The 72,089-nt window shown below is 29.6% G+C and overlaps 7 protein-coding genes across 9 annotated transcripts in view; 5 read left to right on the top strand and 2 right to left on the bottom strand.

Moving 5' to 3' along the window:
* The first annotated feature begins 3,980 nt into the window (after positions 1-3,980).
* LOC135948657 (acyl-CoA Delta-9 desaturase-like) lies at positions 3,981-13,284 on the top strand. The gene is made up of 5 exons (XM_065498031.1): positions 3,981-4,122; positions 11,634-11,932; positions 12,007-12,343; positions 12,414-12,599; positions 12,667-13,284. Exons 2-5 carry the CDS (start codon positions 11,650-11,652, stop codon positions 12,983-12,985), a joined length of 1,125 nt encoding a protein of 374 aa, XP_065354103.1. The 5' UTR covers positions 3,981-4,122; positions 11,634-11,649; the 3' UTR covers positions 12,986-13,284.
* A 4,549-nt stretch (positions 13,285-17,833) lies between these two features.
* LOC135948658 (acyl-CoA Delta-9 desaturase-like) lies at positions 17,834-46,166 on the top strand. Of its 3 annotated transcripts, none has more exons than XM_065498034.1 (5): positions 17,834-18,010; positions 39,741-40,048; positions 44,366-44,702; positions 44,779-44,964; positions 45,775-46,166. In XM_065498034.1, exons 2-5 carry the CDS (start codon positions 39,745-39,747, stop codon positions 46,091-46,093), a joined length of 1,146 nt encoding a protein of 381 aa, XP_065354106.1. In that variant the 5' UTR covers positions 17,834-18,010; positions 39,741-39,744; the 3' UTR covers positions 46,094-46,166. The 3 variants fall into 3 exon arrangements, with proteins under 3 accessions (XP_065354106.1, XP_065354104.1, XP_065354105.1); XM_065498032.1 differs by lacking the exon at positions 17,834-18,010 and adding an exon at positions 29,353-29,560; XM_065498033.1 differs by lacking the exon at positions 17,834-18,010 and adding an exon at positions 39,485-39,631.
* Positions 41,667-42,926, top strand: LOC135948659 (uncharacterized). The gene is made up of 2 exons (XM_065498035.1): positions 41,667-42,140; positions 42,203-42,926. The coding sequence occupies exons 1-2, from the start codon at positions 41,841-41,843 to the stop codon at positions 42,773-42,775; spliced, it is 873 nt and encodes a 290-aa protein (XP_065354107.1). The 5' UTR covers positions 41,667-41,840; the 3' UTR covers positions 42,776-42,926.
* A 4,787-nt stretch (positions 46,167-50,953) lies between the features above and the next one.
* Srlp (Spliceosome-ribosome linker protein) lies at positions 50,954-52,404 on the bottom strand. The gene is made up of 3 exons (XM_065498036.1): positions 52,214-52,404; positions 51,360-52,145; positions 50,954-51,300 (listed from the first exon to the last, which is right to left on the bottom strand). Exons 1-3 carry the CDS (start codon positions 52,311-52,313, stop codon positions 51,059-51,061), a joined length of 1,128 nt encoding a protein of 375 aa, XP_065354108.1. The 5' UTR covers positions 52,314-52,404; the 3' UTR covers positions 50,954-51,058.
* Positions 52,405-52,971: 567 nt separating this feature from the next.
* On the top strand, positions 52,972-54,175 carry LOC135960339 (short-chain-enoyl-CoA hydratase). Its single transcript, XM_065511610.1, has 2 exons — positions 52,972-53,749; positions 53,816-54,175. The coding sequence occupies exons 1-2, from the start codon at positions 53,104-53,106 to the stop codon at positions 53,920-53,922; spliced, it is 753 nt and encodes a 250-aa protein (XP_065367682.1). The 5' UTR covers positions 52,972-53,103; the 3' UTR covers positions 53,923-54,175.
* Positions 54,176-58,116: 3,941 nt separating this feature from the next.
* The window catches only part of Tusp (WD40 superfamily protein Tusp), a 22,871-nt gene continuing 8,898 nt past the window's right edge, over positions 58,117-72,089 (bottom strand). The window contains exons 2-11 of the mRNA XM_065511632.1: positions 63,004-63,168; positions 62,465-62,924; positions 61,893-62,401; positions 61,593-61,821; positions 61,258-61,523; positions 59,850-61,115; positions 59,144-59,785; positions 58,740-59,075; positions 58,487-58,678; positions 58,117-58,420 (exon numbers count right to left, since the gene is read on the bottom strand). Coding sequence (XP_065367704.1) covers positions 58,304-58,420; positions 58,487-58,678; positions 58,740-59,075; positions 59,144-59,785; positions 59,850-61,115; positions 61,258-61,523; positions 61,593-61,821; positions 61,893-62,401; positions 62,465-62,924; positions 63,004-63,168 — 4,182 coding nt within the window. The 3' untranslated portion in view covers positions 58,117-58,303. The remainder of the gene's footprint in view (positions 58,421-58,486; positions 58,679-58,739; positions 59,076-59,143; positions 59,786-59,849; positions 61,116-61,257; positions 61,524-61,592; positions 61,822-61,892; positions 62,402-62,464; positions 62,925-63,003; positions 63,169-72,089) is intronic.
* LOC135960348 (uncharacterized) overlaps positions 70,459-72,089 on the top strand; it is a 6,562-nt gene continuing 4,931 nt past the window's right edge. Inside the window, exon 1 of the mRNA XM_065511621.1 lies at positions 70,459-71,033. Coding sequence (XP_065367693.1) covers positions 70,767-71,033 — 267 coding nt within the window. The 5' untranslated portion in view covers positions 70,459-70,766. The remainder of the gene's footprint in view (positions 71,034-72,089) is intronic.

Consider the following 72,089-nt stretch of genomic DNA (forward strand, 5'->3'; position numbering starts at 1 on the left):
GAGAATGGCAACATTAAAAGGTAAAGGATTCAATAATACTAAACAATAATTTTGTTTAATGGTCAAGTTTAAAATATTAAATTTTGCTCCACTTTTTCAAAATAAAATACATTTTGAACTCTGGTCATAACAATTCTTTATTTAGAACATAGTATTTTCATATTCATTCATTAAATTAACAAAATATTTAATTATTGATGTGCGAATATCAAACTAAAGCAAATTGTTTATGAGATTTCTTTTATAAAAGAAAAATATGCATAACCCAGAATATCAAACTAAGTACTTTTGTTTTTTCTTTGCATTTAATTTAAAATTATACATATGGGCGATTACATGTCAAGTGAACCAACTTTTGAAATCGATGTCTTCCGATCGGTATGAAATTTGCAACTTTGACATTTTGGCCAAACAGGTGTTTTTTCTCATCCATGTAACTTATTACCTATTGTTCTTAGCAAAATGTCTTCCAAATAGTTTAGACAATAATAAGCAGTGTTTAAAAAACTAAACTATTCGTAGCAGTAGCATAAAACTCCGAATCAATCAATTACTACTGCTATTACAATTACTCCTAAATTTCTTAAGTAGCTGAAATATAAAACTAATAACTCTCACCAAAAAAATCTATAATGTGATTTCAATTACGAAAATTGTATGTATTTTAAATTACTGTTTTTTTATTAAAGTTTAACCAATAATGACAATTGTATATTTATTTATAAATTGTATAATTATCAAATTTATTAAAATTGAGTAGAAGATATTTTACAATTTCATTTTTGATCACTTGATTCAATTACATAGTAATTGAAATATTTGAATTGAAACTGTTTAGGAAATAGTTTTTTCTGTGTAATAATAAGAAAACAGAAAATAGTGTAAAGCAGTAGTTGTAATTTGTTAGTTATCGAAGCAGTAATTTGAACTGTAATAATATATGAACAAATATTTAAAGGAATCAATCCATAAATTAGCAACAAAATGGTTTATTCTGTTGTTTATTTATTCATTGTTGTCTTAATTAGTTTGTACTTCAAACTTATTGATTTCATTCCTTTAAGAATTCATTCTTGAATTCAAATCCATTAAAAAATAGTTAATTCAACTATGAATGAATGAAAGCTAAAGAATTATATGTTGGGATTAGGGTTTTTAATTTACCGACCTTTTTTGATTCCCGGAAATCGGGAAATTTTTTTCTACATTCCCGGGTACCCGGCTATTCCCGAAATATATAATGATACTGTAAATTAGGAATATTATAGCCCAATTTCATATAAAAACTTAGTGTTATAATTATTAAATATCAGAGCTTCGAATTAATTAATAAAATTTGAGTTTAATTCACTAAAATCTTAATCCGTAATTAAATAATGTCAGCCTTTCATTCCATAAATCCATTCCTAATATTGAATTTTTTAAGCCTTTGTTTAAACTGAATTAATTTTAAAATTAATTAATAACAGAATTTATTCAAACTTTGAATGATGAAATTTTTGTTAAATCAAATCATTTACAAAATTAATTGAAAAAATTGTCTTGAGTTTTGTACGAGTACTAGATTTGAATTGAAAAAAACTTTAATCATTTAATAAATTTTTGAAGCTATTTTGTTATGGATTTGAAGAAGAAATTTAAAGAAATTAGAATGGTTCAATAAAGAAAATAAGCAAAAAACTGTAAAAAACTTTTCACTGTTTTTTGGTGAAAAAAATAGAGTTCTAACTTGTTTTCTATATATTTTTGTCAGTTTTTAATTCCCGGGATTCCCGACTAAAAATCCCGGGAATCGGATAGTGAAAAATTGGCAAAATTCCCGGGAATTCCCGGGATAAAAACCCTAGTTGGGATTGGTAATGGCGCGGCATACATAGAATACCTCTCAAACCTTATGAAAAGCTTATACCGTAATGCCTCTTATATGATAAAACAAGGTAAATTGCTGAGTGAAACTGTGACAGTTGGGATAGGTGTCCGATAGGGATATGTCTTGTCACCAGTTCTGGACACGATCCTTGGAAGAGCCTTCAATAACGGCAGAGGGATATTGTGGCGATTGCAGGATCGCCTAAACGATCTTAATTACGCAGACGATATATGTCTACTGGCTCACAGCCAATCAGATCTCGCGGCGAACATACGAAGCGTAACGCTGGCAGCGGAATCAAACATTTGGTCGAATAAAACCTATTTGGAGATCACCGTCTTTATCTCTACGTACTAAAATAGCAATCATCAATGCCAATGTAAAACCTACCCTTTTGTAAGGCTGAGAAACTTGGAACGCTATGCAAGTATTCGTGAATCGCTGTCTTCGCAAGATCCTACGCGATCCACGCTCTGGGAAAAACAGACCAACAAATCCTATCGATTGAGATAAGGAGACAAAAATGGCGTTGGATCGGCCACACCCTTAGAAGGCACGACATCACTAGAACTGGACTGAAACCCACAAGGGAACAAAAGAAGGGGACGCCCATATTATACATGGAAAAGGCAGATTGAGGCCGAAGTAAATAGCAGTGGCAAGAGTTCGGGGAGAAGTGACATTTTATTGAGGCCCTATGCTCCTTGTAGGAACTACAGGAACTTATATATTGGATTAATGGAATGAATGACTGATATTTTTTTAATTCCGAACTAAGACTTAATAGGATTAAGCTCAAATTGAATTTTATAATTCAAAGTTACGATTTAAACTTATATTTATGTTGGATAATGATTTCAAAGTAGCATTTGAGTTAAGTTAAGAAAAAGCTTTGTCCTTGGAGAAAATCAAGCTATTGTGCAAAATTTCATCAAATTACCTTAAAAATGTTTACATGGACATACAGATAGAAGACAACCAAACGGACAATAAATCGATTTTGAGTCGATTGATATATTTTAAGGTGTGTGTTTTATGGTTTACAAAACAAAAAAACACTTGCATTGTCCATTTTTGATTACAATAAGGGCCATTTTCTCATTAGTTGATTATCTTTTTTCTCAACGGAAAACTGCAGATTAAAGAAATTTGACATGCAGGATAATGAATTTTTCAAAAGATTCCGGCTGTCGATGGCCACATTAAACAGCTGATTTATGTAAACATGTTGTGTCACTTGAAGGCAGGATTCCCAACTTTCACATCTATTTTGAGAGGTATTGCCAACTGAAAATAATGTTTTTTTTTTCGGTATATTGAGAAAACCAAAATTGTTAACGGACAGTTTATCGGCCTAATAAATTTATGTCGACATTTAGTAACAGGCAGTTTGTCGATACATTGAGAAAACTGCCCTAAGACTGTCTGATAGCTGGTCCAAAGTAGTCAACGAATTGGATTCACATAATGGTTAATTTGTATAAAACCACTTTTAAAGTGACTACACTCTCGATTACTTATAGTGACAATTTTCTTCACGCTAGACTACCTGGGATGTATAAAGTAACCAATTGTCTTATCTCTGCACTACAAAGAGGACATTCGTATCAACTGACCCAAAATATATAAATTGGAGTCAGCCAAGTGGTCAGAGATTAGTGACATTTACTGTTTATAAGGGATACATTGACTACTTGCTTAACAGCTGGGTTGCTCCTATTCCCTATATCCTAGTGATATAGGGAACATTTAGAATATCCCTGTTCTAAGTATTTTAGTTTGAAATTAATCATATTTCCAAACAGTTTAGTTTCGCAATGAAATGAATACATTCTTTTAAAACACCTTCAAGATAATTTTCGTATTAAATAATAAAAATTTGCAATTGATTAGAAAATAAATAAAACTTGGATTACAGAGGCGCAACGATTAAACGATTTATTTGCATAGATATAACGAGGGACGACGACACGATTTCAAACGATTGATAATAATTTCACAAATACTTATGTACAAGAACCATCCAGTACAATAATCGCTGCTTTTAGCAAAATTCCCATTCAAGAAGCCTTTAAATACCGGATACTTAAATTATATTGAAGAAGTTTGTTATTTGACGGCAACGTGTTGACATCTAAATACCGCGAAACACAGAGAGTAGTCGGCAAAACTGTGAGAGTGAAAAATAAACGAAAATAAACAATTGTGTTTATACAATAAATTTGAGTGTAAAAACAAAACAAAAAAGAAATGTGAGTGTGCTTTTTAGCAAAAATTAATGAGAGTGTTTTAGTGTAGTTTTTGTTGTTGTAAATTTTAGCATATTGTTGGCACTATAGAGAAATTCATATAGAGCGGACACAAAGGGAAAAAACTCAAACTAAAAAAACTTACTCAAAGTAATTTCTTTTCACATAATTTTTTTGGCTAAAGCATTCTCACTCACCACTTTGGTTTTTGACAACTGAGTTAGGTCTTTAGCAGGAAAGTTTCTGCTCTATATAGCTTTCTCTATGGTTTGCTGTTGTTATTATTAGTGAATAAAATATAGAAAAAAATAACAACAAGAAACGAAAAAGCGCTAAAAAAAATATGTATCTTTTATTTAATGCACGAGTATTAGTAACAGTCTGGCTGACTGCCTGCCTGCCACATTGAATCGCAAAGATTCACAAGTTTAGTAGTTTTTATCTAGTGGAACGTTTTAGTTTAGAGTGTGATCGTAGTAGAAGGAAGAAGAATTAACAAACAAAAGAAATTTTTACACAAAAAAAAATAGTATGTGCCAAAAAATAAATTAATTGCAAAAAAGAAAATCATTAAAAAAAAACTCTGTAAGAAAGAGAAAAATAATAAAACTCTGCTATAAATCGCTTAAAATTTTATGGTAATGTTTTACTTTTTCTTTGTAAGCCACAAAAATTAAAAAGTTTGGTTTAATATTCCATTACCTTACACTTGATAAAGAAAAAGTGTAAAATACAAGAAGATAAAAAGACAACCAACTAACTACACAAGAAAGAAGTACACGTCACGTTATTTTTAGACTACTTTCTACAAAATGGAATTTTTTGGAAACCTAAATAAAGTTTTTTTTGTTTGGTTTTTTGAAAACTAAATATTATTTAATTTTCATTAAATTTTATTAAATTCTTATTTGAACCCTTAAAATTTGCCATGACGTAACAATACATTTTATTATTGTACAGTACAAACATACTACATACATATGTACGTATTAAATTGACGTGTTCTTTTCAATATTAACTGTACAATTGCGATTATTCGAAATTTAATTTAGTCATATTTTTTACATGTTCCCCAACAATCTGCTTGTTTATTTTAATACCAACTAAACTTTAGTTTTTAATGAAACAAATATTTATGTAGGTATTTAAAAAAAAACGTGTCATTGTTTATGTATTTATTCGATGTCGTATGATTTTCTTGTGTAACCATCTAGAAAAAGAATAAAACCGGCGAAATTTTGTCTGTGACTTAAAACTTGTTTTTCTCTTGTCTTCTCTTTTGGTAGTAAATAAATTCTGCTTTGGTTATAATGAACTTATTGGGACACATTCTTCAGTGAATAATAAATAAAGTGAAATTCGAATATAGTACATGTTTATCAATTTTAGGTATTTTGCAAAGTTTTAGGCATATTTAATTTAATCTCTTTTCACAACTGATCATAGTTTTATAAATCAATTAATTATAAAGTGAAATTTAAGTATTACGTATTTTACTTTTCTGATCAAAGTTTCTTCGTGTCTGTCTGTATTTTGTCAAACATGATTTAAGAATATGTACTTTAAAACACACAAAAATAAATACAAATTTAAACTTAATAATATGTTTTTAACATGACAATTTATGGACTTTGTTCCACATTGTAAAAAATTTAAACAAATGAATTCAATAATTTGGTTAGAAACTTAATACCTTAAAACTAAAACCCATTATTCGTAATATCAGATGATTAAAGGTTTATAAAACAAATGTTGTACGGAACTTATTTGAAAAGTTTTAACAAGCTTTCATGTTTCAAGATTATTATTTTTTAAATTAATTAATTGAATAATATAATTTAATTGAATTGAATTCGTTAAAGACTGACAATTTTAAACTTTTTAACTAATGTAACAGATTAAGAATATTGCATTTGAAAATTTTGGAATATCTAAAATTTGAGAAATTATGATTTCAAAATGAAAATTTAATTTTACATGTTCGAAAATTTTAATATTATTTAATTTTAGTTTTCATAATAATTTAGACACATTTTTTATCATTTAAAATTAAAAATTTAAATTATACATGTTCGAAAATTTTAAATATTTTGAATTAAAAAAAATATATTTTTTACATGTTCGAATTTTCGAACTACATATAAAAAAATACTTTTTTATTGGAGTTTCGAAGAAGATTTTAAAGTATCATCGACATGAAAGAAATGTATTTTTTATATGTTCGAAAATTTTAAAATGATGTTCGAATTGTCGAACTTAGTGAAGAAGTTAAATATTTTAATATATTTTAATTTGAAGTGATAAAAATTGTACATATTTTTGAAAATTTTAAAATGTTCGAATTTTCGAACTTAACAATAAAATTAAATACATATTTCAATATACATATTTTAATTTTATTTAAAAATTTTCAATTAAAAATCATAAGCAATTAAATTTTTACATGTTCGAAAATTTCAAAATTGTATGGGAATTTCGAATTTTCTAACTTAAAAATAAAGTTTAATATTTCAATATAATTTAATTTTAAATGATAAAAAAATAATCAATATTTAAAATTTTGAATTAAAAATTAAATTTTATATTTTTGAAAATTTTAAATACATATGTATAATAAAATTAACATAAATACGTTAATTTTGAATTTTATGAAACTTTATTTTTTAAATGTTCGAAAATTTTAAAATTATAAAAAATACATTTTTAAAAAAAATATATTTTTTACATGTTCGAAAATTTTAAAATTATGTTTGAATTTTCGAACTTAATGAAAAAGTTTAATATTTCAATATATGTTAATTTTAAATGATAAAAAATTACACATATTATCGAAAATTTTAAAATTGTTCGAATTTACGAACTTAACTTTAAAATTAAATATTTCAATATATTTTCGAACTTATAGAAAAAGTTAAATATTTTAATATATGAGAATTTTATATGATAAAAATTGTACATATTTTCGAAAATTTTAAAATGTTCGAATTTTCGAACTTAACAAAAATGTTACATATTAAAAAAAAAATAAACTAAAAATCATAAATAACTAAATTTTTACTTGTTCGAAAATTTAATGGTAATTTTTAACATGTTATTTACTTTTTAAAGCTTTTAATGCTTAAATTTCAAAAAAACTTAATTTTTTTTTAAATTTCGAAATCTTGAAAATTTTTTTATTAATTTCTATTTCGGATTTTTTTTCTAAATTTTTATTAGTTTTTCAAAAATGTTTAAATTCTAATAAGTTTTAATATTTATGTTTAAAATTTCGAAATCGCCATATTAAAAATCTTAATAATTTAAGATCATTTTTTTTTACTTTTTGAAAAATTGTATTTATTCTTTTTAGTATTTAACTCAAAAATACAAACAAAAATTAATATTCCCAAATTTCGATATAGTGTTCGAATTTACAAGATTTTTTCTAGTTATCAAAATTTTAATGATTTTAATTTTTTTTATAATTTTCTAACTAAATATGATAAAAATCATATAAAATTTAAAAATTTTATTTTGATAGAGAGTGTGAAGATAGTTTTTAGTGCTAGTGAAACAAGTTTTTAACTAAAAATCAATAAAACATATTTTTTGTCATATTATCCAAGTTCGAAAATTCGAATAAAAATTCAAAAATATTAAACTTGGGCAAAGTTAAAATGTGTGTTACTTAATGATTTTATTATCCTTGCACTCAATTGATTGATCTTGAGACGATCGTACAAGTTAAATCATAAGCAATTATAAAAACTGTAGAAATATATAATTTTAAATATTTACATATTCAGAAATTCCGCTATTTTGCGGACTTAATTTGGAAATCATGCCCATATAACAATGTCTGCCAGTATCGATAATTTTAAAATTTAAATTGGTAGCCTTCATAGACTTTTTTTGCCTGTATTTTAAAATAAGTTTAGAGTAACTATTTTTTAATGTCTAATGTTGGTTCAACATTTTCAAATGTGTTATAATATAATATTGGTAATTAACCACTCGTTTAATCGGGAATTTTCCCGGGAAAATATTATATTACAAATAGCGGGAATTCTATTTCATATTTATTATCTTCACCCGACACACTTATCACGCCTTTAAATGACTTAGTGCTTGATGATAAAACACCATACACTCATCAAAAAGTGAAATCAAATCATCTAAAAATCAATATTTTTAAAAATTTCTATTAAGCATTTCACTAATCCTACCATAGCGTTTGATGAGTATTTTTATTGAGTATGACGCTCTTAATGCTTTAGAAAATTTAAAATTTCTGATCCCTATACGAAGCACACATACATATTTTAAAATTAAAAAAAACTTTCCGTTTTTAATATTAATATAATAAACACATATACTAATTGTTTACGTGTAAATCAATTTTGAAAAACAATAAATATTTTTTTATTATCAATCAATATTTGACTGTAATGAAAAAAATTTCTTATAAATTCAATAGTTTTAGTGAAAATGTAATGCGAACATGATAATTTCGTATAATTTGCGTCTAATATTTATTTGTTTGTACAATATATTTGATTTAACTAATCAGTAAATATGTACATATGTATGTCTAGATGTATGTATAAATAATATAAATTAACTTAATAAATAAATTTGTGTATTAATGTATGTATACATTTATATGTACGAGTTCATTCATACAAACAAATATGCATATTATACTGTACACATGTCGATGGTGCGGTTAGCAACATTTCGTCTAGTGAGTGGCACTAGCTGACCGACCGACCGACCCATTAGAACAACAGTCAAGTGCGAATTTAAAAATGACAAGACATTTTTTTTTTTCTTAAACTAAATAAAGGAGTGTTTTATGCATAAAAACATTTATTTTGCTCTTATGTTGTTATAGAGAAGTCTAAAATAAAATCAATTAGAAGAAATATTTGCTAAAATAGTTGTTTTGTTAGCAATTTTTAATATTTATGAATATGTATGTTTCGAATATTCAACATTTTTTAAATAATATTTTTTTTCTTGTTTGAATATTTCAAAATTAATTTCGAATTTTCAAACTAAAAAAAAATTTCGTGTATTTCGAATATATTTTTAAAAATTAATAAAAAAAATATAAAACCATTCTAATATTTAATTCGAAAATATTTTAAAACATGCCAAACATTTTCAAATTTGTTTAAATACCGTAATTTTATGATTTGGTTACGGAATAAAGGCATTCTGCCACTGGTCCCTTCGATATACATACATGAAAAGGATAATATTTCGATCCCCCAATCAGAAATAGGAGAAATTAAGTTTATATCAGAGATAATTTTCATAGATGACAACTAGATAGGTAACTGAGAGCCCAAAACCTATGTCTGTTGTCAAAAACCTAATTCTCATGAATTAGGTTTTTAGGTATTTTGTTATTGTAAGAAAAGAGAGTAATTTTTTCATTGACATTTCTCTCTTCTTCCGTTATATGCCTTTCACTTTAAAAATGTTTTAAATAATGTTACGTTATTAAAAGGGCCAAATTCGGTATTGCGAACCAACTCATAAGAAACAATGCACTCGATGGCATTCACTGAACCGATCCTATGATCATTAGTGAGGAAGTCCGCAGAATCATTCAGATAATTCCGCAGATCTCTTATATCTAAAACCCTTTAAAGGAACTATTGGGTGTATGACTTAATAATGCGGGTGTATCTTTTTAAAGCGGTTTTTGTTTTAAATAACTTATATGTTATTTTGAAGAGTACATATCTGTCATTTATTCTCACTTAGTTATTAAGCATTAGAGTCTAAAGACCAATAATTGAAGATTGTTGCCAAAATCTTTAGGAGCTACTCAGGATTCATCCAAAAGCAGGGAAATTGGGTATCATACGAATTGAAGCTAAAAGACCTTGAAAGACGATTTTGTCTGAAAATGCTGCTTGAACGTTATAAAACAAAATTATTTTTACACCGAACAATTACTTGCGATGAAAAATGGATCCATTACGATAACCCAAAGCATATGATATCGTATGTGAAGCCCGGCCAACCAGCCGAATCAAAACCAAAGCCAAATATCCATGGCGCTAATGTAATTCTATGTTTTTAGTGGGAGCAAAAGGGTCCTAAATACTTGTTAAATATTATTTAGAATGAAGTGGTTGGGAAATTTGACTCACCCGATTTATTGCGTAGACCGTGCCCCGTCCGACTACTATTTCTGTCGATCGATGCAGAATGAACTCTCTGGGATACGCTTCACTTCAGAACAGAGTATCAGAGATTAGCTTGATTCGTTCTTGGCCTCAAAAGATGAGCAGTTCTTTTGGCTCGGAATCCATATATTGCCAGACAGATGTGAAAGGGTCATATCTAACAATGGCCAATACTTTGAATAAATTTATATTGTAAAACTGTTTCAAAATAAATGCTAAAAATGTGTAAATCCCGCATTCGAAATTACACAAACAAATTCATAAAAACAATCAAGATTGACACCCTTGGCAGGGTAGGAAATGCATTCCAATTTGCCAATTGTCTAACAGTTTAGTATTCAGTGATATTCTTTGAATTATTACAAATAAAATTATAATAAAATGAACTTAAGCCTAATTAAAAATTAGCTTTCAATATTCTAATATTTTCCAACCTAACTGCGCAGAAGATTTAATAATGAATTTGATAATAAAATATAATTAAGGGCCAGTTCAAAATATGATATTTTCAACAACAAAAAAGCGTAAAACTGCAAACATAATCAATTTGTTAATCATCTGTTTATTAAAGTCACTTTCAAAATTCTGTTATCAATTAAATTACAATTTAGACCTAAGTTCATGCATTAAAATCGCGCCATGAATTACACTTAGAATTTATAGTCTTTTCGTTGTGTTTAGCGAGAGTTCATTAAACTTGTGAGAGAGAGAAGAGTTCAGTGTAACAGAGAAAACATGTTGTTACAAAATTTTGCTTACATGCTCATCAATTACATGCATACATAGCTAATAAGGCAGTGAAGGAAAGGAATTAAATCGTTAGATTTAAGTTTAAAAAATGTATATAAACAAGTAGGTTTTTGGGGGCTGTCTTACATTTAGGTCCACAACTCAGATAACATTTCTGATCAACAACTAATATTTGAGGACATTTTCATCCCCTAAGTCCGTATTGTAACTTCAACAGACAACTAGACTGTCAGACCGACAGACGCAGCTAGATCGTCTTAGAATTATAAGGCGACGATGAATTTTTCAATACCATCCAAGTTTTTTTTTTATTAATATTAATATTATTAATATAATTATAATGAATTAATCCCTTCATATTACTTTTGTGTATTGTTTTTGATATACAACTGTTGACTTTTATTTGTCTTTAATGATTTTTCAATTTATTTAAAAACGATCGCTGAAAATTAATTAAATAGAATTGAATTGCCTTGCATATCAATCAATTGCACATCAAAATTGCAGTGAATAATATTAATCGCAACGTATTTCAAGTTAAATTTTCAATAATTAATCGAAATAATTTATGTATAATTTCAGTTAAAAAGTAGTCAATATGCCTCCTCGTTCGACTACTGTTTCCAATAATGCGGAGCCCTTGGATGATGCCACCACCACTGAATTGGGTGCCTCCAAGCAGACTGGTGTGCTTTTCGAAGCTGATGCCGATACCGCCGATGGTGCCTTGGCAGCCGATATCACCCAATTCAAGAAGGCCGAAAAACGCAAATTGAAATTGGTGTGGCGCAACATTATTTTGTTTGGCTATTTGCATTTGGCAGCCGTATACGGTGGTTATTTGTTCTTTGCCAAAGCCAAGTGGGCCACAGTATTCTTCTGTAAGTTCTATTATTTATTATACATAAGTGTAAAAGAAAACAATACTAATTGATATTCTTTTGATTTTCTTTAGCCATCTTCTTGTATTCTATTGGTGTTTTGGGTATTACTGCCGGTGCCCATAGATTGTGGGCCCATCGTTCGTACAAAGCCAAATGGCCCTTGCGTTTGCTTTTGGTTGCCTTCAACACTATTGCCTTCCAAGATGCCGCCTACCATTGGGCTCGTGATCATCGTGTACATCATAAGTTCTCGGAAACCGATGCTGATCCTCACAATGCCACCCGTGGTTTCTTCTTCTCTCATGTTGGCTGGTTGTTGTGCAAGAAACATCCCGATGTTGTGGCCAAGGGAAAGAGCCTTGATTTGGCCGACTTGAGAGCCGATCCCATCCTAATGTTCCAAAAGAAGTAGGTGTTCCTAGAGACTTTATAACTAACTATCTATAGCATTTTTACATTTACGAATTATTTTTTCCAGACACTACATGACTTTGATGCCTTTGGCTTGTTTCATCATGCCCACCTTTGTTCCCATGTACTTTTGGGGTGAAAGTTTCCTTAACGCTTGGTTTGTGGCCACCATGTTCCGTTGGTGCTTCTTGCTCAATGTCACCTGGTGTGTAAACAGTGCTGCCCACAAATTCGGTGGCCGTCCCTATGACAAGTAAGTTTCAACTGTCTCGAACACAACTCGTTTACTAATATAGAATTTAATTTCATGTTTTTAACAGAACCATTAATCCCTCTCAAAATGCTGCCGTTGCTGCTTTCGCTTTCGGTGAAGGCTGGCACAACTATCATCATGTCTTCCCCTGGGATTACAAGACCGCCGAATGGGGCAACTACTCCATGAACTTGACCACCGCTTTCATTGATTTCTTTGCCAAAATCGGCTGGGCCTACGATTTAAAATCCGTTGCCCCCGAAACCATTGAAAAGCGTGTAAAGCGTACCGGTGATGGCACCCACGAACTTTGGGGTTATGGCGACAAGGACATTTCCCCCGAGGATCAAGAGTCCATCATAACACTTAACAAAAAAACTGAATAAATTTCAAATGTAAAACAACAACCAGAGTTTGAAAACTCTAATCCACATTCATGAAATAAAATCAACCTTAAATTACATGCTAAACTAAATTATCAAAAAATACAAATTTTGAGGTCAATGAAAATGTAATTTTAATTTTAAAAATATTGTATTTATTAATATTTAGTATTTCTTTTATTTAATAAGGTGTATTTTATAAAGAAAAAACAAACAAAAAACCTCAAGATTAAATTAAACTGAGTAAAAATATGTGATTTATGTAGATGTAATAAACAAACAAAAAATATTTTATAAACAAACGATCAGTAGTTTATTTTTATTTTTGCTGTTTAGAAATTTGGTCTTATCAAAAAAATATGCAAACGCGTGAATTATATTTAATATTTACCCATGGAATATTACCTTAATGGGTTTAACTTTTATTATTAGAAATTTATAGACGTACAAAAAAATCAATTTTTATTAGGTCTAAAAATATTCTCAGAACAAGTCTACATTTGATAAGGCCACAACAATACCATTGAAAGTGGAAATTTCATTTTAATATTTTCAAGAAATTCAAGTTAGATAACATTTAACACCTGTTGTTGAATACGAGGGCATTGCAATAAGTTTTTGGAAAGTTTAGAATTTTTTTGCTTCATTTTATATCACATTTATATAGAAATAGAATGATAAAGTTGATCTAAAATAGAGTTAATTTAATTTGATCTTTATTCACTAAAATCTTTATTCGGAATTAATTAATGTCAGCCATTTATTCCATAAATCAATTCCCAACATCTAATTATTTAGCTTCATTCATTGATTTTTATATAAATAGAATTGATTGATAAACGAATTCATTCAAGCTTTGATTGATTCAATTTGTGTTAATTCTTAAGTATTTTGTAATTGATTTGAATTCAAGAAACTTTTATTGATTCAATATGGAATTAATTGTTATAAGAATGAATTCTCATAGGAATGAATTCAATTTATTTGAAGAACAAAGGAATTAAGCCTTTGAATTCATTAACGAAATGATACAATTTATTTTGATTTCGTAAATTAGTGTTAAGAATTAGTTCTTATTAAAACTTTCCATACATTTTACTAAAACTGAACATTTTTATTTTATACCGATTTATCTGATTTTTAATTAAGGGTCTTCCATTAATCGCTTCTTACCTTTAAATTTAAATAAAATAAAGTGTGTGAAAGGCCTATCTTTGCGATTAAGTATGGATTATAAAATCTTGCAAATGTCCGTCACGGCAAATGAAAATGTCTGACTATCCATTTAGAAGTTAAATATTTATTTCAGTTCCCACACCGTGCATCGTGAAATTAAATTCATAATTCATTTTGGTGTAATTACAATCAGACCAGACCAATCAACTTGAATATGTGTTTAAAATTATCGATTATCGAAGGTATGTACTTACCGTTATATTTGATTGATGAAAATTCCGTTATGACTTTGAGGCCGCTACAGATGAAAGCAATATTTTAGCACGTTTTAATTTATCAAAAAGTTTTTAATCATTTAAGGTTTCTGTTTAATTTTGATTATAACTATTGAATAAAAGAGCTTTCAATAATAATAACGATTTATTAAATAACATGTAAATTGTATGATTACAGTACAAACCAATATTTTTAATTAAACAAATAACAAATAGCGAATTTAATTGTAAGCAAATTGGTGTTGTAATATGATTATGTATTTAAACAAAATATTTGTTTTATATTACTAATTTCACTAGTTTTCCCACTTATATTTTATAATTCTCACATTTTGTAGAGTTTGCGTTCATATAGAATATTAAACCATTTCGAGTAATTTTGAAATTAACGTATATTTCCCCTTTACATTGATCACACTATATAAAAACACTATTATCACCGCATTTGTTTTTATGACCTACACATTTGTATATTAACGGCTTATTGGCTCTCTCACTTTCGAGAAACACTATTATCACAATTAACAAAATGTCACAAAAATATACTCTCTTGAATTCTTATTTGCTCACACAAAAACTAACGGTACCTCGGCGCAAATTTGTTACTATTTCAGAACCATTTTTTTATAATTTGCACTCGTTTTTTCGATAGTTTTTCATATCACACATGTTAATTAATACTTTTCTTACATTTTTCATTTTATTTCACAATAAACATACAGTTGTTTTTCATTTTACACCAGTTTTAAGTTAGCCACAAAATAACCACCATCTTACCGACTTTACTAAATAAATGCAACTAAATGATGTGATATCAATCATTGATGAATGAATGTCTAACAATGACAGTGTTGCCAGCAGCAAAATAATTATAAATTACACATGACTGATTACGAAATTACATATCATAAGAAAAATATGGTTAATATATATTATTTTTTAAACTGCATACATATTTTATGTGATAATATTCCGACATTTCGCATTGTTACATATTAAGGATATATGTACTTAAAAAGTTGTTTTAAGGCAAAACTGTTCAGTTTAATAGCTTCCTGGGGGTTGATTCTGGTTCTGTGAAATGGTAAAATGAAAAAAACTTTTTATTTTCGTTTTCATATTATGATTTCACAATTACACAAATTGCGATTCCCATTCTTAAATTTTTTATTCCACTTGATATTTCCATATGAAAAACGAGAATCAGAAACTCTAGGAAAATATGAAAAACTTTTCATTTCACCGTTTCACAGAACCAGAATAGACCCCCTGATATGAGGACGTAATGTGGAATACGGATAAAACAAAAACAAATTTTTAAAATGTGTGAAATTTTGTTTTTGCTATGCACATAAATATCACTTTGGTGACATGATTTACAAAATTAGGGCCTTAAATGTTTTAAGTTTTCCTTTGTTTGAATTTTATTTGATTTTCCTTATCGTAGAAAGTAGAAAAAATTTCTTGTTATTTAAATTCTACAACAAACTAAGGAACAAATTTAGTTTCTGTTAATATTTATATTTTCTGAATTGAGGGAGGGGCGGATGTACTTAAAATTCGGAGGTGTATCGAATACCGGCTTCGCTAAAATTACTTTTTCTGTATATCAAAATTTTCTGAATTACTGTCATATAAATTCAAAAAGGAATTTTTGGTTCACAATTTTAATAAACAGTACCATATTATATATCATATTAGAGGTATTTTGAAGCACTATTCAATGATACCCATAATGATCAGATTATATATGCGAAATTTACTATTATTGATATTGACTTTAAATTTATATAACTTATAACTAAAAACTAATAGAGAGCGGGCAAAAATTTTAACGTTTTTGTGCTTATAATTATGAGACCTATCAACACCAAACCAAATTGTTAAAATGCAAGCTGTTTCGATGATCTTGATTTATGCCAACCGACAGTATAACTATTAGTTAACACCTAACCAAACTTCGTGTTAATTGGGGAGAAAAAGTCGATTATTCAAAAATTTAAAGAATCGACTGTTTAAACATCGTAAACTCGAAATGTCGACTTTTTGTTTCCACTCTAAAACCCTACTGTCTGGCTCTCATTTATAAACAAAAGCTCTCTTTCAAAAGAAAAAACAATAAAACAAACACATGTAATTTTTGCAGTTTTTGTTTTCTCTTAATATTTGTTCTCTGCGTTAGTGTGGTGGCTTTATTTAAACAAAATACTCTAATTGTTTAATTAAATTTGCTAAAAAATAATTTTTGAAGTAAAATTTGTGAAATAAAAGCTCTGTTTGAAGTGAAAAATTAAAAAAACCAAAACAAGTAATTATTGCAGTTGTGTTTTCATTTAACATGTCATGTCTGCGTTAGTGTGGTACCATTTTTTAAATAAAAAATCGCAAACATTAAAAAGCTACATTGATTTTAAATTGGCAATAAGATTTCTGATGCAAAAGGAATCACATACTGGGTCAAGGCGAATCTATAGATATATAAATTCGCCTTGATACTGGGTAAGATTTCACTACACTGAATCAACTCACCGAAACTTTACCCTTCGTATTGACAAGACATTAATTTGTTCACACAATTTCTTATCGCAAAATTATGTATCTCGTGTGGACAAATCTTGTTGATGTTATGCTCATTGTTTAGACTCGCGTTAGGCAATTTAGATACGCAGATGTCTTGCCCAACAACAAAACTACATGCAAAATGTGATTCTTCTTAACCCGACCTTGGAGGAGGTACATATAGTTCTTGTTCAAACAACCTTGTTGGACTATGTAATATTCATAAGACGACCGCAATTTAAAAAGAAAGAAAAGAATACATTTGTGTCCGTAATTTTGCTGACGTTTTGTTCTTGTGCTCTCAAAACCATATCTGATCCAGATGTGCCATATAGCTGACACTATTTTTATCCTTCGCTATACTGGTTTAAAAACGCTTCATTTAGCAGGATAATCACAGAATTAACATCACTGGTCTATGTTTGTTTTTGTTTTTATTTTCTTGGAGCACTATCAGCAGTGCTCCACTGACCTTGGAAAGTTATTATTGCTTGTGCGTAGTAAATTAGAGACGAAAAGTAGAAAATCTTTCATATTTCCTTTGCAGGCAAACACACTAATACTGCAGCTTTGAGTTACAACAATTGTGTAAAAGTACCGTTTGTTTTTCTTTTGGCTTTTTTTATTTTGTAACAATTTCTTTAAACAGCGACAAAAAATACCATTGAATTGGTTTCAATTACTCCTGATAATTTGTATTACAAAAAAAAAAAGAAGAATAATACAAGTTAAAGTAAAATAAATAATTTATTTATTATTACAGCGGGCTGGTCAACAATCAAAAAATTAAACACGAAGGCAACGTTCGAGAAAATTTACAACTCAGAAAACGGCAAAATTATCTCATCGACCACGAACGAAAAGGAACCAAAAAGGAAAGCGCAACCAGCAATTTCATTATAAATTGAATACGAATTAAAAGGAAAGAAGCCTTTTTCATTTGAGACCATTTCTCGTGGTGCAAAAGTCAGGACCAACAAGAAAAATAAAAACTAATTTAGTAATAACTTTTAGAAAGGTAAGAAAAGAAAACCATTAAATAATTATTATTTTTGCAAAATAGCTATAAAAGTTCAAAGGAACTAATATCTATTCCATATGTACTGCATACATAATACGCATTTATTTACATACATATGTATATTGGTTATGGTGAAATAGTAATACCAAAAACAGGAGTGGTGATGGATTTTCGTTGCCAAGGCAAAGTGTGTGGCTATGAGTATGTGCGTGAAATAGAATTGGTAAAAATCGTTTTGCCGGGGTTTGTTTAGTGCCGTTTTTTTCGCAGGATGGGAGACACTTTACAAGCGTGAGACATTTACCATAGCTACCCATGTGGCATGGGTAATTTATCACCTGTAAGAATCGTAATGAAAATCTTTCAATTTCTATTTCCTAAGGATTACTACATATTGATGTTAGTCAGTTATTTAAGATATTGAATTCTTTATTAAGATAAAGTAAAGTGGCTTACAAAATGAGGTTAAATATGGATTTCTGAATTTTAAACAAATAATTTTTATAACATTAATAATTGTTGTGCATAAACAGTTGAAAGTAATAAATACAATAAATGAAACATTAAAAAAAAACCGGAACAAATTATGATTCGCTCAACAGTTTAAATACTTATAATTTGTAAATATCATTGCGCTTATAATTAAGAGTTATAAAAACACGAAAATAATTATATAGTTATACAAAAGTGAACTAAAACAATATGCCGGGATCTCATGTAGCAATTCTGTGTTGAATTCTCAAAGTTACAACTTCAAAACAGCATAAAAATTTTATTTTCAAAGTAAATTTTATAATTGTTTCTTTTGTTTGAATGATATGAGTTTTACTCGTACTTTTTAAACAGAAATAAGAAAACTATTTTACTTTCTCACGAACTACTTAGATCATGATGAAAAATGTGCATTTTTTGAAACTGAAATGAAAGTAACACAACCATTTTCCAACCGATTTTCAAAAGTCAAAATATATTTGCGGTATTCAAACGGTCTGCTATTAAGTCATATTGTAATAATGTCCTAATATATTATGATAGTTTAAACAAATTGTGGTTGTGCTTCAAACAAAAAAAGTGTTATTTTATGACAAAACAATGAACATAGTTCAAAAAGTCTTATTGTTTAAACTATCATATTAGTACATTATGACAATATCACAATATGACCTAATAGCAGTCCGTTTGAATCCACCAAAATTGTTTTTTTAAATAAAAGAAACAATCTTAAAACAACATATTTATAATTATTTGAATTTGTATCGAGTAAAACTAAAGAGTGAGTCAGAAAAAAACTTATACGCACTATTCAAGCCATAACATATCCTTGGTCCGACAAATTGTCATTTTTTAATCACGTTAGCTTTTACAAATATGTCAGATATTATCTTTTCTAAATCATTAATTTTCAACTGCGAAAAAAAGTAAAAAATAAATAAACAAAAAGGTCCGAAGGTTTATCGTCACAATGTTTCAAAAGCCATTAAGGAAGACTTGAACATTGAAAGAAAACCTGGATCAGGAAGAAAAAAAAAGCTCTAACAGATATTGGTAAGGCAAAATAAGTCGAACAACTCTTTCGAAGAGTACCCAAACACTTCTATCAGAAAAGCAGCTCGTAAAGTTAAATTTGTGCGCAGTGTTAAAGCTAATGATGGGTTGAAGTCGTATAAAGTTCAGAAAGTTCAAGATCGTAAAGCGGTAAAGAATTTAGAAACAAAAGAACGAGTGAAAACTTATGTACTGGTAGACTTTTCACAACTTTCGAGTCCAAATTTTGATGGGACTAATGGAGTTCCTTCGAATTTCTGGCACGAAATGGTATTCAATCAATTATGTAAATTTTGTACCACCTGTGGAAAGGGCTCTTGTAAAAAATTATTAAAGAACACAGGAAAGCTATCCCAGGACATGTCCTATTTTAAGCGTAAAAAATTCGGAAAATTTAAAAATTTAATACATTTTATAAGCTTTAATGAATTTTTACAATATTTGAATAAATTTACATATTTTTGGGAATTTTTATATTGAACGGTTTAAGTTTTATTTAACTTAATACAACTATAATTATTTTCTGACTCACTCTTTATCAGGCCTGTCACAGAATTCAATTCCGATCGTAAGTGGAATTAATTTCGTATTTTGCTTCATCAGAAAATGTAAAACGAAAATTTCTTTCGGAATGAAACCACTTTCAATTTTCAAAGTGGAATTGGTATTTCTTTGTAATTATTTGTTTTTCTAAAATTTTTAATCAATTTATGTACCAAAAGCTTCCCGAAGTCTATCGACTAGAATAAAATATAATTACTGTATGAAAAACACTGCATACTTTTGGTATATCAGAGCGTTATAAATGGATTTATATATACCCTTCATTAAGATAAAGTTTGAAAACAATTATTGGCTATGGATATTATATCTTGAAATTGGTATCCATTTTTTCTACATACATGACTTAGTAACAGATATATAGTGCTTATATCTCAGATTTCGAATTTTGTTTGTTTAGATTCACTCGATACACGTTGCTATACGGTGATTTAAGAAATACTTAAGTTTAAGTTCATAAATGTTGTACTGCAACAAAGTATTACGACATATTGTTAAACCATTTCTTAATTATAATTTGCGTTTTAAAATTAATAAATGGAAATTTTCAAAAAGAAATGGAAAATAACCAATTATACCAATTCTATTTGAGATTAAACTTATTATTCGCTTATGCAAAATTTAATATAATTTGTGATTAAAAAAAATCGCTCAGTTCATGAAATCTACAGTGTGTATTTAAACAATGAAAACTTCAATTAAAAAATATGACAATTTTTTGCTTTTCGCTACAGTTTAATATTGTACTTTGTAATGAAACTCTTAAATGTTAGTTCACAATTGGAAGTTCAAAGTCAATTTGTTCAAAAGTTCAAAGTCAACATTCTCAATATGTTTTATTATTTTAATTTTTATCAAAAATTTTACCTGTGGATGAAATTAAAAAATTTAATATTATTCAGATTCGTTTACTAATATCAATTTATTGCACTGATAAGAAATATAAACGCATTTCTTTTTTGACGAACTAATATAGAAACTACGTGTCTCAAGTCATGAGTTTCTAATAGAAGTTAATATATTTATTAAAAATGGTACAATTTCTTTAATAATCATGACATTATCAAATGAATACGAAGTAATCAAGAAATTTCAGACAATTCAGAGGTCAGTTCGTACAAATTGTGGTTCCCAGCTTTTTATAGCTACAGCATCTATTTATAGAAACGAATACTTTTTTCATAGTATTTAATTATTTTGTATATTAAAAGTGATTAATATTAAGTCCCTAAACAAACACCCACGGCAACAATATTCAATTGAAAAAAAAAATAATTAAAATACAATTAAATTAAATTTGCAGCATGTACATAATTTCTTAATCTTATTTTAGTACCATTTAGCTAAAGACTTTTTTATTGCATTCTTATCTAATCAGCTATATAATGGATAATGCCATAAATAAAAACAAAAAATTTTTTTAATATTTCTTAACTAGTAGCTTCACTATATTTTTACATTTATTTATATATTTTCCATAAAATCTAATCAATGTTGTTTGTTATTTCCATAAAGGTTGGGGTCAATTTCTATTCAAGTTTGTGGAAAGTATGAAACCATTTTGTAGTGGATTAGATTTATTCAGTTATATAGCCATATACATTTTCTTGTAATTAAGTGATTTGTTTTTTATTTTATAGCTAGAAGGAACTTTAATGTACTCATTTATTCAATTACATACAAATATTTCATAATTACAAATTGGCCCTCAGCGCTCTATTAGCAAATATTACTTTCCACTTTAAATGATTGGCTTTTATACAATTGTTTATAGTCTTACTAAATGCTTTATTGCATACTATAAAAGGTATACTATTTTATTATTTTTTGGTTTAGAAAATTAAAAAACTATTACGCATTATATTCTATTTCACAACAAATTAATGATGATAATTCCACAAAATAAAAATCTGATTTAAGCAAACGTTGCAGCCGGCTAAAACCCCATACACGTCACATTATTAACAATACACTTTATATTCAACGTATAAAAGCATTTGTATTCTAATAAATGAACAGTTTTTTTCACTAAACTGTAAATAAATGTTCCACTTTTGTAGATGATAATAAAAAAAAATAATACAAATTTATTTAATAATGTTGCCTTTATGGATATCAGTCCTTAAGAATAAATTGATTTACTAATTTGTGAAATTTTATTTTTAAAATGTTTATTAAGTGGTAGCTTTGATTTGATTATTTTTTGATATGTAAACAATTTTTTTAATAATGTATCAATCTGTTATTTAGACTGTTAGTTTTACTATTTAACAATAAGGTGTGCGTAAAAATTATAAGGTCACATACTAGTTGTCCTGTTTATCCAAAAACTCAATTATCCGAAATTCCTCAATACATATATTCAAATATTGTATAAATTTATTAATCATTAAAATATTGGCATATATTTCCGGAAATCCTCTTAAAGATTTTCTAGTTGCTTCCGTTAACTTTTTGGACTTACGCTTAAAATCGGACTTTTCTGAACTTTATACGACTTGAACCCAGTATTAGCTTTGATTCAGTGCTCTACGAAAGAGTTGTTCGACTTCTTTGGCCTAAGCAATATCTGTTACACATTTTTTCTTCCTGATCCAGGTTTTTTTTCAATGTTCAAGTCTTTCTTATACTGTTTAATGGTTTTCGAATCTGTATGACGATGAACCATCAGATATTTTGCTTTTTTTTTTTTTTTTTTTTGAAAGTCCATATTGGATTTTATTGATAAGTTTTAAATTTTGACCGAAATAACAGTTGAAAATGAATGATTTAGCAAAGTTAAAATCTGACATATTTTTAAAAGCTAACGAGATTAAAAAATAATTTGTTGGGCCAATGATAAATTTTGGCTGGAATAGTGTCTATAAGTTTTTTCTAGCTAAAGCTGTCCACACCCGTGTTCGTGTTCGACTTGTTAATGGGGCTGTGTGCGCACAAAATCACAAGTAATTGAAAATTTTCAATCACAAAGCAGGCGAACAAATCATTTCGTGTGTGGCCAGCTTAACTCTTTAATAGATTCATTTTCAACAATACATTTAAAAAAAATACTTTCTTTTAAATAAAACAATACCGAAATTGTTACCTGAAGAATTGGGAAAAAAGCTTATGACATGTTTTGCCAATTCTTCGCATTTTCAATTATTAATTGCAATTAATTTAGTTTATATAGTGTGCTTTAATGGCTCTCAAAACTGTAAATTTAACGCATTCAAACCCAATACCTTTTCCTGAAAATGTTTCATCAACGATTTAGCGAAATATTGAAATACAAAGATCAAATTAAATATTATAACAAACTAGTTGACCCGCCCGGCTTCGCCCGGTAGCACTTACTAATGTTAGTTCTTCAAGTTTCTGCAACCTACATAACCTGCCTGTCCTTATTTATTTGCAAATAAAATATCTAAATTTGTACTGCATACTTTAGGGAGCTTTTTTTATTACAGTTGACTGGACTCAAAAAAAAATAAATTTCCGAGTTTTACTCGGAATTTTTGAATTGTTTTCTTTACAAGCCATCTCCTGAAAATTTCGAATCGAATAAAAAAAATCAGCCATATCGCTCCAGCCGTTCTCACGTGATGCCATTACATACATGGACCATTTCATTTTTATATATATAGATGTTAGCCAATCGTTAGTTTTTCATATTTCGGAAGTGTTTGCGAAATATGAAAAACTAACGAGTGGCTAACATTTGTGTATAAAATATTACGTCATTCATTTTCCCAAAAGTGATGTTTGAAAAAAAATTATAAAACGTTTGACCTTTGAAGTAATTTTGAAGTTTGAAAATCCAATTTTCAATTGCTTTTAAAACATTTCTTGAACTTCCATTATTTCGAAATAATTTTTCAAATGGGACTTATCACCATGCTGAAGAGTATACAAATATTTCGCTGCAATCGCTTTCGTTGTTAACTGAAATAATGAATTTAATATCACATATTTAAATTTGCTAACTTGGCCAAATATAGATAGAGTAATACGTCCGTCCCTTGTGTTTGAAAGAAGATTACTTAAATAAAAGAATATTTTCAGGAATTCTATTTGATAACTATTGAATGCGAATATTTTGCAATAAATTCTGTTACATTAAATGCTGAATTTTATTACTAAATAATAAATAGTTTTTATTACTACATAATATAGTTTGATTTGTAGCTTAGATTTTAAAAGGGAGGAATTGACAATAACATATTTGAAATGTAATGTCATGGCGCTTTTAAATAGGCGTGCTACCAATTATTTATTTTATTACTATTCACCGAGGTGAAATAATGATGGGAGTAAAGATGGAATTTTGTAAAGTTACAAAATGTTCTAACTAGACATAGAACGGAAACTCTCCTGTCAAAGACCTAACTCAGTTGTCAGAAACCTAAGTGGTGATAATAAGTGTGTTCGCGTACTTTCCAGTAACTTTAATTTAGAGCGTAAAAATACATTTACTCTCAATCTAAAAAAATATCCAAAAAAGTACGCGAACAACAATTTGTAAAAATAAGTTGTATTTTATTATAAATCAATTAAAAACGTTTGTTTTGTGTTATTTTACTTCTTTTTTTGTGTTAATTTTCAACATTTTTGTTTTGTTTACATTTGCAACAATTTGTTTTAAACATATTTTTCATGTTGATATTTTATACGGACAAAAAATGTCCAGTAAAAAAATCATGTTCTCTATCTACGAACTGTCACTTTTAACACTCTCTTGCTCTCTCGTTACAAGTTTTTAAAAGTAAATGAACGGAATCTCGTAACTTTTTGTAATAATTTGTACAAATTATTATAAATTATCAAGTACGCGAACACAACTATAGTACTTGTCGAAAAACCTATGTGAAAACAAAAACAACACTCGTATTTGTGATTATTTTGAGTAATTTTTTTGATTGAGTTTTTTTCTAGTTTCCACTCTATGTTTCTCAGTTGAGTTCGGTACAGGTTCCCTGTGATGGTCGGCCCAGATTTCAGCAACTCATAAAAGATAGGTCCCTTTACTCCCATCAAATACCTTAGCGCCATAGATATTTGGCGATAATTGGCCGGGCTTCACAAACGATCTCTTCCGCTTCGGGTTATTGTAATGGATCCTTTTTTCATCGCATGTAACGATTCGGTGCAAAAATGATTTTCTTTTATAGCGTTCAAGCAGAATTTCAAACATACAAAATCGTCTTTCAAGGTCTCTCAGCTTCAATTTGCTTTTGAATAAATTCTGCTGATTGCAAATGCTTTGTAATTTCTTATTGAGTAGCTCCCAATGATTTTGCAACAATCTTCATGGAGCAATGGCTTGAATTCTTGATCTTCAATTTTTTTTTGGTTGGCCTGAACTATCTTTGTCTTCTACACAGACCATCTCTCGCACGTTGAAACCGATGGAACACATTAACAATAAGCTTTGGTGAACAAAGGAACATTTCAATGTTAGTTCCAGTACTTAAACACGTGCTCTTTAGATTAAAGAAAAAGGTTAAAGTTTGAATTATATTATGCTTCATAATCATAATCTTAGGTTTTTTTAAAATAAATAAACTTAAAATTATATAAACGAAAATTGCAATAAAAATAATTTACCGGTATATTAAAATATGTATACGGATAACACAAAATATGTTTGTATCTCGAAATATTGCAAGCATTTTAATCAATTCCAATTTTGCATAAGATTAAAAACTAAAAAACATACCGAAATTAATCGAGTTCTTAGGGGGCAAAATTTGAGTACTGGTGGAAATTAACTCTCTAGATTAATATTATCAATCGAATCAAAAAACAAGCAATGATGTTGTTATTAGTAGCACAAAGTAAAATCTCAAGAAATCTAAAACTTACGCAAAATATATAAATTGAAAATAACTTTTGGTCCGTCACTAAAGGTTATTATCAGGGAAATCAAAAAAATATGTAATAACAAATTTTTGCAGAGCTTCATATTGTGATAACAAATAGTTATTTAACAGTTTTAGAAAATTAGATGAAATAATAATATGAAATACTGGCTTTTGCCCGCGGCTTAATTCGATTTCAATGTCATGTATACATACCCTGAGGAAAATATACCACTACAATCTAATGTTTACATGTTTTGAATTTGCCTGCCCACTCGGCAGATCTAAATCTCATAAAAAAACTATGCGAAATTGAAGATTGCAAAATGCGGATTCAAAATTATACCACGAAGGATTTTTTTTTGTTTGTTTTCTATTTTCAAAATTTAATTATGTTTAAAATTAAGAAGAAGAGTTAATTTTTTTAAATAAAGTTTTTCACAAAGCTCATACAGAGAAATATCTAATATGTACTAGCTTTTAACCCGCTACTTCGGTAGCGAATCAATTCAACCAACGTTTAAGTAAGAACATTCAAGTTTAATTTATTAAAGTACGTATTTGAAGATTACGTTTATGTAGATTGATTCCTAATTCACAAACAAACGTATCATAAGTATAAAGAAAAATTACCATTTGCTATATACCTAACTAACCCCTGATTGATTTATTTAAAAAAAAAACAGTCACGTTTTAAAATTCAATATACCATTTACTTTTTCATTTTTATGGACTATTGAGTTATACAAACGCAGAACCTAATAATAACCTCTTCTATGGCATCAGAAGAAAGAAAAGGTTTATGGGTCAGATATAAATCAGAATTATGGTAATTTTTTTTTATATACCTCAACCACAACTATTTAAAATTCAAAATATTACTTATTTTTAATTTTTATGGACTATTGTGTAATGCAAATGCAGAACCTTACTCATTGCAAATATTCTGAACCCATTAGATTGTGTAAAATATGGTGTTGTATAATTTCAGCATATGTATTTAATTTTGTAGTATGATTTGAAGAAAAACTATTTTTTCATTGAAAATTTTGTGTATAACAGTATTTTCCTTAGAAAGTGTAAAAAATCCGATTGTTATATTTCATTTTTCCAACCAAAAAAAAATGTTTAAATGAATATCCTTAGTATTAACTGTATTTTCTAATGTTCTATATAAATGTATATAGAAAATTTTGTTTTCCATAAGAAGAAAGTCTAATATTACCAAACCGCGATAACTTTTGGGATTTTATGGATTTTACACGTTGAAGTACTACTTTTAGTTCATACAAAATAATACTGATGTGCTAAGAACAAAATTTAGGTTTTGCCCACATATTAATGAAATTTTTTTTAAAAAAATAAAAATTTCTTAAGATTTTTTTTTTTAATTCCAAAATGAATATTTGTTTCCATTGTATTGTCAACCACAGATATCACTTTCACTTGTGTTTCTTTCAAATCGTTTAAATGTTGTGGCGAACAGAGGTTTTTCAGAAGCAATTACTGAGATATTATGCAATCTTTTTTTTTGCAAATGCAATTAAATAATTAGCATATTAAGAATATACTTTTTTCCGTTGTAATGTGTATTATTTTTGTACTGGGTATTACTCATATTTGAAAGATCAAAGATTATGTAAGACTATAGGATCTGTATAACTGATAGTACCTATATATTTAATCGCTTTTTATTACATCTGAAATGGCATATACGTACTTTATAGGGCATTGCGAAAACAAGCGAAATTCTGGAAAGAAAAAGTGCTATATACAAATATTTTGTGTAGCTGTGCTAGACTTTCTATGAAAATATACAGCCATGAAAGTGAGAGTAGCACAATTGAACTAAGGGTTCATAACATAGAATAAAATATACATAGAAGCGTTAAACCTAAGTCTGTTGTCAAAAACCTAAGTTCTGCAACAACAACATTTGGGAGAGAGTAATTATTTTTATCTCATAGTTCTTAATTTATTCAGAAATATGTTTGCAATGTCAAGTGTTAAGTGGAGGACTAGAAATACCCCTAGCACGAATCAATATTTCACATGAAATACATATATTCCCTTTTCCCAACCAACTATTGTGAATGAATGTTGGAATATCACGATAGCATTTTCCCTTCGAGGGAAATGTGAACAAAAATTTCACATGTTATTGGCGATAGGAGCGATAGTACTATTTTCTACTTGTCATTATTATTTATTAATATTCCCTCAAGTAAAAACTGCATTTTCGGATAATTATTTTTTTTATTTTTGTATTAAAAGTGTGCTATTTTTCTAACCATGACTGTATGTATATGTATATGCGAAAATCTATTCTAATCAGTTTAAAGTGACTTGAAAAAGAAATTATAATCTTCATAATGGAACGAAAATAAAGAAACTTACCACCCTAGAGGTGAGGCGTGCGGCCACTGTTTAGCGAATAAAATTGCAAAGCGATTAAGATTACGATAATCAATTTATTAAATGTCACACATACAGTATTGTTCGAAACCTAAGCAACTTTTCCTTATAAAATAATCAAAGTCATATGTATTATTTTTAAATTGATTTATTAAATATAAAACATTGAAATTATATTATATTATGTACATTCTAATAATAACAAAAGTTTAATTGTTTTTTTTTTTTTAAATTTAAAATTTTTTTTTTCAATATTTAGCGAAAAAAAATATTAAAAAATATATTTACCGATTTTGACCCATTGCAGCTCCAACTTACTATGGTCTTATATACGTCGTTGCAAAAGTCTTTCAAATATCTATCATTAGATATCCATATTGCCTATATTAGTAATCCAGATATAGGTCAAAAATCGAGGATTTCCTGGTTTTTTCCTTATATGTATCTCAGCCATTTGTGAACCGATTTTATCGATTTTAAATAGCAACCGATCCGGAAGAATTCCAGAGATATTGAAGTATGAAACTTGTATTTAAGTTATTTGGGGGTTTCGGAAAGTTGTTTTCAACAGACAGACTGACGGACAGACATACAGACGGACATGGTTTAATCGACTCCGCTATCTATAAGGATCCAGAATATATGTATATACTTTATAGGGTCGGAAAATTATATTGTGGAAATTACAAACGGATTGACAAACTTATATATACCCTTCTCACGAAGGTGAAGGGTATAATAATATATAAAACTTTGATTATTTTATAAGGAAAAGTTGCTTAGGTTTCGAACAATACTGTACTTATACTAAAATTTTGTTATAAGTTTGAAGTGTGTACATTTGTATTAGACTATTACTAACTAGAATTAACACATACACTATTCGAAAACATAGAATACACTGAAAAGTCCACTGTGTGTTTGCTTGGAGCAAAGAAATATTATTAAGCAATACAATGTTTTGCAAGACCAGTTTAAATTCAACTATCAGCGTGTAAAGACAATTTTCAGAAAACAAATATAAAATTTATAAAAGCAAGCTAAATATTTTAATTTAGCTAGAAAGCTACAAAAGAATTTAAAATAAATTTAAAAAAATTGCATTTGAATGCAAAAATCGCTTACTTTAAGCAAGTGATCTTAATTGAAAGGACTTATCAACAAGTAAACAATTAAACAAAAAAAGGTTAGTAAATAAATTATAAATAAAGTCAATAACCAGCGGCTAAATAAACCAAACCAACAAAAACTAAGGAAATAAATTTGAATGGACCTATAGTATTTGTAAACAATACTTAGAGACAAACTGTTTTTTTTTTTGTGATTTAAATAATTAGATGATTATCAAGTGTATTTGAATTTCGCTTTTGAAGGGCATTTTGTAATAGTTATTGTTATTCTTAATATATTTTTATCACGTATGTGTGTTATGTTAATTATTACTAAAATGAATATTCAAATACAAAACAATTATAATATTTTGTGATATTCTATCAATATCATTAATATGTTTAATTCTATGTCAAGGTATATATCATGCCTTTTATTCATTCATTCATTGATTTGTTGTTAATGAACAAATTCAGCATTATGATGATTGCCTAAATACTTGTTTTAATTAATTTCATCATTTCCTTTTTAACGTTTATGTTCTTGTATCAAAAATTGTTCCACAAAGATTAAACAACTGAAGCGCTTAGCTCATTATTATCTCATGTTTTTTGCTTCATATTTGTTAGAATACTTTTGATAGATTAATTTTTATACTTCATGAAATTCTTCTATCTGTGATTTCTCCATTTTAAATAATATTAAAGTTTGCCTGCAATTTTATAACTGCTGTCCAATAAACCGACGCTTCAACTTATCATTTTGCCGACGGAAAAGTTCTAACGAAAATATTCTATTATAATTTTCTTTATGGCTAATTTGTCATGCAATAATTTAAAAAAAAAATAATAATTAAATTGTAACTTAACAATTAATAGGGTATTTTGTCTCCACACTTCAATAAAAATTAAGTGATATTTGTATTATTAATGCCTGTTCAAAAATTAGCATTTGCACACGTATAATCACTTTGGATATCTTTCTGCTAGGCATATTTAGTTATTGAATATGATTTGATCAATTGATGGCAAATATTTTTTAACACTGTTAAAAAAAAATATCTGGTTTTTTTTTCTTCATTTATTACTTTTTTTTCTTCAAATATTCTTGTTATTTTATTTGGCCATTAAGTTTGACTAAAGAGCTCAATCATTCTCCAAGGCTATGGTGGTGAAGTAGTGTAGCAACAATACATTATGACTTTAGAGTCAATAACGAAATTAATTAACATTACCATAAACTCAAACTTGTTTTCAACTGAATATTGCTAAAAAATAAAAAAAAAATCCAAAAAGAATACAACTTTAGCTTTTGAAAACTTAAGAGTTGTTAAAATATTTACTATGACTTACATTGAAGAATAAACAATACAATTTTTCATTGAACTATTGAATGTAAGAACTCATTGGAAATCCATTAACATGATAATAGATTGTTATACTCAGTTTAAATGGTTATTGAAATTTATATTTTACATACTATTTTTTCCATTTGATCTTAAAGTGGTCACATTGTAAAAAATCAGGAATATTGTTGTGCTAACGTTCATTACTACTGGCTTTTTCTTTTCTGGCATAAATTATGCCTTTATTCTGCCATTTACCCTTATTTGTGTTCTTTTTTGAAAACAATTTAAATTTCAAATAATGTTGCCCTAAAACCCCGAAAATATGCAACATTTTTCACCCTCAATTTTATTTACCTTTTCTTGTTATTGTTTTTGAAGTTTGTTTGCATATAGAATTATACATAGGTAATCAGGCAGCCATGCAAAACCTTCGTCAAGCTACGTACACACGGTTGTCAGATTGCTCAGAAAATGGTTAACACAACCATGAGAACTTATGTTGAAACATATGGGTGTTAACCATTTATTGAACATTTTCTGACAATATTGTAAGAATATGACAACCGTGTGTACGTAGCTTCACGTACAGCTCACTGGGGTCCTTTGAACTGTCTCTGGAAAATTTTACATAGAGACGAGACATTCCGAATTGTCGAACAAAAATTCAACAAATCATATGTCTGATACAACAACAGAATACATTAGCTAACATGTATCTGATCTACAAATGAAAACAATGACACAATATGGATCATTAAATGAGCAGATACATTTAGAATCACTATATCTAGCTCAGCTGGTTTTAGAAATCTGCGAAACTCGCCGGGTGAAACTTGACGGTAATATACACTTTAAAACATACTGCATTTTTGAGATGTTAAAAATCGAAATACCAACGTTAAAATTTTCATAACATTATTGTAATTATACCTTTCCAATTATCGGTATATGGTGAATGTTAGGAATTACCCTTAATATATAAATATACTGATTACATTGATCTATTGTGGTTTAACAACCTTTAAATAAAACCTAAAAATTTACATATTGAAACAAGAAACTATTCAGTGCAATAATATGTTTACTCCTACAAAAGGTCGTTTAAGTCGTCTAGACTGGAAGACTGACAGCAAATTTAAATATTTATAAGAAATGGGGTGGTGAACAAATTAAATGCACAAGTCCGGGCAAGTTTTGTTAGACTTTTAAATTAGGAATTAAACGAAAACTTAAAATAATCAAAAGCGTGCTAATTATTTATTTTTAGACATTTCCGTCTGCCTGTCTGTCTGGTTTATAAATATTTATTTATGTCCATTCATACGCTAAATTGGCATGTGGTTTTAAAATGTGTGTTTTTTTTTAAATTTTGAAACAATTATCCAAAAACACTTTTTCATGTTTTTGTTGTGTAAAAGTGTAAAAAAATAGGAGTGTAATTTTTAATTTTTTTGAAATATAATAAACATTTTACAATAGTCATGCAAGATCGAAAAATAATTCTTTTAATCTTTATTATATTTCGCCAAATATTTGACCAATGTTACCGTAACTTTATATAGAACATAAAAGTGAAACTAACAATAATATTAGCGGAGTTCAGAATTAAGAGCGAATATGGCATTTTTGTTATTGGATTGCTATGGAATTTTGATTTTTTAAAAACACAAACTGCGAATCATTTTGCTTGTCTTCAGAAACACCCAGAGTCTCTGGCAGGAATCGAACCCGCAATCCCTGGATTGATAGTCCAGCACACTATCATCTAGTCTATCGGTTCACACTGACATTTTTTTTTTCTGATATTTTAAGATCATTTACATTTAATTATCTCTTAATTAATTAGAATTTTAAACGAAAATTTATTATTATTTTTTGTAGGTTTCATCTAACAGATTAGTTGTTAAACCCTTAACTCATTAATATTTGTATTCAATACTTTATTTATATACTTTTAAATGTGTACACTAGCCTAGACTAGCGGTAATAATGAGACATGAACTTGATTTTGAATATTGTTTCATATTACTATGTTGTATTAACAACCTAGTTTTATTAATTTGCCTATTGTCTGTCTGTCTATTCACAATACCCGCATAGTATTAACACATTTTCATTATTTCTAAATTTCAAGTGCAAAGTTTATTGAATTCGTATCTACATATTTGACTTGAGGCGCAACAACAGTAAAACACAACACACAACATAAAAATGAAATGAAACGACAATAATGTTTAAATAATTAATAACCTAATGAAATGTAATCAATTGGTTATTAATTATTATTACATTTTGGAAAAAAAAAAATACTACGCAAGTTCAGTTAATAAAAACGTATAAATTCTATATTTACAATATCATTAATATGTAAATATTTAATTGTAAATATCTAGGGTTAATAACTACAATAATTATTTATTGGATTAGCTATTGTTATTAAATTTTAATTATTAATTTGTTCTATTTATATTAATTTTTAATTGGGGACTAAGTTTAAGAATTAATATACCTTGTACAAACAACTTTTTTCCGCTTTTTTTGACAGGCATATAAAAAGATTAGGATGGTCCCAACTAAAATAGAAGTACTACATATATGAAAGCTCATCTGTACACTAAGTTAATGTAAATTGTAATGAATTATGTTAACATATAATACAGTGATTGACAATACAATGGAAACTTGCGCAAATATTTAACTAATAGGCCAAAATACAAACAAAAATCGTATGAAATTTTAATTTTTTTTAATATTTTGGGCGTATGAAATGGACATTTTTTTAAAATTTTGAAGTTGAGGACGGCACGGTCTTTGCGGCATTAAGTCTGTTGCTCCATTCTGATCTTAGTTGTGCTAGAACGACTCTTGTTTTACGCGGCAGAATCTTCTCGGCGTCTGCTATCCGTGGTGGGAGACCACCAAGTACCACATTCATACAGTATCCTGCTACCGCGGAATTGATGACGTCTCTATGAATGTCGTTCAAAGCTGTCATATACGAGCTGCGATCAAATGGATCCTGCACATAATTCTTTATGTTCTCCTCGTATTTTCTAAGGTCCTGTCCAATAGCCTGTGACGGTTTGAATATTTCTCCACTGAGTATCACTTAAAGAAGGCGACCACACTGGAGCAGCATAGTTAACCACTGACCGACCAATCGTCTTTTAGGTTGCTTGCAAGGTGTGTTTGTCCATTCCTCAAATGCTGCCGGCTAGTGCCTTGAGGACCTTGTTCATATTTCGCACTTTATGCGTAATTTGTTTTGATGTCATTTCGGCTGGTTAACCAGGCTTCACGTACGATCTCTTACGCATCGGGTTATCGTAATGGATCCATTTTTCATCGCATGTACTAACGATTTTCTTTTATAGTGTTCAAACATAATTTCGAACATGCATAATCGTTTTTCAAGGTATCTTGGCTTCAATTCGTATGGCACCCTATTTCCCTGCTTTTGGATGAATTTTTGAGTCCGTATTTTAGGATCTACAATTTCCCACAGGTTTTCTATGGGAGTGAGATCTGGCGATTGGATTGTAATCACTCGGTTACAACCCTAGAGGTGTTATTGGGGTCATTTCGTACTGGAATCTCAAATTACGAGAATATTTTCATCAGCTTATAGAATCTTTCATGATATGAATTAGACCCATACCTTTCCCTTCACCATAATATTGCCACCGGCAAACTTGACAGTTTTACTTCTTGGGGTCCAGTCTCTTTCCATTCGGACGTCTAAAATTTGAATTCATACAAAAATTCTCGTCTCGCCAGTTTAAATGTTCTTTGCCAAATTGTATACGAGAAGTGCGTTTTTTTTTAGAAATTGCACAATTTTGTACATTAAAACTGTTCGTTTACTCGAAAATAAAATAAGTATATCATACCGATTCGATTTACACAACAGGTGCGAAATTTGTTTCTAGGAGCCATCCTAATGCTTAGAAAAAGCTAGCTCATAATAGATATATTTACATATGTAATACTTACGTTTTAACGACTAACAACTTCTCACAGATAACAAAAAGGCGCAATAAACACCATCATTGTTGTAAATAAATTTTCAATACTTCCACTACAGAGCAACAACTACTGTCAGTTATAGTATATGGGTTAAACGTAGAGGTCATATAGATTTACTAACAAAATAAACTTTTCCGTTACTTCACTAATTGAAACTCTGGCAATGTTCATGTTTCCATAATGAAATTTGTTAATGGAAATCAACCGGCATTTGGTTGGTGGGTCATTCGTTCACTAGTCGTACGTCGTCATATAGAACACAGTCACAATCGTATGTTTATTTTATTGTGAGCCGACAACCACATCTGTTGTTTTTATTTTTGTTCTTAATAATTTTTTTGCCAAATTCTCTTTTATAATGAGCATTAGTAGTTCTCTGTTTATATTTCTCTGGGTCTCACGTTAAAATGTAAAACGGCTGATGCCAAACTACTACAAACACACTAACTTGATGGGGGAGCAGTTGTATATATTATGTGTATGTGAGTATATACGTTAAGGTACACTCACCTATCTCATCAAAACTAATGTTAAAAAAAAGCTAAAAATCGGAAGAAGAAAAAAAAAACAAATCAAAGTTGTTTGGCTGCATCCCATACATCGTATGATTTCATTTTGCTCAATTCCCATTCGTTTATATTTGAGTAACGCTATTTTATGAGATGGCATCAACAAGCCGACAAACGCGTGTTTTTATATTGATGAGTGCCCACTAAACATTATTTGCCGACGTATCTGATTATCTGAAATAATTCTGAAAATGAACCGACTTGTCTATTTCCATTCTGTAAGTAAATTCACAAAATTTGTGTTATAAAGCTTTGAGAAATTGATTATGAATAAGACCTTTTTTTAAATAACATTCTGCTGAATTATGAATAAAAATTCCCCGGGAATAAATATTTTCCTATTCAAAATCAATGGGAAAAATTTCCGGGTAATTAATTTGTTTATATGAAAATATAATTTTTTGAAAATTTTTAACTCGCAGATGAAATACATAGGTCTTAAAGTTGAATGAAGCTTGCGAAAGTAATTGTAAAAGTTACAAATTATTGAATGAAGCTTGCGAAAGTAATTGTAAAAGTTACAAATTATTTATTAAAATATTAATAAAAAAGCCAATTTAAAACCAGAATTTTAATACGTAGTTTAGTTTTACAAAAATCAAAAAATCATTTTCTGATGTTTGTTTAGACTTCTCGGATACGAAATCGACAACTTATGCAGACTATCGGTACGAATTCACCAAAAAAATGTTTAGTGGGTGGTTACTACTGCCTTAGTGTGTACCACTACAGTATTAACCCAGCAGTTCTAGGTGACACGATGAGACCGAAGTGACAACTGACCCTCCAATAGATTACATCGGGTGGGTAAAATAACTACTTTCTAAAGTGAATTATAAAAAAGTTTAAAGTGACGATACTCTTGATTACTTAGAGACACTTAAGCGGCAATTGTCATCACGCTAGATTACCTGGGATGTATAAAGTAACCAATTAATTGGGTCAAATGACCCAAAATATTCAAATTGATGTCTACCAAGTGATCAGACATTAGGGATACATTGACTACTTGTAAAACTGCTGGGAAATTATTCAAAATAACAAAAAATAATAATATTTAATGCCTATTTTGTTATTCATATGCTGGTACATATAAATAAATAAAAAAGTATGCATAAAAGAAAAACGGTTAAAATTGTTTCTTTTTAATTTTCGCAATGGAAAAATGTTTAAGTTTAATTGTGTTTTTTCTTTGGACACGTATTAAGGAAAACACATGTTGTCTTTGCCATATTTATGGATAGTTAAAATAAAAATAATAGAAACAACATTATTAAAAATTTCGTTCTCTCCTGTTTCGTTCGAACTTGAAATTAACAATAGTCGTCATTTGGTAGTCGGAATGACTGAATGTCTCTCTGGCTGGTAGGTTTAGTTGTTTAGAGGGGATGATTGAGATTTTCTTAAAATTGATTCGAATGTATTTTTCTTAATTTATTCATGTTCAGTTACAGTTTTGGTGCATTTTTGTTAGCAAACATTTTGGGTACTTTTTTAAATATTTTTTTTTTTTTTAAATTTCTGTGATTTTTTCCATTTATGTAATTGACTTTATTAAATTTTTGTTAAAAAGTGGTTGGTACCCTTTTTTTGTGAAAAAGTACTTTTTGTAAAAAGTACCATTTTTAAGTTTTACGTTTTAAAATTGTAATTAAACTATTTTATTCTGTTTTTCTAAAAATAATCAGGTATGTGATGAAAAACGATTCCGAAATTTTAATACGAAAAATAATGTAATGTATATCATCACATTTGTTTCCTAATGGTTATTTTTGTCATCAGGGCTTTATTTTATTTTTTATACTTAGAACGAATAAGCCAATAGTTAAAAAAAATATTCATGAAGTCGATTAAAACTCATCACAGATTTCCAAATTGATCGATTTTCTTCACATATCTGATAAAACTTATTTTAATTAAAATTATAAAATTTGATCTCTTAATTCCTTCAGTAGTACTTCAAATATATTGAATTCATTCCATTGCAAATTTATTCGTTATAGAATTAATTCCTTATCATACAGGCCTGTCACAGAATTTCATTCCGATCGAAAGTGGAATTAATTCCGTATTTCACTTCTCCAGAAAAAGTAAAACGAACATTTTTTTCAGTTTTCAAAGTGGAATTGATATTTTATTTTAATTATTTGATTTTCTGACATTTTTAATCAATTTATGTATCAAACATGGCATAATGATTTACAGGTAGTCCCAATTCTACAACAAATACAACTATACAAAAACAACATGGATTTTGTTTTTGTAAAAATATTTTCTAAAAGTCAAACAATAAGTCAACAGCTGATTAAAAAAATTAAAAAACAAAATAAAAACCAAATGATTTCTTTCTTAACAAAATTTTAAAAAGAGAATTCTTAAATGAAATTGGTGATACAAAGTGACGAAACTCTTCAAGATTTTGGGGTACACAGATAGCATCATAAAAATACAAGGAACATGAGTCTAACACTAAGCCAGGAACTATGATTTAATTAAAACAAACTGTGTAAAAAGCTTTGCCGTTGCCGAAAAGATTTTGCCACAAATTTGGCCCCACAATAATCTTTTTTCGGGGTCTTTTGGCATTCTAAACAATGTTCCACCACCCTTTTCATATTTTTTCTTGCAAATAGTGCAGGATCGCATTTTGAATTTAAAATATTGGTAAAATTTCTTATAATTTTACTTTTTCTAACTGAAAACAATTTTAAATTTAAATAAATTAACACTGACAATTAGGAAACGGAAAATACAAGTAAATAAACTTTGACAGTTAGAAAATATAAAACAAATCGAACAAAAAATAATCAGCTGGCTTATTGACTTCACCTGTAAATAAATACATCTTGGTATCAAAAACATGTCTTTTGTATTAATATAAAAAACGCTGTCAAATTAAAATCAAAAATACAGAATTGTTAAGTATTTTTGGAATCAATAAATTACACGGAACCTGAAGAACCTAAAACGAAATCTATCGGAATACCAACTACGGAATTGAAACTATTCCATTCCGAACAGAATGTTTAATTAATTCAAATCCCTTAACACAATTCAATCCATTAACTTAATAGAATTTATTGAATCATTAGATTTGTTTAATTAAAATCTGGTACAAATTAGATTTAGAGCATTTGTTTCAGAACAAATATTTTAATTCAATTAGCAGTAGATTTGATTTAAAAAATTCAAAATAATTATGTATTTCCTAATTCAATTTTCAAAATCAAAATAAATTTATTTTCTTAACCATTCCATTAAAGAATTCATTAAGAATTCTTCTTAGTACTTTAAACTTATTGAATTAATTTTTGGAGAATTAATTCTATATAGAATTTATTCTTTATTTATTCATTAAAATTTTCTTTAATTCCAATCCATTTCAAAATGGATTTACTACAATTCAAATCTATTACAAAAAGACTTAAGTTAATTTTGTTAAGTCCTATTTTTAACAAAACAAAAAAGAAAAACTGAATCAAAGTGTATAAAAATAAGGTGAATTTTTCTCGATTTTTTCACATATATTTTGGTACATTTGGTTGCTAAGTTCTGGACACGACCTAGAAATTTCGATCGACAATAAGCCAATTTCCGGAAAATTATTACTTAAACTTTTTTTTTGCGCTGAAAGCATTAATTGTTAGAAACGAAACAGTTCTAATACTTAATTATCAAAATTAAAATATAAATTTGGCAAAAGTTCTCAACTTCAACTTGGTACCAATGACAAAAGTACCTAAAAGTTCTGCTGTATGCTTTTCAATAGATTTAGGGGTGGCACGAGCATTTCGCGGTAGTTTTGTTTTTGCTAATTGTTCATATAAATAAACAAAAAGTCAGATAACATTGTTGATTTAAATTGAAAAAAGTACCTATTTGTTTATATTTTTGCACCACTTTTTATAATCTCAACCAAACATCTCTATTGTTTTTATATATTGTACATATATGTATATGTAGATATATAATAATATAAATAAAAATATAAACATATCGTTATAACCAAGTAGAGAATGGAAACGACACAAGAGAAATCTCAGGTTCTTGTCAAGTATTTTTCCATTTCTATGTACATTCGTAGTTTAGTTTACAATCGTATTCTCTTTAGTATAGTTTGCCAAAACAGACACGCACGTTGTAGCAACGTAAAACTAAAAAAAACCCTACTATACTCAGCCAAGCAGGAATTAAATATTTAATGGTAATTTAAAATTAATTACTTATAATTGCAACAATACAATAAGAGACTAGATAAATTGTTTGTAATTGTTTCTATATAATTTGTATTTTTTTTCATTTTATTTGTTTAGCATCATGCCACCAAACGCTGCTCCCGCTACCCAATCGATTACTGAATCGCTTGTTGCTGCTGCTGGTGGTATTTCCGAAGGAAATCCCAAAGCCTTGACTGAGGCCGCCACCGGTGTCTTGTTCGAGCAAGATGCTGAAACAATTGATGGTGGTCTGGTGAAGGATATTGAAAAATTGAAAAAGGCTGAAAGACGCAAACTGAAATTGGTATGGCGTAATATAATTGCATTCGGTTACTTGCATTTGGCTGCATTGTATGGAGCTTATCTTATCTTCACTTCGGCTAAATGGCAAACCATAGTTTTTGGTAAGTTCTGTTTTTTTTTTACACATTTTATTACTTTTATTTTGTAATATTGTTTTACTTTGTCATACCTTTATGGTATGAATCACATCTAATATTATTAATTTTCATTGCTGAGAACACACACTGAGAAATTGTGTTTTTTTATGTAGATGATGTTCTAACTACAGTACGTATTGTTATTATTATTTTCGTCATTACAGTGGAGTAGAATTCTTGTTTGTATTTAGCAGGGAAACAACCGGCAATATGCGCCTAAAATATGCTCTAAAAACCGAAAAATATGCTATTAAAATTTTCAAAATTATGTATTAACAATAAAATCAAAAAATTAATACAATTTCTTTAATAACAAAATTTACATAAGAAAAACATTGTAATTTTTTCATGAAATGAAGTAGATTTTTTTCAAATTCTTGCTTTGATGCATGATTCAAATATTTATTGCTCTTTTGTTAAGTACTTTATCTAATGTAATACAAAGTTATTCTTACAATTTACAACCAATATTTCTAAAGAACTGTAGAATTATCTAGAAATATTCGAATGATAAGTTCTTTTTCAAGATAATTGGATTTGAATTATTAACATTCATCATGTAATTGGCAGTAGCTACTGATATTCATATTCTTATTTAAAAACAAGTAAGAGTGCTATATTCGGCTATGCCGAATCTTATATACCCTTCACCAATTATACTTCAAAATACAAATTTTAAATATTTTTAGATAAACAAAATTTATTTTTTTTCAAAGTTGTTTTTTTAATTTTTTGGAAAAAAAATGTTCCGAATTGTTATTTTAAATTAAATTTTTTTTTTAAAATTTAAAAAAAAAAAATTTTTTTTGGTGAAAAAAATTCGGGTTAAAAAACATTTTTGACCCATTGTAGGTCCAACTTACTATGGTCTTATATACGTCGTTGCAAAGGTCTTTGAAATATATATCATTAGATATTCATATTGTCTATATTAATGACTTAGTAATCCAGATATAGGTCAGATATTGATCAAAAATAGAGGTTGTTCTGGTTTCCTCATATCTCAGCCATTTGTGGACCGATTTTGCTTACTTTAAATAGGAAACTTCTCGAAAGCATGTCTGACAGAATTATTGAAGATTTGGATCCCGAAGATATCTGGGGTCTTCAGAAAATTGATTTCCAAGACAGACAGACGGACATGGCTTAATCGATTCCGTTATCTATAAGGATCCAGAATATATATACTGTATAGGGTCGGAAAATTATATTGTGGAAATTACATACGGAATGACAAACTTATATAACAAGTAAATGTTGCTCGATTTTCGCCATACTTTACAATATAATTTCAGAGTACTTAGAACTAAATTATGCAAAATTTTATCAGGATTACAGTATTCATATGGGGGCTAAGTGAAATCATGGACTGATATTTCCTATTGGAAGCTAGCTCCTTTCGTTTGCACACAAGACGTAATTGTCAAAAACCTAACTCTTGCAACAACAAAATGCATGTTCTAAACATAGTTAGGTTTTTGACAGGAGAGATTCCGATTTATGTGTATTTATCAATGGTTCCAAACATTTATCATATCCAATTTTATAACTCTGTTATAATTTGTTTAAACTTTATCAATTTGTATGGAGTTTTATTTCAATTTTGAAAGAACAAAAATATATTTTTTAAATTATATCAGAGTTTTACGGCAAATTTATATGTTTATATTTTGTATAACAAATATTTTGTTTAATAATTTAAAAATTGTTTGTGTACGAATTTCATTGAGACAAATTAAACGTAATCAACTAGAAAATGGATGCATTTAAAGTACCAAAAAAAGTTAATCGTCATGTTCTCAAGGCGATTGACTTTTTAAGCGGTGGTAAAGCGGATAGAGATGTGCCCACTTCAAAGATATTGGATCAGGTTAAATATCAAATGAGAAATTTAGTGCCCGTACCCAATATAAATATGGTCATACAAAAATCTTTAAAAAATTTAAGTGATATTGGTTTGATTGATAGAACAGCACCTGAAAGATTTGCCATTGGTCATTCGGCGCCAAAAGCCAACAAAGCTAAAACAGTTAACCGTAATATATTTAAGCCTAGTGTGAGTTTCCTTTAAACATTTTTTCTTTGTCCAAATTTAGTTTAATTTATTAACTATTCTAGGGATCTCGAAAAAGAAGTAACAGTCAATTGAATCCTAATATCAAACGCTTTCACTTTGAAAGTGAAGAGTCGTTGCCAGGCGATGAATACGATCGCTCACGTAAACGTATGCGTACCAACAACAAAAAAGTAAATTACTCTGGTCACAGCACAGAATTGCCAAAAGCCCGACAACATTTCCGTTTTAAAAACATTGCTTTAGCAGATCCCTTGGCAAGTCCTTCACCCCTCTATATGAGAGATAATGAAAGTGATTATGATATCGATCAAACTTTGGAAATGGCCGTGTTCATTGGCCCTACAATGAATTCGAATACAGATTTGAATTTATCAAATATTTCTCCAACAAAACCTTTAGAAATTACTGAAATTCCATGGGAAGACCAAGCAAATGATTTTAAGCAAACGCCTAATAAAAGCACACAAAGTAGTTATGATAGTGTTGAAACAGCAGGCACTAACTCGAATACTTTTACGAATTCACAGTCTAAAGACCAACTATCCAAGACACGTGTTGTTGATTCGAATGTGTCCAGAAACGAAAAATCAAAAACCTCTCAGCTTCAAAATTAAAAACCATTTCCTCGTCAGATTAATGACAACTTTAGTTTATTATTTTTTTTTCGTTTTCATTATTGTTTAATTAAACTGTGTGAACTGCACTGTTTGTTGTACTCTTTACTGTATTTTTATAAATAAATTTAATACAAAGTTCGTAAGTAAATATTCTGTTAGATGTGTAAGAATTGTTTTAATTGAAGAAAGTTTCACGCATAATTTTAAGGCGACACATTGAAGTATTTAAATATGCGTAGGTAATTAATTTTAATTACACGCTTTGTGTTTCTTTAAAGTATGTACATTAATCACAGGTGTCAAAAGCGATTATTTTAGTTCAAATACATTCATAATATGTATGCCTTTTGTGTACGAACAAAGTAAAATCCAAGCATTTATTTTATTGAAACTTGTGAAAATTAAATGTTCAGGTGCCAAATTTCCAGGGAATTCCCCGTAATATATATTTTTTAGAATTTCGGGAATTTCTTTAGTTTCCTTCTTAAGTATTATAAGTTTCCTTCTATTATTTCCGCACTTATAAATTTTGTAAATAAATAAATGTGAATATTTGAATTCCCAGAGCATCTTAAAAACTTTGGAGGTATTTTTAAGTGGTTTATTAGAATTTAGGAAGACATTTAGAATGAACTGTACTATTGCTTAAGAAATCATGAAAATGACATTCACTTTCAACTACTTCCAATATTTTTATCTGGATATTTAGAAAAAATTACAATAGTTCTCTTTCGAAAGGAATTACTAATTTTGCTCAAGTGATTTATTTCAATTAAGGTTCCATTTCCCGAACTTTTTGCATTCCTGAGAAATATAATAATCTATTCATTCCCGCGAATTCCCCGATAACACTAAATTAAGTAATACATTTTTTCAAATAATCTTTAAAAATTCAATAATGTTCTATATACATTGTATTAAAAGGAAGAAAATAAATTTGGAAAAAATGCGTAATATCTTTCGAAAGCGAATTTTTTTTTGGAAATCAGAATATATGAGCTTCAAATTAATCAATTAATTAATTCACTAAAATCTTAATTCAGAATTAAAAATTTCTGGAATTTTTTTTCTGTAGAAACTAATTGCGATTTAGTACACTCAATATTAAAGTATGTATATATAGGTCTGTTCATTTACTTTCCCAGTAAATACTTGCAACGAGAGAATAAAATCAAAATTTACAAAATTACTCTCTTAAATTCTCAAAAATAGTAAAAAGTAATTGAACGCTTTTCCAGTAACAATTGTTTTATACACACAATTTTCTTATTTTATTCACCACAAAAATAAAATTGTAAATAAATAAACAATAACACAAAACATATGAAATATAAGCTGCTAACTATTACGAGTTTAAAATAGAACTTGTAAAATTTATACGCTCTTGATTTTTTTCTCTACTTGCAAGTTTTTTGAGTTAATGAACGCTTTTCCAGTTACAATTGTTACTAACTAGTAACAACTTTTAGTTATTGAACAGAGCTTATATTTCGTTTTTTATAGAAATAATAAAAATTCTTAAAAAACCATTTTCAAATAATATGTTACTAACACCTTTCTTTTTTTTAAAAAAATTATTTCTTTTAGCTTTCGCTTTGTATCTTGTCTCTGGCTTGGGTATTACAGCTGGTGCCCATAGATTGTGGGCCCATCGTTCGTACAAGGCCAAGTGGCCATTACGTTTGATTCTGATGATTTTCAATACAATTGCTTTCCAAGATGCCGCCTATCACTGGGCACGTGATCATCGTGTACATCACAAATATTCCGAAACTGATGCTGATCCCCACAATGCCACCCGTGGCTTCTTCTTCTCCCACATTGGCTGGTTGTTGTGCAAGAAACATCCCGAAGTTAAGGCCAAGGGCAAGGGTGTCGATTTAAGCGATTTGAGACAAGATAAAATCATTATGTTCCAAAAGAAGTGAGTAAAAATTATTTCAATGTTTTTAACTAATATTCCTTAACATAAATTGTTTTTTTTTAAATTTTTCTACCAGCTACTACATGCTTTTGATGCCGGTGTTGTGTTTCCTTTTGCCCACCATGATTCCCATGTATTTCTGGAATGAGACTTTCATTAACTCTTGGTTTGTAGCCACCATGTTCCGTTGGTGTTTCATTTTGAATGTTACTTGGTTGGTCAACAGTGCTGCACACAAATTCGGTGGCAAGCCTTATGATAAGTAAGTTTGTAGTTTTGTTTTATACAGTGCGCCTTCGCTTCTTGCAATACTAGAGTATGCTGGACTATCAATCTGAGGGTTGTGAGTTCTATACCCGCCAAATGCTGCAGTTGTGATTGTTAAAAAATATCATAAATTTTCTTAGAGATTTTTTATTGTAGAGCTAAATTTTTAGCATTTACAATTGGGGGATTCACACGGTCTGCTATTAGGTCATATTGTCATAATGTCCTAATATATTATGATAGTTTTAACAAATTTTTGTTGTGTTTCAAACAAAAAGTAATAAGACTTTTTGACATAGAGAATTATACATAGAGACGAGACACTCCGAATTGTCGAACAAAAATACAACAAATAATATTTCTGATACAACAACAAAATACATTGTCTAGCATATATTTTGTTCTTGAAAGAGATAGGTTTTTGACAACAGACTTAGGTTTTTGACAATTCCGTCTCGTCTCTATGTTACCCTATGCTTTTTGAACTAAGTATGTATGTATGTTTATTGTTTTGTCAACACAACAACAATTTGTTTAAAATATGATAGTATATTAGGACATTATGACAATATGACCTAATAGCAGACCATGTGAATTCCCCAAATGTAAAGATTTTAAAAATCTCTTGAAAATTTGCAATATTCCACTAAAATTTGTTTAAATTAGTATTATTCGTCAAGTTTTGCTATCATCAAGAAATTTTCCTATGATTGTTATATTTGGGTTATACAAAGCAAGGTTGCACAGTAATTGCTGGAAAACTAATATAAAACGATATTAAAAATATATGTATATTTTCTTTTAGATTCATCAACCCCTCTGAAAACGTCTCTGTTGCTATTTTGGCTTTCGGTGAAGGTTGGCACAACTATCATCATGTTTTCCCCTGGGATTACAAGACCGCCGAATTCGGTCAATACTCTATGAACTTTACCACAGCTTTTATTGATTTCTTTGCCAAAATCGGTTGGGCCTACGATTTGAAGACTGTCTCCGCTGATATTATCAAGAAACGTGTGAAGCGTACTGGTGATGGTTCGCACGAGATCTGGGGTTGGGGTGATAAGGATCAACCTAAAGAAGAAATTGAGGCTGCTGTTATTATCAACAAGAAAGATGAATAAATTATGAGCGTTAGCAGTATCAAACGTCCATTCACTAAAAGAAATTAAAAATAAAAATCAAGAACAACAAAAATCAGGGATAAAATGAAGGGAAGGTGTGCTCTAAACCAAAAATTCAAAAAAAAACACAAACCATAACTTTATAACAACATAAAGTATAGAGTCGTCGTCATTTTCATAGTTTGACATATAAAAACAAAGAAATATACAACAAAAATCCTTAAAATCTTCTACTGAAAAGTGAAGAGAATAAACCAAAATGGTGAATTTGAAATGCGTTGTGATCTCATCACTAAATGCCAACCAAATGATAAAAACATTATAATTTAAAAAATTGAAGTCTTACGAGTTCCTAGAACTCTTTAAATAAATTTAAAATATCTTATTATATATTAAACTAAATATAATGATAACACAAACACACACAAACCCAAACCCAAAAAAAGAACACACTAACAACAGGTGGATAAAAAGTTTTCTTTGTTTCCGTATATTCCATTTTAGAGACTAAACAAAAAGAAACAAGCAAACAAACAAAAAGATCCCTACAAATTTATTAAAGCACGCTTTCTTACTTCTTTTTTTTATATAAATATAAATAAATAAAACAAAACTACATGTCTGGCACATTAAAATGAAACAAACCAAAACAAAACAACCTCTTTATTTTTGTGTAATTTATACTAAGATTGTTGAAGAAAGCCATGCGAAAAAATAAATCATCAAAGACCGGCTGCTGCTATGGAAGTACATGTTTAAAAACAGCACAAATACATTGGCCCTAATATTAGAACGAACACCTTAGGGGTCCATTTAAGTAAATCATGATACTCCTACTACTCCTGTTCTTTCCAACCCGTCCCTTTCATTTTATTTTATTAAATAAAGCTTTACCAAATATAATTTTTCAAAATTTACTTTAAAACACACAATATTTTCTCTAAGCTTTTGAACCAACAACCAACCCCTATAGAGCTTATAAAAAAAGACATACAAAACAAGAAAGGTTGAAAATAAATGAAGAAAGTATAACTCATTTTGAATTGAAAAAAAAAAACAAGAAAAACTAAATACTTTTTATTCTTATTTAATAGATTTATATATGTAAATGTTATATAACTCCCCCTATCTCTTTCCATTGCTCTTAGAGAGATATTGGTAGATGAAATGAAAAATAAATAAAAATTTAAAATTAAACAAAAAAAAAACCTTAACAGAATTGTTATTAACTTATGTTGTTTGTAACACTTTTAAATCTTTATGTATGTGTGAATTCATATTTGGATTTAAAATAAAATATTTAAGTAAACATAATAAATAAATTAATAAACTATTAATGTAAAACCATCAAAAACAACAACAACATTCTTATTAATGTGAAAATAAATTCCATATAAAACGAAACCTAAAAACCGGAAACATTTAATTACTATAAACCGAAAACTAAAAATATACATATATAGAGTAATAAAAAAAAAACTATTGAATACAATTTGTTAGCTCTTGGAGAAAAAAAAGATGAAATTGTTTTAATTCTCATTTCGAAGGAAGGCAAAACGAGTAGTTTAGAATTTTGCACAAAATTAGGAACAGGGATAAACAAATTCAGTTGTATCTAGAATTTTGTGAAAGAAGATAAGTTAGCGCAAAAACTAGTAAGTATATACACATCTGCTCAAAATAATAGATACACCAAAATTTATTTTTTAAAAACGAAAAAAAATAATGGTATATTGTAAAATTATAAAAAAAATTCAGTCGATTTTTATTTATAGTTAAAAGGAGAGTAAAAAACAAAAACAAAATATTTCATAATTAATAATAAATATTATAAAGTAAATTAAATTTCTTAAATTTCGAAAAATTTGGTGCTCATAATAATAGATACATTTTTAAAAATTCTTATTAAACAAAAGCTAATAAATTTTATCTTAAAAAAATTAGTTTATTATTAAAGTAAAGCTTGTATCCAGTATATCCACCTTTGTTTTGTAAAACTTTCTCCACTCTTCTGGGCATACTGGATATCAAGTTCTGACACTTCTCCAATGGAATCTCGTACCATATTTTTTGCGTTTTCTCCCATAAATCGTCTTTATTTTTGAAAACTTCCTTCGAAAGCCTTATCTTTAATTCACTCCACAAGTTTTCTATTGGGTTTAAATCAGGGGATTGGCTGGGCCAGCTTAAAACAGGTACGTTATTCTCCAAGAACCAGTTTTTAACTAATCTTGAACTATGTTTTGGGTCGTTGTCCTGCTGGAATGTCCATATTAATGGCATATTTTCCGATGCATATGGAAGCATTACGTTTTCCAATATGTCTCTATACCCACTAGCATTCATGGTATCTTCTATTCGGAATATCGGACCAACACCATTCCATGAAAAGCAACCCCAAACCATTATGTTTCCCCCGCCATGTTTTACCGTCTTTTTTGTAAATTTAACGTGGAATTCTTTTCCTTTTGGTCGGCGTACATTTCTTTGGCAGTCGTTTCCAAACAAATTTATTTTTGTTTCGTCGCTCCATAAAATATTTCTCCATTTTTTTTCGCCTTCACACCCGGACCATTGTAAGTGCTCTTTAGCAAATTCTAATCTTGTCTTGATATTTTTTTGGCGCATTAGTGGCACTTTTCTGGCAATTCTTCCCGGCCATTTAGCTTGTAAAAGACGACGACGAACTGTTTGTGGACTGATTTCGTTACATAGCTCCGCAGAAATAGCTTTCGATGATATGAAAGGGTCTTTTTTAACCATAAGGACGATCCGCCTATCTGTTTCTGGACTGGTTTTCTTTGGTCTACCGCGAGTTTCTCTTTTTTGTTTTTTAGATAAAGCATTTTGGACAAAATGTAAAGATCTTCCTATGCTCTTTGCTATTTCCCGTAATGATTTTCCTTGATTTCTCATCGTTTGAACAATTTTTTTCTCATCTTCGGTACAATGATGATTTCGTCCCATTTTCTTCAAAAGAGTCCTATTTTTTATAAAATTGTTGCTAAAATTTAAATTATACTTACTGTTTCACGTAAATAGGAACAAAAAATTGCACAAAAAAAAAATTGTATATAAACAAATTACAAATTACTGATGTGTATCTATTTTTATGAGCAAATAATTTTTTGTAATTCAAATAAATTCGTTTTTAAAAATCAACATGAAAGCAAATAGTTGCCAGATTTTTGACTGACATGACATTGCCAGATAGAAATTTTAATAATATGATGTATTCATAACGCTTGCGAGGAAATTTTCAGTGTTACCGCCATTTAAATTTTTTCCAATTAGGTGTATCTATTATTTTGAGCAGATGTGTAGGTATATCAACAAAAGTTGTTTAATAAATCCGTCAACATTTTTTTGTTTTAATTTAAAAATCGGGGTTGTCATAGAATCCAATCATGTTGTTGTTGTAGCAGCAGTGTTGCTGAGTTGACAGCGCTTGGCCGAGTGAACTCGTGTCATTTCGGTGCGTAGAACCGGCTGTCATGGGAATGAGAATCCAATCATTGTCGGAATCGGTTTTGAAAATGACAGAAAAAGTACATTGCTCTCGTGAAATCAAAAGTTATCGGTTTTATATTCGATCTAGAATTTAATTCTTTATCGATTAAACAAAAAATTACATTGTATTTCATAAGTCAAATGTACCTTTTTTGTCGTTTTCAAAACCGATTCCGACAATGATTGGATTCTATGACAACTCCGAATATGTTTTTTTTTGGCGCTAATTGATTCACATTAAATAGACAAAATGATTACTTTTACCCAAATACTCTTATGGTTAAAGGGTTAAAGTTGTAGTTATTTGATGGAAATCGAACAACAAGTCAAATTTTGCGGAATCTTATATACTTTTCACTCCAATATTCTTTAAAATAATTTTTTTTTTTGGTGAAAAAAACAATCTTCGGTTTTTTGTTAAATTTTTTTTTTTTAAAAAAAGGCAACAAATTTTTATTCGAATTTTCTCAAAAAGCTTATATTCCAAAAATACTTTAAAATTCAAGAAATTTGGTTAAAAATTTTTAAGTTCGAAAATCAGAAATGGCTCAAATGAAATAAAAATATTTCGTCAGAATCCTCTGAGAGGTTATTTTAACAGCTTTCAAAAATTTTCGCACATAAGTTCGAATTCAATGTCGAACACAATATTCATTTGAAGAATGTTTGAAGATAAGTTTCGAATTTTCGAACAGAATATTGCATTGTCATCAGTCACGAGAACTGCTCCAAAATACAGTTACAAATATTGAGCTAAAAACATACAAACTAATAATCAAACATTGCAAGTTAAATAAAAGCTTGTAATAATAAAAAAGAACAATTCTCCACTTATTTTAAAGAAATTTTGTTTTATAAACCTGTAAATTTAAAAATTATTTCTAAATATGGGCGTAAATCTAGAATAAGATCAACCAAAATTATAACTCTTATTTTGAGTAATTTTTTAAAAAAAAAAAAAAAAAAAAAAGAAATAAAAATTTGTGTGGACGAGTTATTTTCGATCTCTGGTTTAAATATTGGAGACAATTTTTGTTATTTTCGATCTCTGGTTAAAATATTAAGATACATTTTTTGTTAAAAAATTATGATGAAAAGAAAATTTGACAAAAAAACATTTGTAAAGTTTGTGAAAAATAGATAAAAAAATACGATTATTAAAGTTGTAACAATTTAGGAGCTTCGGAAAGTTAATTTCAACAAACAGACTGACATGGCAATATCTACTCCCCTATCTATAATGATCCAGAATATTTATACTTTATGGTGTCACAAATGAAAAATGTGGAAATTACAAACGGAATGATGGCTGATGGTGAAGGGTATAAAAATAAGAAAATGCAGTACATATTAGTAGTTATTCAAGACTTTTTCTTTAGCGTTTTACATGAGAAAATCTCATTATAACAGTAATTAACATTAATAGGTAAATAATAAAAAATAGGCATCAATAATTTATTCGTTTTTTGGTTTGTCCGTTTCATCAGATTTCTGTTCTGGCTCTTTAGGGGTTTCCTTTTTCTCTTTCTTCTTTTGTTTTTCCTCTTTCAGTTTCTTTTCAGCTTCAATTTTAGCCCTTTCTTTGGCTTGTTTCTCGGCCTCAATTTTAGCTGCAGCTTCAGCTACTTGTTCATCATCCCAATCGGCCATTGATTTGTCACGCTTAAGCCATGATTCGGCAGTATCCTCTTTAAAAGCTAAAAAGAGTAAAATAAAATAAAACCAAATACTTGCTAATAAATAATTATTAACTTACTGCTATTGAACCATTTAATGCCCTCCTGCATTTGATCTATTATGTCCTTGGAAGTGTACATAATTTCATTTTGTATGGCTTGTTGGAAATTGGCCGAATCAAAGACAGCTGAATATAAGGAATTTCTATCGTGGTTTAAGGCACTTTGAGGGAATTTAGCCAATTGATGGGCCAATTCTAAAGCCTTAATAAGAGCATGGCCTGTGGGTACTATACGATTGGCTATGCCAATTTGATGAGCCTCTTCGGCGCAGATTTGTCTACCTGTTAGAATTAAATCTAATGCTCTGGAGAAACCAACCATGGCGGGCAGACGAACGGTGCCACCATCTATGACCGGTACACCAAAACGCCTATTGAAAAATCCCAAGATGGCTGACTCTTCCATGACACGCAAGTCGCACATAAGTGCCAATTCTAAACCATTCGCTATACAATAACCATTAATGCCGCACACAACTGGTTTATGTATATGACGTCTAGTGGGGCCAACAGATCCCTCGGGCATCATTAACATTTCCATGGACACTTGACCCTCATCGTTGGTGGCCACTTCTAAAATATCATAACCGGCACAGAATGAACCACCCACACCATAAAGCACTGCTATGGGAGAAGTTTCGTCGGCCTCAAAGGTTCTAAAAGCTTCACATAATTTGGCAGCCGTTTTAGCATTAATGGCATTTCGAGACTGTGGCCGGTTAATGCCAATAAGCGTTATATTTTTATCTTTATCTATTATTATAGACTGATCTTCCTCTTGGGCTTTTGATTCGGCTGAAGCATCTAAAATTGATTTCCATAAAATAAATCCACATTTATAATTATGTCACCCATCCATAATTGAAACTTACCTTCTTTGAGAAGGCGTGCTGTGGCACAAATATTGCGATGAGCTGTAGCAAAATTGAGGTCAACAATTTTGCACAATTGTCTGGTTAATTGTTGGAACATTTTATATAAATTCAATTAATCTTTTATAATTATAATATATGTATTTAACTCTTGTAATAAATATGTAATTAATATTCCGTACAAACGCCGGAAAAATAAATAATTTCGCAAAACAACTAGTGCCAATTGTTTTTGACAGTCATATGTTTGGTTTACATACTCTCTTAAAAATTGCTCTCATCGATAACCAAAAAATACACTAAACTAAAAAAAACGCTAAAAAATAAAACGGGCTAATTTAAAAGACAATAAAACAAATTAAATTACTAATAAAACAAGTTAAATTACTTTGTATTTAGATATTTATTGTTTTATGTTTATAATTTATTAATAATTAACATTGAGCCACTAATTTTTGTTGTTAGCGATTTATTTGCAAAACACTTTTATTTACATTTTCGTTAAAGGCTACCATATTGAAGAAATGTGCAGCATATCATTTTAGCGATTTTTGTGTTCTGGCAACATCGGTTATTATTATTTACTTTAAATTTTGCAATTATGTTTAGCAAAACAGTAGTTTTCTTGCAGAAAAATGTAAAGTTTTCAAAAAATATAAATAATTTTGTGAACAACAAAAGATCATTTACAAGTAGTGCAATATTAAAACAGAATGGCAAGTTTATAAACAGAAATCAATTTGAAATACGTAGGTAAACAAGTATTTTTTACAGAAACTTCTGCCGAAGATACTATAGTGGTGGACAAAGATGAACATATTACTTTAATAGGCATAAACCGGGCGCGACAGCGTAATGCTATAAACTTTGAGACAGCCGAGAAGCTGTCAATGGCTTTGAGTGATTTCGAGGCAGACCCGAGTTCTCCGGTGGCCGTACTTTACGGTATAGGTGGTTCATTTTGTGCCGGCTACGATATAAACGAACTTGAGTCTCAATGTGAAAAGGGTAGCTTAGACTTTTTGTTACGTCATGAAGGTTCTGTGGGGCCCACGCGTCGGCATTCGGCAAAGACTTTAATATGTGGTATTAGTGGCTTTTGTGTGTCCAGTGGTTTGGAATTGGCTTTAATGTGCGATTTAAGGGTAATGGAAGAAACCGCCATATTAGGCTTCTTCAACAGACGTTTTGGTGTACCTATGAGTGATGGCGGCACTGCACGCCTAGCCTCTATGATAGGATATTCAAGAGCTTTAGATCTTTTGATAAGTGGACGTCGCATCACCGGAAATGAAGCTTTAGAAATTGGTCTAGTAAATCGTTTGGTGGCAACCGGTACTGCTTTAGGTCAAGCAGTTAATTTAGCTTTTTCCATTGCCAAATTCCCTCAAGCTTCTATAACCCAAGATCGTAATGCTCTCTATACCAATACATATACTCGTCATGGTTTCCGAACTGCCATGCAAACGGAAGTTATGAATACTTCAAGAGAAGTTTTGGCTGAACTTAAGGAAGGTGTACAACGTTTTAAGAAATGTAAGTAAACTAAACCTTTTATTCAAGTAAATTTGTGTATTAACAAACTCTTCATTTAATGTCTAGCTGAAAGCAAAGGCTCTAAAACCGATTCATTCCAAGTGAAACCAAAACCCATACCAGATTGGGAAAAATCGGAAATTGAACATGAAAACAAAACAAAGAATCAGTAAGCTGTGTAACTGGATGCAATTTAGCTTGTTTAGCATTTTTTAATAAAGTAAATTTTGTAAAATTATTATTATTTATTTGTTGAAGATGCACTTTAAAAGTCGCATTCTTATTGCACTGTAATGATTTATTTTTATAATGTTATTTTAAGTACATATTTTTAACTTATTCTCTGAGAATTAATATTAATATAACAGTTTCACATTAAAAAATTCTGTAGCAAATTATGATAATAAAAGTGATTCTAAAATTATACATACATATCGGGTACTAAGTAGTCGTGAATTATTCGAGTTTTATTTTACTCGAATAAAAAAATTTCCTCGATTATTCGAACGAATTTACATACTTGATATGCGGCAGAATATCAAAAATAACACTGTATCTGCATTTGTGTATTTTGTTTTGGCTAAACCTTTTAACTCAATATTGGGTGTATGAATAAAAAATTCCGGATTTTTTATATTTTTAACTTTTATTTTGAAACATTTGTACAATAAAAATTTATTCTAAGTATTGGCCATTGTTAGCTGTGACATATTCCCATCTTTCTGGCAACATATGGATTTCGAACCAAAATCATTATCATCCGTGTCACAATCAACACTTCTGAACCGCACATACCATCTCTTGCACGTTGAAACTGATGGAATACATTAAAGAAGTAAATCAAAACTTCCCGCATTTGACGCTAGCATTTGGAAAAAATAATGGAGAGGCTTAAATATTTCTATTGCTGGCTCCTCTTTATTGTTTGTTGATCAGCTAAAATGTTTGGAGATTTATATTGAGAAACGCTTGACATTTCCAAAACATATTGATAACGTATCGTGTAAGATTTCATGTACTTTTCGTAAGCTTAAAACTTATGAATTCGGATCGACAATATGTATTCTAGAATATGGCTAAAAAATCATCAAATCGATTCATAAAAAACGATTATAAAATGTCTGGTTTTTACAAAAAAAAACATGTTTCCTATATACAGTGGTACGTATGATCATTTTTTAATTTTATATATTTTGTATACGCACAGTACGTACATATAATTAATGGCCAATCTACAAGTCTGCTATAAAGAGATAAATACTACATTCTATGCAATAAAACTCATTTTGTTTATTTTTTTTATTGATATAAGATATTTTTATTCAAATATTGCACTTTAGATTTTTTTTTTGGTTTTTATTTTTTTACTTACAAAAAAGTTTAGAAATAAGAAGAGTAAGAAGGAAAAAAATGGAACGGAGTTTCTCTTTGTTTGTTGATCTTATTTGTTTTACTCTTAAAAATTACGCGGAGCTAAACAAATTTAAATTTAAAAAATTAAATAAAAAATGTTTAAAACATTCTTATTACACTCTATTAAATACCATAAGAATAATAAGAATTCACAAGAATTTATCAAAATACAAACATGTTTTCTTTTTTACTTTAAATATGATTTAATAATTTTTGTTGATCATTAAAAGTTTTACAATATTTTTATAGCCATTTTATTAACATTCACTTACAATACAATGCACACACACGTTTAAAAAGCACAGCATTAATGTTTTAATATAATATAATTTTATACTTATTATTACTAATAATAATAATAATAAAAATGTTAAGCTTAAAAATTATATTTTATTGTGATATAATTTGTTAGTTAATTTAATACAACGTAAAATTTTAATTTTAAATAAAATAAATTACATATTGCACACCTAAAGTCGTTTTAGTTTAAAATTTGTTTCTTTTTATGGTTGGTTTTCCTGTGTTACTTAGAGCTAGTTTCTGGGATAGAGATAATCTACATTCTTCGCTTAAACCTAAATTAAACTAAAAATTGTGTTTCTCACTTATTGTTTGTATGCTATATAATCTAGGTTTAACTGAGCATCATTGGTGAGTTAAACCTAAGTATAAAATGCCAAAGCACAAACAGATGGAAAATAAAATAAACAATTCAGCACAGCAGCTCTTTGTTTTTATTTGCTTTATTAACATCAATATAATTTTTAATACACATTTTATATACTTTTATGTCGCTTTTTCTTTTAGAAATTAAAATTTACAAAAAAAGTTATGTAACGCGGTTGCTTTTTCTTATAAAATGTATAGTATTGCCATATTTATATGAAACAGTTTGAAGAATAAACATGTGATTTGACTGAAAAGTATGGCAATGCTAACAAAATTAATCCACTAGTGAGAAACACAATCATTGGTTAAATTCCGGCAAAATATGTTTCAGGATTAATATAACAGCGTGTTAAGCTGAGTTTAACTGACAAGTAAGAAACTAGCTCTTAAAGTACTTTAATTTATATTAAATTAAGTGTTTTTTGTATTCTATATTGTATAAATTTTCTATTATAAAACACATTTTTTTAATATTACACCATTTTTTAAATTTTGATTTAAGAAAATGTTCTCGAAAATAAAATGGTCATAACTAGACAGTGGGAATAAATATCATAGAATACATTCAAAAAGTTTCTTACTGAATATATAATTGGAGAAAGTGTGACCACTAAAATATACATATTTATACCCTTCACCATGAGTGGTCATTCCGTTTGTAATATCTACATTTGCGACCCCATAAAGTATAACACATTGTTATAGATATTAGTCTGTCTGTTAAAATCAACTTCTCTAAGCCCCCAAATAAACTCTATAGTCATTATTTAAATTCGGAAAATCAGGCTATAAGTGGTTAAGATTAACATAGTCAATATGGATATCTAATGAAATACCTTTCCAATAGTGGTTAAAATCCAATGAGATGCTTGTTTTGAAGTGGCCTGCCCAATCGCCAGACATCAAAAACTATGTGAAATTGTAGATCACAAAATACGAAGCCACGAAGGAAGCTTTATCATTTGAGGTTATAAGGGAATGCCGAAATATATCAAAGGAGACGATTGACTGAGTCAATGTTTGTAAAACTTAAACCTAAGTTTCCATTGTATTGTCTATCAAATAATAATAAATACGTTTTAGTTTGTTTTATATTTTCAGAATTTAACTAATTATGTACTTACCCTTTGTCAATATAAACGTCAAAATGGTTGTCAAGATAAAAAATTACAACAAGCGATAAATGACGCTTGTTGTAATTTTTTAAAAGACGAAATCCGCAAGGTAGGATTTGATTTTAGACCTATGGTTTCTTGAGGAAACTTTCTTAGAATTTTTCGTTGATTGAGTTTCTGCTATACGATTTTTTACTTTTTGATCATCCATATAAATCGACCCAGCCTAATGTATATATTAATGACCCAGCAGTTCTAGGAGTCAGTGATTTTACCCATCATTTAGGGTGGGAGTTAGTTACTTCAATAGCTTCGTGACTAGTTAATTTAACACATGCATGTCTTAAGCAGGGGGTCAATTGTCCTTTTTGATTACAATGAGACTGTCCGATAGCTGGTCCAAAGTAGTCAACGAATTGTATTCACATACTGGTTACTTTACTAGCTACCTAACTGGATACTTGATCAGCTATATAACAAATATTTAGCTAAAAAAACATCATAGATAGTACCATAAACGATTGCTTGTTAACAAACCTTCCTCCGATAACTCTCCAATAGATTGCTTCTGGTGACTAAAATAACTACTTTATACAAAATAAACGTTTAAATTGACTTCACTATAGGTTACTAAGAGACACTAAAGTGACTATTGACTTCACACTTAGAGACACTTCAGTGACAATTGTCTTCACGCTAGGTTACCTGAGATGTATAAAGTAACCAGATGTCTTCTCTCTGCACTACATAGAACACATACCTGTCAAATGACCCAAATACTATATAAATTGGAGACAGCCAAATGATAAGGCATTAGTGACAATTACTGTCTATAAGGAATACATTGACCACTTGCTTAACTACTGGGGAAATACTAAAAAAATACAATTTTATTTTGTACCAATGTGTACCACATAAGTCCTCAATATAAAATTTTAGAAATAAAATTGGTTGCATAAACAATTTTCCCAAAAACAAAATTAAAAATGGTGTTTACAACAAAATATTTATACTGTGTATGTCTCCTAAAATAATGCATTTCACTATAATTTGAATATATTAATCTAAAGGTATGTTGTCTGTCTGTATGTCTGTCTTCATGTGTGTATAGTTTTATATTATACATACAACGTTTGTAATATTTCATTTGGAAATGATAAAAGTCCTTGTTTTCATTATTTCCTAGAAGTGTATGTATGTATGTATTTATGTAGTAGTTATGTCGTATATATTAGTAAAGTTTGTTTTTAGAATCATAAGCTACAACCTAAGTTGGTTTTGTTAATTTAATATATACTTATTTTGGTTTGGTTTTGTGTTTTTGTTCATCTCTGCTTCATCTGTACATTAAATATAATTATTTTAAGCGTTGTGTTACATTAGCTAGAGCCACAGCAAAAGCTTGTAATGCTGAAAACGGATACTGAAAATCTAAGGTATAGGCATTGCCATCTATGCGTCCAAATTGCATGACCTATTTAAAGTGATAAATGTTGAAAGTAATCAAATGTTTATTTACTGCAAAATCATTGAATTTTACCTGTTTTCCACGAAATTCAATTTGGAAATTCTTTGCTGATTCTTGCGTTACTCGTCCCCCAAAGTCCAATTGATAGACTTGGCTCATTTCATTCCACATGGGCGCCTTATTGTGCATTACAAACTCTCGTCGTACGGGCGCTGGATTGTTGCAGTTGGAGGTGCCATTCGGTTCTATTCTTCCACGTTTTAACTGAAATACACATAAATGCATTATTAAAATCCAAAAATTGCTTTCATTTAATCAGATTTACCTTTTGCCTGAGTTGAGCCTTTTGAAATGTTTCTAAATCACGATATTGTTTACTACAACCATTATTTGAATTTTCCTCGCCGGAACCATTTGTCCCATTGGCCTCGTCATCCGAACTATCAATAATGTTTTGTTTCTTTCGTTGGCGTCTATTTAAAAGTGGTGAATTTAAAATATTCCTTATGGGTGAACTACTCTGGTAGCGTTTATTTTTCTTGCTGCTGGCCGGTGAGGCGGGCGAACTGCGTGGCAAACGTTGTGGAGAGGAGGGTGGCGTTAAACGACCTTCATCTAGGTCTCTCAATCTACTTATAATATTTTCTAATGTGGTAAGGGCCTGAAGAATGAGAATGGAAAATCAAATGTTTGCAATCATTTATTATGAAGTATTCTATAGTAAAGTACCTGAGTATGCAGTGAAACAGAAGCTCTTGATTCTACAGGAGTAGCCTCTACAGCCACCTCATTACGGGCATCAGCTAAACATTGCTCTTGGCCATTTGTGCCATTCGACGACGACTGTTGTTTAGTTTCGCTGCCATTAGCTGTTTGCTTTGTTTCCTTGCGTCTCCAGCGTCCTTCGGTTAGTTGTTTGTATAAATTAAAACCATGTTCATTCCGCCTACCCAGCGTGGGTGAAGATGTATCCGTGGAGTTTCGATTGCCAAAGCGATGTTTGCGCGTGAATAGGGGGCTATCCGTGAAACTGGTGATAACATCAATTCTTCGTTTTGGCAAACTGTCTGAAGATTTTTTGTTCAGCAACTCACTTTCGCTGGCAACCTCTTTGCCGGAGTGGATGACCTCTAGATCAAGTTTGATAATTTCATCACTTGATGTGGGTGATATTTTGCAACGTTTGCAATCTTCACTTGGATTTGGAACATTAGAACATGTGAAACAAGGTATTTTAGTGGATACTGCTGCTGTTGAAGTTTCTTTGATATCATGCAGTTTGGTGTTAGTTTTAGTTTGAACTGATAATAAATCGCAGGAATCTAAACTTTTTGATTTGCCCGTAAATAATAGTTTCGGTTTATGGGAGTCCTTTAATTACAAAGATATTTTAATTAGTAGGATTTAGGATAGCATATCTATAACTCAAACTTACCCCTTGATGAGACTTCTTCTTACGATTCGTTTTTCGATTATCCACCAATATCAGCCGCTTATTGGGAGCTTCTCTTCGCAAAGCAGTTAGAGCCTCATCGGATGGTGTTATGGCTACCGAATCCAAGTAGCCAACACTACAACTACGTGTTATAACATCGGGTACGGCTGGTGCTATAGACACCACTGTGGGTGTTCTTTTCATGGGATTTTCTACAATTGCTATGGGTGAAGGCGTTACAGCTGCAGCCCCAATTATCGGCTGTACTATGGGCGATTGTGTTTCATCATCTATATAAAGCATATCACGTTTTTTGGATGTCGACGGCACCTGTCCAGATTTCAGTTTGGTGGCGTCCATTCTTTCTAAATTTAAGTTGAGATTAAGAGGCACTGGATTGACATGACTGTTAGCAGATCGTATAGTTTCCGACATGAGAGCATTTTTAACCTGAACGACATTGTTGGCATAGTCATTGTTGCTGGAGTAGGACATAAGTGTAGTTTGACCAGCTGCCGAAACGGCCGGGCGTTCAAATATAATATCGGTAGGAGCTACAGCATTTTTGGGTGATTGCAATGTTGGGACGGAACCATCGTTGAACAATGGCGATATGGCTTGACGTGACTGACCACCAGAACCACCATTCGAACGTGAATAGCTGGAAGTTATGGTCTTGGGACGTAATATTTTGTGATTATTTGAACTGCTATGCATGGCCGAGGTTGAGGTGGAGGGTAATGCTTCTGGTGATTCACTAGTTGAATCATCATCATAAGACTCTGCTCTAGCCAAAGGACTTTTACCTTGGGAACGCGACATTTGGTTGCCATTCGATGAATTCCTGTGTCTAGATAACAGGCGATTTGGTCTAGGTGACATAGGAGCTATGGGTGGTGCAATTTCATTAAGTTTTCTGGTGAGTATATTTCCTCCTCCGCCGGCGCATCCACCACCACCAGAGTCGACAGGGTTTGCTACTTCCGTGGCAGCTGCCGTTGTTTGTGTTCTCTTGGCCGCGGTATGATTAAGCAAGTTTTCATCTTCATCTTCAGAAAAGAGATTTGGATTAAAGCTGGGATCGGGCCCAAGGGGAAAATCATCTCTTAACTCGGTTATCACTAGAGTCATTTGTCGGGGTTGCAAGTGCAGCAGGGACGTTTTATAGGTAACTTGGCCTAAGTTTGCCGGGACGGTTTTAGCAAGTCCATGTATTTTAAATTTGGTGCCCCAAATATTTGAGGTGACCTCAACCAATTTCACTTCCTAAAATAAAAGGATTCAATATTAAAAACTGATTTCCAATAGAAATCTATAAAAACATAGATTTGATCATATTAAGACAAATTTATTTGCAAGGACTTCTTTTGCAAAGCATCAATATGGAAACAAATTTTATAATACCCACCTCTGGTAGTGTATCCACATAAGCAAGCTCATCTAAAGCATCACCATTATCACTGCCAGTTGTTAAAGTGTTTCTATCATTATTTGAGCCATGACGCTTCTGTTGACGTATCTTACGTTTACGTGGCGTATGCGGTGAGCCTCGTAAACGATCTTCGTATTCACTATCCGAAGAATCAGTGCGACTTTTTGCTGTCGTGCTAGTCGACTGACTCGACGATGATGAACTTTTCGAACTGGGAGAATGATGAAAAAACTCGGAAGAGTCTACAAATAAAAAATAATCTTATAAATCTTAATTTGCCCAGAACTATTGAACTGCAATTTGTTTATTACCATTTACTTGTGGATCGAATATAACAAATTCTGGACGTATTTTAGAAGTCCGTTTGCCTTTAAGCAACGGTACTAAGCCCCCTAGATATTCCAAATATAGAGTATAACAGGTACCAGAACTAATGTTTGAATCATCGTCATGACGTATCATGGTGCAATGTAGACGCGTCGAACATATCGGCGGTCGCGAAACGAATTCTCTAAGAGATTTTAAATCAGGTACACAGCACTAAAATATAAATATGCAAACATTTAATAGTTTTATATGTATATAACTTGAATTTAATGCGGAAAACTTACTCGAATAGTTTGAGCAAATAAATTGCCAATAAGAGTTTTAATTCTTGAAGGCAAAGGCAACAATGGCAATAAAGTTTCGGATCCTATACTAGCTTGTATTTGTAGACGACATAGCAACTGCAAAGAAGCCACACGTCTTGACACCCAGGCTATATGAACTTGAGTCCCCGTAGCAATAAACAACCGTTTATCATTGTGACCCCAGGTTAAGGCCGAAACTGGCGCCGCTGTATTGGGTATATGGGCCTGATAAAGTAAAGCGCCAGTTTCTGTGTAAAATTTCAAAATATTTTCATACACCGTCCCATTGAGAGGATCACTGATGTTAATGGTTTTGTTAGAGGTGCCGGCCACAGCCAAAAGTTCTCGAGAATTACTCCACTCCATAACCATACCTACAGAGCCATCCAGGCCAGTATTGATATGTGACGGGGCAACATCATCAAACGATTTAAGTAAGTAAATAAAACCATTTTGAAAACTAACAGCCAATACAAATGAACGTTTAGCTGGAATTAAATAAAATACATAGTTAAACATAACAAAAATTTAAAATAGAAAATTTTACATACCAGCATTGGTTACACCGGGTTCTGATTCTTCGCCTTCCTCCATTTTGAATTTCTCACAAGACCACGACATGGAGGTAATGCCAACATCATTGCACAATTGGACTTGAGAAACCATAGCACCATGAACATCCATGACTATAACCTGACCTTGGGTAGTACCAAAGTACACCTGCTGATCGTCGGGCGTCCAAATGCCACATGTTATAGTTGATTCCAAATTTAACATGGAAGACCAATAACGCTGACCCGCCACTGAACCCACCAGCACGAAACCATCTTGATAGCAAATGAGAGCCATACGGCCATCATGCGACCACGAGAAATGTGTTACCGGTGTATTGCGATCATTTATCAGCTCTATGGACCATCTGCCCTCGTACTTGATCCACACAAATATAATGCCCGAACTATCACAGGAGGCCAATTTCTGATATGGTTCATTCCATTTGACAAGGATAACCTTAATACAAAAATAAAAGAAAAAGAAAAACCTACGTAAATTTCATTTGAATTTGTTATGGTGGTTGAAAAAGACTTACGTCAGATCTGTGTCCTCTTAAATTGTAGTTTGTACGTAAGGGATATTCCACATTTTTGCGACAATGAGATGTTGTAAATGTCACACCAACAATTCCGCGCACATTACCCGTTGCCAGCCAACCTTCCTGATAGTAGTTGGTACGATTTAACTTCCAGCCATCATCCTTGAAATAACAAACAAGAATTGTTTTTATTTTTTTTAAGTAATATTTATTTAAGTTATCAAATTTCTTAATAATAATGCTCAGCAATAATAGTGGTTTGTTTAGAATCTTATTCTCGTGAGGATTAGAATAGTATTTTCGTTATGAACTATGGTAATAGTACATCATTACAATTCATTCTAATTGCATTCAAAAATAAATTTTTCAATAATGATGTGCTTAAAAATATCATTCGAAATCGTTTTTAAATTAAAATTCAGATTAAAGTGTATTTTGGATACATTTATGAAATTGATATGAAGTTTTTTGTATACAAATTATATAAAAATAAATTAACTTACATCAGTTTTATGAACTCAAATGGAGAGTCAGTAACAATGCAGTGGAAACTGTTTGAAAAATTATATTCCTCATGATCTCTTACTAAATATGTGTATTTCTAAGGCTAATTCAAAGATATTTTCTATTAAAATATTGTTACGTTTTAACCTTTTCAAAACGTTTATTTATTTGCTTTAAATAAACCGGATACTTTTGATTGCAAATAAAAGCCGTTTAGTAGTTTAAAAATTGTAACAACTCTTTATTTATTCAAAATGTACAACAACCACAGAATTAAATAGCCAGAAATACAGACACAATTTATAATGTACACGAATTTACTTGAAAAACACAACACACTTAGTTGATGTTTATTCGAAAAGCGTATCTGATAAACTGACTAACGACTGCAACCTCTGCCACTATTTATAACACTGCCATCTGCACTCTAGATTGCTCTTTAACTGTCAAAGTTCGAATATTCTAGATCATACGCCATCTGTGGTGTACTTTCTACAATGTTCTTTAACTGAATATTCGAATTCAAACAGCGTTGCCAACTTACGATCAATGGTCAACTGAAAGCTTTTATTTAATAATGCCCACAGATATGTTACAGTTTGCTATTACAGCAATGTTATTTGAAAGCATTCTGCTACTTTTAAATCAGCCCTTAAAATCGTTATATTTGAATTCAAGTACAATTTCGTAACAATATTTTAAATTTCGTTGTTAAATTTTAACAAAAATTTCAAAACAAAAAAAATTAACAAACCGTGTTCTTAAGTGAAGTGTATGTCATTGCAGCGTGTAGCCGAGCGTTGTAATGATGGAATATTACGGTTTCATGTCTGATCGCATATTCTGGGCATTAACTTCATCGAATCAGTTGCGTTCTGTACAAGTTCCCTGTGATGGTCTGGTCAGACTACTTCTTATTCTGTCCTCTTAACTTCCTGTGGAGCATAGGGCCTCTAAAAAATTTCTCCAAGATATTCGATCATTTGCAAGAACTTTTACTTCATTCCAGCTTCTTCCTCTGTTTTCTATGTCTTTAAGCAAGCTTATTTTCCATGTGGTCTTCGGCAGACCTCTCCTTCTATTGCCTTGTGATTTCCAATCTAGGGTTTGGCGGCTTATTTCATCTGGATCCTTCCTAAGAGTGTGCTTTCTCCTTTTAATAATAATTTGGATAGGCTCAACGTTTGGCCAGCAGAGGTTTGTAAAGCCTTATAGCTTGCAGTTCAGTGCCATTGTTGTCAGCCACGTTTCGCAGCTATAAAGCAAAACTGAAGACTGAAATAATGGTAGATTTCCAAATATTTCGCAATTGGAGGAACGCACTGTTTGCCTTACCTATCCTATGTTTAATGTCTGATCTTGCACTATCTGTTGATGAAACCATGCTTCCCAGGTAGCAGAATTTGTCAACAAACTCAAACTGCTAATGACCAATAAAAAGGGTTGTTGTTTGCGGTTCTTATTTTCATCGTCTTTGTTTTCCCTCTGTTAATTTTAAGAACAACATTTGCTGAGTGGACAACCAAATCATCAAGTTTCGATTGCATATCCGAATGTTTAGTGGACAGAAAACAGATGTCGTCAGCATAGTGTAAATCCTCGAGATAGTTGATTAAGTTCCATTGTATACCGCGTTGATCAGTTGAAGGACATTGTATATAACAATCAGAAAGAGTAGTGGAGACAGTTGTATTACACTTTATTTCAATAGCATTCTCCAGTTAAAAGGAAACATAAATTCAAGCCATATGTTTTTTGTTTGAAAAATAGATAAATTTTCAAATATTTTTCATGTTTAAAGTATAATTACATTTGCATTCAAGTCAAATTCCAACAAAATGTTCAAGTGCTTGAATTTTTGGGGCTTTGGTGCTTACTGGGTAATAAGCTTATGTGAAATACCAGAGTTCATTAAGAGATCCCATATTTTGCAACTTTTTCTTCGTAGCAAATTTTTTCGAAGAGTGTATGAAATATCGTAGCCATTTTATTTGGGCAGCATTTTTAAATTTCATTTGGAATCCTGTCAAACCCTGGCGATTTGTTGGTTTTTAGTTTTTTTTTAATAGCGGTCTCTATTTCATCCGGAGATGGAGGGCTGATGTTAAGCTGAACTAATGTTAAAGCGGACATGTCATTAGATGGTCCAGGATAAGGTGCGCTGCATCCTCTATCGTATTAATTGTTCATCTACGTTTGTTAGTAGAGTTCCATCCTCGGATTTGATGGGTCGGTCAGGTGGTTTATGTCTACCAGTTAGTCTTCTCGTTATCTCATAAACAGTTTTAGTGACGTTTTTTCTCGCGGCATTGTTTTATTAGGCCGCAAGTTTATCGGTAAATATCCTTTGTCTTTCCGACAAGCTGTTCTTACATCCTTATTCTTTATTGAATATGCATTGTCTAGTTCAATGCGTTTATTAAGCGACTTTTCATTGTTCTTTAATGATTTCAAAGATCGTCTTTCTTCGATTAAGGACCAAGTTTGTGAGCTCATCCACTCTTTTCTTCCCTTGTGGTCTTGTCCCAGTATTTGCTCACATGTTCGTAAGAGATTCCATTTTATTTTATTGCAACGTTGTTTCATTCCATCATTTGGATTGAATTTCTGTTCTATTAATCTGTTAATATCGTTTTCTACCGCTTGTAGATAGCTGGGTGTCTTTAATTTTGTTACGGAGTCAGACTTCAGCAGCTCATAATAGATTGGAACCTTTTGCTTTCACCAAATATAGAGAATTACCTTATCGCCATGGATATTCTGGCTTTGGTGTCGATTCGGCTGGTTGGACGGGCTTTACATACGATATCTTACGCTTCGATTTATCATAATGGATATATTTTTAATCGCAAGTAATGATTCGTTGGAAAAATTATTTTCTTTTATAGCGAAATCGTCTGCTCAGAAAGTGATTCTGAGTCGATCGTTATATTTTTGATTGTTACAAACATCATCACAAACGCATAATACCCTACTCCACTAAAGTGGGGATAAAAAACAAGGAGGGGGCCAAAAAATGATTGTTACTAATATTTCGCGTATGGATCTGGCTGAAATGATATACAAAAAAAAAAAAACGGCAGTTGATCGCCAAATAATAGTCTCATTATTTTGAACATCAACGTCTGTGTCAATATCACATTTTAGTAAACTTCTAAATGCACTCTCATTATGTATGAATGTAATTATTTCTACTTAATCATTCAAATCTATAATACTTTTGCTATCCATTTACAAAGTAATAGTGTTTAAAGTCTTTTAGATTAAATAAATTTAAAGGACTCGATATAAAATGTCTTAATGCATGCAATATACATACATTACATTCTTATAGAATAATAAAGTGACTAATAAATAATTTTCTTTACATTTGACGTAAGAAAAAAACGCTTGGCATCTAACATGGCATTATTTTAAATTAGTTTTTAATCTTCTTGCTGCCTGTAATCAATTAAAAGCAACATGAATCGATTGTTTATGTCTACATCATACAAATTTCAAATTAAGCTGCACAAGGTCGTTTCATTGAGTGAAAGTGAGATTGTTGACGTTGTCAGTGAGGGGGAAAATTAACAAGTATATTTAAGATCTTGGCAGTTTCTTTTTAAACAACGACTTAACCTATAAAAGCTCAAATAAGTTTTCAAACTAGTGTTTAAGCCAGTCCATCCTGGAGACGCATCTAATTAAAATGAAAAAATCTGACTCTATGATACTCTACTTAAGCACCATTTGTATCATTTCAGATGTAACGGTGTTTATTGATGGAATTATTAACAAAAGTCCATATTATTTTTATTCAATTAAATATAGTTTGAACTCAAAATTTCCTATTAGGTTTTTTATGGCCAATGAAACCAAATTTTATTAGTTATTTTTGGAAACTGTTCAATAATTTGTGAATATATTTATTAAAAAAAAATTGTTCATTAATTGAATTTGTTCATGAACACATAAATACAATAAATATTAGCTCCAGGTTGTTCCAATTGTTTTGTATGCTAAAATTACATTTGAAAATGTGCATTGTAGTGCAGGAACATCTGTTTTAGCAGGCGGTTTGCCAAAATAACCGAATTTTAGAATAAGTTACTTTTATGACCCATTAAAAAATATTGGGTTGACAATAAAGTTATTTCGGAAGTTAATATTTTGTTTTCATTCAAATTATTCATATGCTATTAATACAGTGGTTGACAATATAATGGAAACATTTCCAAATATTTAATTAATTGATAAAAATCACAAAAAAAATCTTATGTTATTTAATTTTTTTGTTTCTATTTCAATAAATATATACTTTTATTTACTTGTTGTTAATAACCAATAAACATAATTAAATTCTGAAAATAAAAAACAAACTAACCCCCAGTAACACGAAGTCTGGTTATAGTATATTAAATAATAGTTATACTGACAGTTTTCATACAAACATAATTTTAACCGGCAGTATAACTATTAGTTAACGCTTAATCAGACTTCGTGTTAATGGGGGTAAAATGTAAAAAACATAGATAAACACACATAGATCGGAAACTCTCCTGTCAAAGACCTAACTGAGTTATCAAAAACCTAGTTGTGAGAGTTCATTAGTAAAAAAAAACTATGTGTAAACTAAAACAACACTCGTATGTGTGTTTATTTGGAATAATTTTTGATTGATTTATTTTATATTTTCCGATATATGTGTATTCCTCTATGGTAAACATTTAGGTTTAATTTTTACAAAAATTGTCAAGCCCTTTTAGTGACTCAGAATTTTGTTGGATATCTCTTGGTTTTTATTACGAATTCACTGCAACGATGAATTTAACCAATTAAAGCCAAATTGTACTTCCAAATAGGTACAATTTGGAAGTACAATTTTGAATCCGCATTTTGCGATTGAAATCTTACGACTATGCAGACCACTTCGAAACATGTACCTCATTGGATTGTAACTAGAGTTTTTACGGGAATTCCCGGGACGCGAAATCCCGGTTTAAAAAAAAAAGATTTAACCCAAATAGACCAATTTGAAATAAAAAGAAAAAACAAATTGTTGTTCTTTTTAATTTTACTTTGCTAAAATTCTATTCCGATCGAAAGTGGAATTATTTTAGTACTTTGATTTTTCACAAAGAGCAAATCGAAAATGTTTGGAATAAAACCACATTCTGTGAAATTGAATTTTGTTTAATATTATTGGGTTTTCTTCAAGTTTTAGTTAACATCTTTACTTAATTTTTGATTTACATCGCCAATTCAAAATCAAAAAAAAATAAAAATTTTTTTGCGAATTAATAGAATTTATTGGAAAATGCCGAGAATCCCAATTTCCCGGGAAATAAAAAAGTGAGGGAAAAGAAAAACTCTAATTGTAACATTAGATACATGATTCATTAATATCTCAGGAATTCTTCCGGCTCGGTTGCTTTTAAAATCGAGAAAATCGGCCCACAAATAGCTGAGATATAAGGAAAAAACCGGGACAACCTCGATTTTTGGCCTATTTTTTCATCTACATATATCTGGATTACTAATTCATTAATATAGACAATATGGATATCTAATGATAGATATTTCAAAGACCATTGCAATGATGTATATAAGGCTATAGTAAGTTGGACTTACAAAGGGTCAAAATCGGAAAAAATATTGTTTAACCCGATTTTTTTTTTCATTATAAACATTTTTTTGTCATGAATTCTTTTTCCAAAAATTTTTTTTTAAAAATTAAAAAAAAATTTGGAATAAACTTTTTTAAAAACAATTTAAAAAAATTAAAAATTTTAAATTTGGTTTAAACTTCTCGCATATGACTCTGTTGGTACAAAATTCGACATTTTCGAGGCAAAAAAAACTTTGTTGTTTACACAAAGTTGTGAGAATAAGTGACAGATATGTAACCTTTAAAATGACGTATTATTTATTCAAAACAAAAACCGCGTTCAAAAGATTCCATATTTTTAAATCATACACCAATAAATCAAAAAAATCCCTAATACAATTTTTGTTTAGACGATAAAATGCTATTATGATACATACGTTTTTGACAAATAGTAATACTCAGTATTGTCGTTTGAACATACCTTTAAGTACATTTTTGATGAAAAATCGAAATGACTTTTTTACTATTTTAACACTAAGTACTATAACAAAACATTTATTTATTTATCAATGAAAAACAAAGTAAAAATAACATTAAAAACTTTTAGCTTTAATTTTGTTTTATTGAATGTCGTCGTATATTCTTAAAAAAAAGTCACACAAACATGCCCCAACCCACAAATAAATAAACATTTGAAAAAAATTCACATTGTTGTTCGTGTTTCGTTTTTAGGAAAATCAGATTTGTGGAACTTTAAGAAAAGCAAAAAAAAAAAACAAAGTGCTTTTAAAAATAGATTGATTTGAAATATTTATTTAGAAAATAATCAAGTTTATTTTCGCTGTAAATATAATCGAATGATTAATAAGGTCAATGTCATTGGCGAAAAGAAAAACGGCACATAGAAAATTCAGAATTTCGTAAGTATGCATGAAAATCAAAGATATCGTATAAACTTCCTCTGGCCCAATGAAGCATAACCGTAAGTTATTGAAAAACTTTTTATTTAGAATGAATTTTTTTCAATTTTAGCATGAAAGCAGAAAATTGATGTTTTTGTTTGTTTTTAATTGAAAGCAAATGTGGGCTCTTTGAAATAAAAAGAAAAAACAAATTGTTGTTCTTTTTTTTTTATTTGCTTTGCTAAAATAATAAGTGCATTTGTTATATTATTATAAGTAGTTTACTCTTTAAAACAAAACCAAAAGCCAAACAATATTAAACAAATTTTCTAAAAATTCTCAATGAGCATCCATATACATGCTACTTGTAGAATAAGAACAAATATAAAAAAAATAAAATGAAAATATGGTTTTTTTTAAATATTTTATCAAATCATTGTACGACTACAAATACGTAGTTGATTTTGAAATTTTTGCCTGATACCTTTTCATGTTTTCACCAAAATCTTCTAAATCAGTTCTCGCGAAACATCAACAACAAACGTTTCGAATTTTAAAAAGATTTCGGAATATACAAAACTAAAATACCAAAAAAAAATAAATAAATTTCAAATAAAACCAAAATTTTTAATACTAAAAATACAACACACAGTACACAGATACTCAAAGTGTACGAGAAAGAAAAACCTCATAAATACAAAGAATAATATAAAAAAAGAAATTATTAAATATTTAATATAATTTATGGGTCTTGTAGCGTTCAAATGAGCGACAAAATGTATTCTGCATGTGCTATTCCGTCTTCGTCTTTTACCGCTTCCTTGTGGTTCGTTTTATTTTTGTGTGCAAATCTTTTAATTCAAGTGGAAAATAAATCTGTTTTTGGTATCGGTACACGAATTATTGGCGATCAATTGTTATTGAAAGATATTTTAAAAACGCCGCCAATAAGTTTAACTGAGGAGCCTGTCATCAAATTTAATTATGACATCGTTGAGCCCATCACTTATATTGAAATCGAATCGGATAAGGTGAGTTTTTATAGATTTCTACAAAAAATCATTTTGGAATTTTTAACAATAATCTGTTGTTAATTTTATAAATTTCTTTTAAATGAATTTACCAACTGCAAATACTCAAAATACTTATTTTCAAAATTATTATTCAAATTCGTTTAAAAATAAATGTATTCTGTTTACACGGTTTCACCATAAATATTTCCTAAATGAATTAAGTTCATACATACATATATGCATATGTATGTACATATCGCACTTGATCAACAAGAGGGTATTAACTCAAAATTTTAAAATTTTCAGTAGAGGTTAAAAACTGTTTGTTGTTACATTTTAAGAGAATTTGAAAATCTGAATACATAATAGTATATAAATTCCATTTAAAAATATAATTACATTGTTTTTCTTTTAAATTTTTCCAATTATTGCAAAAAAAATCTGTTTTTTGAGTTAATACCTTTTTTCTGAAAAAATGTGAACAATTTTATTATAAAAAGAGTCACATTTCGAATTAAAATCATAAAGTAAAACAAATTTTATCAACAAAACAGTATCAACTCAAAATACAACCAAATATAAATAAAACAATTTGATTATTTTTAACTGGAATAAAGGCTCAACTCAAAATAATACCTTTTTTATGAAAATATACGATGCATTTCTATTTCAACTTTTGTATTAACTCAAAATAATACCTTTTTGTTGTATAAAAGTAGTCACTACATTATCATGAAAATGGTCTCAAATGTTGTTTTCGAGATGAAAGAGTAATCGGAATACGTTGAAATGTTTACAGTAGATAGATATTGATGTTGTTAGTTGATTTCTTGAAAAAAGTGAAATTTTCAAAATTTTGAGTTAATACCCTCTTGTTGATCAAGTGCGATATATATAAATTATGTATTTAAATTTTGTAACAAAGTAGCTAATTATATTTTAGCTTATATTTCAAATTATTTTTACACCATTTCTGAATGAAAATTTTAAAATTAATGTTAGATTTTCTAATTCACTACTTCAAACATTTATGAACAGATTTCACACATGTTCAACTGTATTTAAAACAAGTTA

The sequence above is a fragment of the Calliphora vicina genome, chromosome 1 (genome assembly GCF_958450345.1).
Source record: "Calliphora vicina chromosome 1, idCalVici1.1, whole genome shotgun sequence".
NCBI lineage: Eukaryota > Metazoa > Arthropoda > Insecta > Diptera > Calliphoridae > Calliphora > Calliphora vicina.

Excerpts from the sequence above, each read along its gene's own strand:
- LOC135948658 (XM_065498034.1), top strand. The coding sequence starts at position 39,745 with ATGCCACCAAACGCTGCTCCCGCTACCCAATCGATTACTGAATCGCTT. Across the intron at positions 44,703-44,778 it reads ATCATTATGTTCCAAAAGAA|CTACTACATGCTTTTGATGC; the intron begins GTGAGTAAAAAT and ends TTTTTCTACCAG. Across the intron at positions 44,965-45,774 it reads GGTGGCAAGCCTTATGATAA|ATTCATCAACCCCTCTGAAA; the intron begins GTAAGTTTGTAG and ends ATTTTCTTTTAG.
- LOC135948659 (XM_065498035.1), top strand. The coding sequence starts at position 41,841 with ATGGATGCATTTAAAGTACCAAAAAAAGTTAATCGTCATGTTCTCAAG. Across the intron at positions 42,141-42,202 it reads GTAATATATTTAAGCCTAGT|GGATCTCGAAAAAGAAGTAA; the intron begins GTGAGTTTCCTT and ends TAACTATTCTAG.
- LOC135948657 (XM_065498031.1), top strand. The coding sequence starts at position 11,650 with ATGCCTCCTCGTTCGACTACTGTTTCCAATAATGCGGAGCCCTTGGAT. Across the intron at positions 12,344-12,413 it reads ATCCTAATGTTCCAAAAGAA|ACACTACATGACTTTGATGC; the intron begins GTAGGTGTTCCT and ends TATTTTTTCCAG. Across the intron at positions 12,600-12,666 it reads GGTGGCCGTCCCTATGACAA|AACCATTAATCCCTCTCAAA; the intron begins GTAAGTTTCAAC and ends TGTTTTTAACAG.
- LOC135960339 (XM_065511610.1), top strand. The coding sequence starts at position 53,104 with ATGGCTTTGAGTGATTTCGAGGCAGACCCGAGTTCTCCGGTGGCCGTA. Across the intron at positions 53,750-53,815 it reads TGTACAACGTTTTAAGAAAT|CTGAAAGCAAAGGCTCTAAA; the intron begins GTAAGTAAACTA and ends TTTAATGTCTAG.
- Srlp (XM_065498036.1), bottom strand. The coding sequence starts at position 52,313 with ATGTTCCAACAATTAACCAGACAATTGTGCAAAATTGTTGACCTCAAT. Across the intron at positions 52,146-52,213 it reads AGCACGCCTTCTCAAAGAAG|ATGCTTCAGCCGAATCAAAA; the intron begins GTAAGTTTCAAT and ends AATCAATTTTAG. Across the intron at positions 51,301-51,359 it reads CATTAAATGGTTCAATAGCA|CTTTTAAAGAGGATACTGCC; the intron begins GTAAGTTAATAA and ends TACTCTTTTTAG.